This window comes from Triturus cristatus, chromosome 7 (assembly GCF_964204655.1).
Source record: "Triturus cristatus chromosome 7, aTriCri1.1, whole genome shotgun sequence".
Classification (NCBI taxonomy): Eukaryota; Metazoa; Chordata; class Amphibia; order Caudata; family Salamandridae; genus Triturus; species Triturus cristatus.
The window spans coordinates 515,938,742-516,010,830 of NC_140590.1; positions in this window are offsets into that span (position 1 = coordinate 515,938,742).

Sequence of the window (72,089 nt, forward strand, 5' to 3'; positions counted from 1 at the left end):
CTCCTCAGTGTATATTCAGAGCAAAGAAAAATAAAGTCAAGTGCATTTAATTATACTTTCAGACCAAAAAAGGAAAATCACATATTTCCCATCACACATTCCATACTGCACTTGCAAGACTCAGAAAAAAAGCCAATGTGAAGACCAGATGTCTAGAAAAAAATATATATAATTCTAATTTGATGACGTAAAAAAATACATTATATGAATAGTTACACAGAAACATATTAAACATACTAAAACATACTACAAATAAATACAGGAGAAAGATTGTTTTAAGAGAACTCAATCTGCCGTTATGCAAATGCATCACTACCTAATATATTACTGAATAATGATGAATTTGGTTGATTATGTAAAAATGAATGTCCAGTGTAGTAGATCTTGGGACAATACGTTGTTGACGTGTTTCGGTGGGATGAATTATAAATTCCACTTTCTTCAGGACTGTAAAACATTTATCTATTCCATAATATTAAAATCAGATTTTACACCAGCAGAGAAAAAACTGTAAATAGTGCATAAAAACATAATACATATGTTATGTAACATATTGTAAACATAACAATAAATTACAGCATTACCTGCATGAAAGACAAGGATAGAACATAACAAATATATAACAACACATACATAAAACCATAGTGTGCTATACCCTGTTGTAGACATCATTCCTAAAACAGACAAAGTAAATTGTGACATGATACGTGATTCAGTAAACAGGTGGCTCAAATCTTCAAATTTATTTATCAGATTTTCTCTATCTAGTACCGTATGGTGTTCCAGAGCACGTTTCAAAATGTCACCATTCACATTCTCATCCCACTACCACATGTATTTCACACTTATTTGTGCAGGGCATCAACCTAATACTTTCTCAAATTGAAATTTCATCTTACATATCGTTTGAAAGAAGTCACTAGGGATTTCTTTTCAATTCACTCCTTGGACATGCATCACAAATGTATCACCATCATTAAACAGCTTTCATTTAATCTTACTTTGATTCCAATAATCTGCTATGTTGATGTGGATGGAATCCCACTAGTAAATCGGAAAAGTTTAAAATCCCCCATTTTACTAAAACAAACTAAACAAAATCTATCTTAAAATTAAACTTATGAAAGTGTGCAGTCTAAAGGTCTTAAAATCATTTTAATGTTTGCGATTGTTTCGCATCAATTCCCATGTAAAGTATTTTCTTGGGCCTTAGTTTCAACAAAAAGATTTGTAAAGCCACTTGCCCAAGCCATCTTTCCAGCATTATATTATATTGTGCCACTTCTATCTTCACACTTCTCTCCTACACCGTTGTTTAAGTGTCCCTACAAGCTTGTTTATGACACAATTTCTGCCATATCCACACACTGAAACACTTCAACCATTGGTCGGACTGCACTCACAAACTTCTGTCAAATCAATTAGGACTGAATGAATAAGATATTGATCTTTCACTCATTTTCTCTTCAAATTCAGGCAGAAATATAGCAGCAAAATGTATTAAGTGCATAACTCTGGTTCTGATGTGTGACATCCCCTAAGGGTAGCAGTGGTGTCCGATGCCCGACCTACGTGTGAACTGAGAGATTTCTTAGCTATGTGAAGCCTGGACATATACTTTATGTCTAACCAGAGGCATACCTCTCCCACCTAATGCAAATGTCTCTATGATCAGTTTCTCAGAGTACATAAAAGACAGATGTAGAATTTAACATATGCCTTGTTTGTTTTTTCTCCAGAATAATGTCTATGCAGAGGCAATACGTTTGCATTCTCCTTGAGTAAGGATTGCATTGGGGTGTCCTACCTCTTTGAACTAGTAAAATGTAGCAGACAAATGCTAGTGAATTAAATGTATTTGTGGGTGGTGAGCGCACACTAATGAACAAATTAGAGTGAAAACGTTTTTTTGATATGCGTGCAGCGTTGCAAATATGCCTGCATAGCATATGAATCAAACCTAGTGAGTGGCCTAGTACTTAGAAAGATTACTAGGACTGCACTCTGCACTGCAAATAAAGTATTTCTTACATTCAATTCTAGTTTTTAATCAAAGCGATTTTCAAACAAAATATACATTGTCATATGCATATACTTTCATACTTTTCAATTCTTGACATGAACAAACTGAGATTGACAAAATTACATGTTTTCTGAACAAAACATAAATTGACTTAAAACACCCAATGCATTTCGGGACTCTGTGTCCCTTCGTCAGGGGTATGCTGTGAAAAGAAAGCAAAAAGGAGAAAATTTCAAGGTCTGCACTTTTGGGATCAGATATGATATTAAGTGCTATTGTGATTTGTAACTGCACTGTGCTCCCCTCACCAAAGTGATTAATGCACATTCCGAATTGTTTGTCGTACCTGATTATTCAGCGCCAGTACTCTAGACTTCACAAGATCCAACCACTATAAAGAGAAACACTATGTTGAAGAGATATATATAACTCTGCCATACCAAGGCCAATCAGAAGTTCACTATAATCCACTCCTACATACCTGCCACCTGTATTTGTAATAATCGGCGCAGTTCTCTCTGTTATCCTGTACGATATTCCTAAGAAATTGAAAAAGCTCAATAATTGTGACTGTCATTTAGAACAAACAGAAGACACTGTATCGTTCCCTCTAAGAATCATGCCTTTTTACTAATGGTGTAAGTAAATTGTATTCTTGGGTCTATGGAATTTAATGTTCATATGTTGTTGATCAGAGCTGGTTCTGATTTGTTCCAAATGAGGAAGATGTCGTCTATGAATCGTCGGAAGAATATCAATCCTTCTTGCCATGTGAGATCTGACAAAATGTAGTCATTTTCGAATTTGGCCATGTATGTGTTGGCATAGACTGGTGCTCCCGGAAAACCCATGGAAGTTCCATTTAACTGTCTGTAAAACCTCTCATTCCAATTAAAGTAACTATTCTGTAAGCAGAATTCCAATAATTGTAAAATGAACATTTGGGTATGTTCAAGTTTTCTTGTCTAAGTCGGGCCCATTCTACTGCTTCAAGTCCGTTAGCGTGTGGTATAGACGTGTAAAGTGCTACCACATCAATGGTGCACAAAATCCAATTCTCGGTAGATTGATTTTTGATCGTTTGTAAACTTCGTAAGAAATCCGTGGTGTATTCTATGTAAGTTTTCCAACTCTGTACAAATGGTTGAAGAAAAGCATCAATGTAGCGTCCTGGTTTCTCAAATATGGAATCACATGTATCCCAGGCAGTTCATACACGTCATGTGAGATGGTTGTTCATAGCAAGTGACACGGAGAGTTTTTTTACTCATTGAAGACAGATTTGAAACGCCCCGTTGAGTCTATCATATTCGCGCACCTTGCACCACAACTAAGGTGAGCCATGATTCTAGAGTGTCTTCTGTTTGTTCTAAATGACAGTCACAATTATTGAGCTTTTTCAATTTCTTAGGAATATCGTACAGGATAACAGAGAGAACTGCGCCGATTATTACAAATACAGGTGGCAGGTATGTAGGAGTGGATTAAAGTGACCTTCTGATTGGCCTTGGTATGACAGAGGTATATATATCTCTTCAACATAGTGTTTCTCTTTATAGTGGTTGGATCTTGTGAAGTCTAGAGTACTGGTGCTGAATAATCAGGTACTACAAACAATTCGGAATGTGCATTAATCACTTTGGTGAGGGGAGCACAGTGCACTTACAAATCACAATAGCACTTAATATCATATCTGATCCCAAAGGTGCAGACCTTGAAATGTTCTCCTTTTTGCTTTCTTTTCACAGCATACCCCTGACGAAGGGACACAGAGTCCCAAAATGCATTGGGTGTTTTAAGTCAATTTATGTTTTGTTCAGAAAACATGTAATTTTGTCAATCTCAGTTTGTTCATGTCAAGAATTGAAAAGTAGGAAAGTATATGCATATGACATTGTATATTTTGTTTGAAAACCGCATTGATTAAAAACTAGAATTGACTGTAAGAAATACTTTATTCGCAGTGCAGATTGCATTCCTAGTAATCTTTCTAAGTACTAGGCCACTCACTAGACAAAGGCTAGTGAAACCATATTCTGCTGCCAAGCTAAGCCTGGATTTGTCAAAAGTGCCTGTGTGATAGGTTACCAATGTAAAAGCATTGCACAATGAAAACATTGCTTTGAGCACTACTTTTTGCTGTGCTACAATGACATACTGGCATCTGTGTTGGATTCCTGGTGTCTTTCTTGTGCGCCATTCAAGGTTTCCCTTTCTCTACCCAGACCAGGCTAATTGTTATAATTGAGAAAAACAATTTAGAAAACATGGCCAATCTTCTCAAAGGAATTTTGGAGACATTTGTAACAAAACGTTGCATTTTATAATATACATTACCCTTCAAGGATTTAAAAACAACATTCATATTTTAGTGAAATTGACACTTTATGTGCTGTGGAACTCAGAACAGAATCAAAAGAATGTTTGGTAATAGAACATATGCTATTAAATGGCACCATTTCTGTTACTTTTGGACTGACCTCTTTGCAGGACGTTTCCCACCAGCCACACTTTTTCTGTGTTCTGGAGTTTGAAGGGATACTTGTATCTTTTGCTTGCTTGCTAGAACACCATTTGCTACAAAGTTTTTGCATGGCAACTACCTTTTCTGTCAGTTGATTAGGCTTGGTGGCTTGCTGCCTGTATGTGTCTTCGCAGTCTCATAGAACTTCTCATTGTGGGGTGCTAACAACATCTATTTGACTTTGATTTAGAATAAAGCACATTTCTGGTACAGTAATTACAGTGGCGTAGCTGGGGGGGGCGGTGGGGGTGGTCCGCCCCAGGCGGCACTATTTTGGGGGTGGACAAAGGCATTCAGATAAGGCTCGGCTTGCTTTCGTGGACGTTCGGGGACGGGCAGCGAAGGAATAGGACTCGAGCAATGTCCTCTTCTTTTTACGTCTCGCCTAGCTATTGCGTTTACGCAATCGCTATGCGAGACTCTAGTAAGAGGGGCATTTCAAAGTGCTCCCAAAAGTGGATTGCATGGTGAGCACGCGCACAATCACGTGCATTGTGCCGCCATGCAATCCGTTTGGGGAAGCGCTTCAGCCCACAGGCGCGTGCACGTGTAGCCACAGCCTCGGCATCATACTTCAAAGGGTCCGCTCCCCCGCCTGGAATGTGCTCCCCCGCCCCCGCCACAGCATGCCACAGAGGTGGCTTTACAGCCGGCAGTAATGCACATTTGCCTTCTGCGCTGTTCATCTTTGGACCTTTCCAGGTGCTGGCATGGCCTCTCTGTGGCCCTGGAGGCAGCATTCAGTCGCCATTTGCTGAATTCTAGACTCTCTCCTCCTCAATTGCCCAGAGGCGCCGACAACTCTCCGCCATCGCCTGCTCTTCACACTCGTCATGACTCATGGTCATGCAGTGCCTATAATCATAGGGGAGGAGGCGGACACCCTGTCCCCAGCAGGCCGCCTCCTCGCCAGACTGCGCTGTTTACTGTAGCTGCCGCGTGTTTTCACTTTTCAGAAAGGCTGCAACCAAACAGGACGGGCCCGATTCACAGAATTAACTTAAGACAAAATCCTAAACTTACTACTTTTGGTATTCACAGAATGCACTTACTACTTTTGGTATTCACAGAATGCACTTACTACTTTTGGTATTCACAGAATGGATTTACGACTTCTAACTTTACGTCCACACTCGGGCCGGAAATTCCGACCCAGAGGCGGAGCTTCCGGCCCGGAGGCGGAGCTTCCGGCCCAGAGGCGGAGCCTCCGGCCCGGAGGTGGAGATTTCGGGCATGGCTAAATCTCCGCCACTGGCCGGAATCCCCACCTCAGGGCCGGAAGCTCCGCCTCTGCCTCCGGGCCGGAAGCCCCGCCTCCTGGCCGGAAGCTCTGCCTACGGGCCGGAATTTCAGGCCCGAGTGCGGACGTAAAGTTAGTAGTCGCAAATCCATTCTGTGAATACCAAAAGTAGTAAGTGCATTCTGTGAATACCAAAAGTAGTAAGTGCATTCTGTGAATACCAAAAGTAGTAAGTTTAGGATTTTGTCTTAAGTTAATTCTGTGAATCGGGCCCGACATGCTTATCCGACATTTTACTTCCTGACACGAAAAAACTTCTGCTCAGAAACGCTTCTACTATTCTCACCAAACATTAGTGAGTAAAAATACTCCGCTGCCCACAACAGAAGTACTGAATGAGGGATGCGCGGGAGAATGTCGCCGTTTCCACCTGCACTGTTCTGCTAATAAGCTCATATAAATGGCATACATATCACCGCGCCACCAGGGGGAGCTTGACCACTGTTGCTGCCTCCTTTGAAGTGGGCCTTTAAGGTGAACATATATTTACAGACCAAATTGGCTGGGTTTACACCAGCAAGGGATTCATAAAAGGATTACTTACAGGTGTAAATCCATTTACACCTGAAAATCCATTTATTCTTGAACAATTGTAGACACACTGCACTTTTGAGTATGTTTGTTACTTTTCGGCATTCACAAACGGAGCTTTGGTAGTCACTTACACTTTTGTAGTAACTTACAATTTAGTAGTAAGTCCAGCACTTCACATCCATGTCATCAACTGGTACTGCGACACCCTACCCTAACACGGAAAATAATTAAGGTAGGTACGTAAAGTAAAACCTCTTAGGTAATACTGTTAAATTCAATCAAATTATTAGAAATCTGTAACTTATGCACCTTTCCCAGTATTATAGAACGACAGCCTTTGAATTCCCAAAGAATGCAAACGTAGCTTTAATGGAAGGAGTCTGAACGAGCTTCTGCTCTTTTTAGATCTCGCCTAGCTATTGCGTTTACGCAATCGCAATGCGAGTCTCTAGTAAGAGGGGCATTTCAAAGTGCTCCCAAAAGTGGATTGCATGGCGAGCACGCGCACAATCACGTGCATCGTGCCGCCATGCAATCCGTTTGGAGAAGCGCTTCAGCCCACTGGCGCGTGCACGTGTAGCCACAGCCTCGGCATCATACTTCAAAGGGTCCGCTCCCCCGCCCCCGCCACAGCATGCCGAGAGATTGTTTCCTCATGGCGCCTCTCACAACTGTCCCTCCCCCACCACAGGGCTAGTCTCACGGAAGCATTGCCATCCATCGATTTCACTTTCATGCCCGTGTTCTCTTTGCCTTTCAGCACACAGCTTCTCCGTAGCCACTATTTAATGACCATCCTGCCGTAAACACCATTTAACTACATCCTTTTAGTTAAAATAAAAGAATTGCCTCTAAGGGTTTAAGGAACCATAGAAATACAAGGCAAGGCAACATACACTCCGAATGCCACTCAGAGCCACATAATTACATGCCACATAACTACAATGCACTCAATACAACAGACACTCCAAAAACCAATCAGTGCCACATAGTTACACACCACATAATTACACAGCGCTCAATGCCACATACACTTCAAATACGACTCAGCGCCACATAATTACACACCACATAATTACACTACACTCAATGCTGCATGCACTCCAAATAACACTCAGTGCCAATTAATTACAATGCAAACAATGCAAGATACACTCAAAATAACACTCAATGCCACATAATTACACGCCACTAATATCAACATACACTCCACACAAAACCACTCAGTGTCACATAATTATATTCTACATAATTACACTCTATCTATCTATCTATCGCCCTCACTCTCTATCTATCTATCTATCTATCTATCTATCTATCTATCTATCTATCTATCTATCTATCTATCTATCTATCTATCTATCTATCTATCTATCTATCTATCTATCTATCTATCTATCTATCTATCTATCTATCTATCTATCTATCGGACTATTGCACTCTATCTATCTATCTATCGCATCACCACAGCATCACTTAGCACCACCACAGCATCACTCAAGGGCACCACTACATCACTATGCGCTACCACAGCATCAATTAACGCCACAGCATCACTCGACACCACCACAACATCACTCACCGCCACCACAGTATCAATCTGTACAACCATTCAACAACAACTGGCTCTAATATGTTCTCTCAATATTTAGGCTTTATTACAAATGGCACACAAAAAATGATAATATTTAACTTCTGTTCTTGGATTTTAGCCGCAATTAAATACACTAAACATAATCTTCACAAGAGTTATTAACAAAAGTTTAAACGATTGCCATTATAATTTACATTAACTTTTATTTAAGTATTAATTATTTGCAAAAATTAAAAGCCATTGTTATTCGTAATGTCAATATGTCTAAGTCACGTAAATACAACACATATTGCATTACAAATGCTATAGGTGTCACATTTGCAACAGTTAAAACTATTGACATTGTACATGAGAAAGCTAGTAATTTCAATATTTTCAATACCAACACATAAATAAAAAATTTGTCAATTTACAATACAAAAAGCTCAAACTTTCCTAATGCGAGACCTATTGCATTGCAAATGCTTGTTTGTGCTGGCAGCTGTCCCCCCCTTCTCTTCCTATTATTCCCTCTCTTTCTGTCTTGCTCCTCACTTACTGAAAACCGTAACTTGAAGAAACGGTTCACAACCTCTTCCCTTCTTTCATTTAGTTGCTTCCCTGTGAAATGGATCCAAAAAAGAAAAACACTCTTGCGGGAAATGCCCTTTTTCTGACATTTTTCTATTCCAAAGTGCAGCGGGATGGAGAGAAATAGAAGGTTTTAAATATGAACAATAAATACATAACTAAATAAAGCCAAACAGAGTGGTTGCAAAGTGGCCAGATTGGTTTTATTCACATCCAAACACATCAGCCTCACTTTACAGACTTTGCAGTGAAGCACTACTTTTGTTTTCTCGTCTTTCTTTGAACAGCATTGTTGTTTCCAGGTGGGGAAGTGCACCATTCTTGGAGGTACTGCAATACCTGGTTGATGGATGGATTGGAAAACAAAATGTGTACCATGGCTCTGTTTATGGATGTGGTCTTTTTAAACCATACTGCTTACGTTTATTAAGGATATAAGCAATGGACTTTGAAACGGTTCCCTTCAGGGCCCTGTAGTCATGTCCTTAACTTTTCAGGTAAAACCACTCACTGATTTCTGAATAGTGAGTGAGAGATCATTAAGGTAACCATGTTGTTTCTGCTTACATTTCACATGCTTTACTTAATCTTGCATCCCTATGAGTGTTTGCTTTTACTTTTTTTTTTAGGCAGCATATTACACCTATCAAGTGCATAATTTGAATTGAGCCACATCCAAGTGTTTATAGCTGGCACAATTAGGTTGTAGCTGAAGGCAGTGCGAGTTTCTCTCAGTGGGGCAGTATGGTGTTCAGCGGGGGAGAGGATGTGGCACTATGGCCAGAGCTGTCGAATTTAGAACTGGGAACTGGGTTCAGCCTTCATGGCCAGTCCACCAGACCACTCTACTGAGGGAGCACATTCCCATGCTAGACCTTAGAAGGCCCCACTAGACCTTAGAAGGCTTGATGTCTTAGCACAAGCAGGTGTACCCTAGTGGTGTCAATTGTGGGTTAACCTTGAAGGCCTGTCCACCACAATCCATACTGAAGTTCATCTCCAGTCTTGCGGCAAGGCCTACGAAGCAGCACATCCTAGAGCAACAGTGATCCAGTCGCTGTGACTCTGTCACTGAGGTCACATGAACCGTGAGCAGGTTAGGGCGATGTGAACGGTATGTCTGCACTGGGCACCTATTTTGGGTGGGTGCGTAGTGTTTGCCAGTATATTATGGTTTTAAAAAAACTTGCTGTCACCTTCCTGGCCTCCAGCAATTTTCAGAAACAATAAAAATGTCATGATAACTTCGGTGATTAATGTTCTTCCTAGAGAGAGATCCGAGTTTTGTCTAGTGGAAGGGTTGACTCCTGGAAAGGTAGCACAGTGGGTTAATTTGCCTGCTGCAAAGAACATGTACCATGCAGATCACAAAGTGCACTGCTTTAATGGGGGGACCATGATGAATAGTCATTTAATGTCAGCTGTAGATGATGGATCCCTGAACAGTGTCATGTATGTGCATGTTTGCATTGTGCTGAGGGGATTACCAGGTAATTGTTCACGCAGCTCTCTGATGGTTGTCATATGCGGTTTTTCTAAGTCCCCAGATAGATCATGCAGTCTGTGTGTTCTCTTTTGTACTGCCAGCCAATGCCAGTCACCGGTGTATTCAACTGTGTAGCCTTGGACCGTGTCATGTATTTGCATGTAACTTGCATGATCGAGGTAACTATTAGCGGCGATACTACGTGTCTCGGTCCTCTTTCAAGTGCTTGCCGTCCTTTTTCCCCAGCAACCCCCCCCCCCCAGGGGCAGCAATCTGAGAGATAGCCCCGGGCGCCACAAGCTCTAGCTACGCCTCTGAGTAATTAACAGGTAGTAATATTGCCAACTGATTGACACTCACCTAATCAATCTAAGAGGAATGAAAGATGCATTATGAACCAAACGTAAGACTTGCCAGACACACACGAGACAGGTACATGTATACAGTCTCGAACAAGCGTATGTACCGTGTCTATGAGCAGACTAAGAATGGTCCTTTGGTAATCAGTAAAGCAGGAACACCTTCTGAAGATGGAATTAAAATATTGCATGAGCTAATTGTCATTTCAAGATGAAGTTTTTGGAGAACTATCAAAAAGGGTCTTCATCTTCAACTAACTTTCCGAAAACAGGTTCTAAAGTGTTTTGTTTTTAAATGAGCAGCAGCTGCTTTTTAGTTGGCAAATGACACATTACCCTTTTTAAAGCAGATCTGTCAGAAGCCTAAAAACATTGTCAAATCCACTAAAACATGTTTGGTGCAACTGTATGGGTTTGCTCATATGTTCAAATTGCACACTTTATCACTCTCTTTTCTTGTATTGGCTCAAAGGATAGCTCCACCCCACTGTTTGAAGTGTTTAGCGCCATCTCCTTACCGCAATTCCTAAGACACTGCACCTCTCTATTGCTGTTCCGTAAACTTTTTAAAACCTGGATATTCTAATTTTGCTAATTTCAGCAGCATCTGTGCCTATGCCTAGCGCCGGGAAACCCAATGGGTAGCTGTGAGCTCTATAAATGAAATTAACATAATTCAGGGGACCACAATTTTTGCATAGGAGGTTGATGCCAATGCTTCTCAATACCAGGGATGTCGAGTGCCAAGGTTGCCTAGTTTTGATTAAAATTATTTCCTTTTTTTTAAGAGCCTTACACTCCCTTGCTCTTTCGTTCACTCTTGCAGGTATTTTTCATCTCTACTTTCTCCCTTTGTCACGGTTTCTCTGTCTTTTTCTTCCTCCATCTTCCTCATTTTGCTGCCTTTGTCTCTCTTGCTTGGAGTTGATAGAGCAGGGTTTTCCGTAAAGAATCCTGCTCAGATTAAACCTCCAATGGTGTAAAAAACATTAACAAAGATTTTGAAATTAACCGAGAAAAACATTATTAACATTGTTGTTTTGGGGGGAGGAGGGGGGGGCGCTAGATGGCGCACGGCAAGATGTCCACACCTTAGTGAGGCTCTGCCCGGCTGAGCGCCTATCAGACTATAATCTGCCTGTCAATAGCTGCACCCAAGCCTCAAACATGGCTGCCCTGCATTATGAGGCCCTCTGGAATACCTTTTGCTGGTTTGGGCCGCTGGGGAGCACCGCAGCGCTACAAATGCCGTGCTGATTTGCTCCGGAGGCATCACTACAACATGGCGGCCGCCGCCGGACCCTGAAAGCGGACCTTGCCTGCTGCCATAGCCGCATTTGCGACCGGAGACGTATGCCCATTGCTGCGGAGCCCGTGAGGAGTGCAGCGCTACATGGGAATCGCTGGTGACGGCCCCCGAAGCGGACAACTGGGAGGAGGTGTGCCGGTCTCTGCCTGGTGCATGTGGAGCTCTGGCCTGGCCCGCAATGTGCGGACGCCTGTGGAACCTATCTCACAGAAGTGGACTGCGAGACGGCCTGGGTGTGCGGAGCGTTGACTGGCGCTGGCTGCGGTGAGTGGGGAGTGGCTCGCCCCTGGCTGGTGGCTGCGGAGGCAGGTGTGGGCCGGGGAGCGGGCTGCGGCCTGTGGCTGGGGCAGGTAGGTGCGCGGTGCTGTGGCCATACTCTCTTTATCGTGCCACGTTGCTGGCACTCACCATACCACCGAGTCTGGGGCTGCGGGTTCTGGTGGAGACTGAGGGGCGAGTTCTGGTGTGCGCCTGCCCTACACTGCCTCCTAACGTCTTGCCTAGCTGCCTCTGAGAGTTTGTTCCCGCTGGGGTGCCTCGGACCTACATTTGGGCTCCACCGCTGCGTGGCAGTTTCTATTAGCCCCAATCTGCATTGGGATGCTGCCTACTGCATAACAGTGGAGTTGTCGCGGCTGTCCTCTGTTGTTGCTTGCCTTGATCCCTCACCTGGATGCGTGGCCCGGTGTGGCTGCCTGGAGGTCTGTTGGGTGTCACGCTGACTCCCCGCCACTTCTGCGCATTTGGCCCTGTTGCACTCATTTGGACTACTCCATGTTCGCCGTGGTGTTGGGCAGTGGGCTGCTGGCATACCTGCGGTGACTGTTGAACCTGCTCTTCACCTAAACTGGCTAATGGATCTTGCAGAAGTGCCTTGTTGTATAGGGGTAGATCTAGCCTGAGCATTGGTACGCCTCTGCTTTCTGGAGTGTCTCAGCTGCTAATCCCTGGAGCGCCGCTTTACACTACGTTTTTGGGACTGGGGAGGCTCCTGATGCCTAGCTTCACTGTTACTACTGGGGTGTATACTGCGTGGGGCCTGCTACACGAGACAGAGCACATGAGATCCTAATTATCAGGCTACGTAGTACACATAAAGTTTCCTCACAGTTGCATTAAGATCTGCCACCATTGTTACCTCCTTAGTGTGCCCGGCAGTGAGGTCTCCCTGGCTCGACCTGGACCACCTGCTTGGTTCATAAGGGGCGCCTACTACAGCTCCGCACTTTCACGATAGTGTGGCTCGATTGCGGACAGGATGGGGAGGACTGATAAGACCCAACCCCGACTCACGTTTGAGGCGCGTAAGTCATCCAAGACCCCACAAAAATCTGCCTCCGACTCTGAGGCAGATGCCCAGGATGGGGGCCCATCCACAATAGAGACAACACTGTTGGCCATGCAGCGCAGCCTCCAATCCACAGAGGGTACTATGGCTGCGGTTCATCAGCATCTCAAAAAGGTTCTCTCCCTCATCCAGGCCAAGAATGAGAACTCAGAGGCCCGCTCCAGCCGAAATAATATTCGAATTACGCGGCTGCCAGAATCAACGATTGTGGGCAAAATGGAGACCTTTGTTGAGAACTTGATTACGGATATTTTTGGAACTGAATTGCTCTCCGCCATGTTCATCATCGAGCGGGCCCACCACTCCCTCGCATCTAGGCCTGTCCCAGGTGCACTACCATGCCCTGTTATTGCGTGGGTGTTGAATTACAGGGACCAAGACGCCATCTTGTGCATGGCCAGGGATAAGGGCACTATCGAACATCAAGGCAACACACTCTCTTTTTTCCCTGATTTTACTGTAACCTTACAGGCTGCACGTAGGGAGTTTGGGGCTGTGAAAAAGTTCTTACAATCTGAAGGTGTCCTGTACGCCATGTTATACCCTGCCCACCTGAAGATAGGCCCGGATGGGGACTCCAAGATTTTCACCAACCCCAAGGCAGCGCTGGAACATGCCATACATCTCAAGAGAAGGCGGCGTGAATCCCAGACACTATTCAAAACTTACGAACAGTAGGAATGTTGGGAGCACATTGATATTTTGTCTTGCCATGTATCCCAACTGGGCAGCTCTATCTCTAAATTGTTAAATTTTCTGACTTTTATGCATTCCATGTTGATCCTCCCTGTGCAGGTGGACATTATAGAGTTTTTTCTTTTTTTAATGCAATGCCTCCTTGTCATGGGGCTCTATGCTGTATTCTGGCCAGGCATATTTGCTGTTTATGCTCAGTCACCCCCTACTAGTTAGGAGGTTAGTGGCACTCTGACGCCCCCAATGGGAATATCCCACTTACAATTTACACCGGTTATCCCTGGTTTGGGTTGGGACAGGGAGAGTTGGGATGGCTTTGGCGAGTTGGGGACGCTGAAGTGGGAGGGGGCATAGGGGTGGGAGAAGCGGGGGGGACCTGCACTTTCAGTTTTGGCATATTCACCTTTTCATTTGAACGAGCAGGCACGTATTTTTTTATTTATCTAACTGACAGGTCTATAATGACTCTCTTGACTCAATGAGTGGTAAAGTGTGACTGTTAACTTGGAATGTTCGAGGCCTAAACACCCCCAAAAAGATTCGATCCGTGCTTGCTTACCTGGACAGAATGGATGTCCAGATAGCCTATCTACAGGAAACCCATCTCCCGAAACTGTCTGAAAAAAATGTTGGGAGTCGGTTGGCGGGGGTGCGAGTGATGTCCTCGTATTCTAGTTACACAAGAGGGGTAATGATTCTGGTCAAAGTGGGGTCCCATTTTCGGTAAATCGAACAGACACAGATGACTCAGGCCAGATTGTGCTAGTGCATGGGAAATTGGGCGGAGCGAGTGTGTTACTAGTGAATGTGTATGGCCAGAATATTGATGACCTGGCCTTCTTCTCTGATGTATGGCGTCGCATTACTAGCTTTCACGGAGGCGGAGATACTCTGGGGTGGTGATTTTAATGTTTGTCTGGATTTGGTTGTTGACCGTATGGGTAGCGAGACTTCGCGGCCTAAGCAGGCATCTGAGATGTTGCTGGGACTGATGGATGCTGGCCATTTGAGAGATGTGTGGTGATTGCGGTACCCTGGGGCGCGCCAGAGCACTTTTGTTTCCTCTGTCCATGGGACCTGTTCCCGCCTGGATTTCTGGCTGGCCACTGAGTCTGCGTGCACCTGAGTGGTTGGGGTCCGCCATATGGCTCGGACGCTCTCGGACCATTCCCCTGTGCTCTTGGAGCTGCAGGTTCCTGATTGCGAGCGGCCTCCGTTCACTTGGCGTTTGCAGCCATCCTCATTGTCCGACCCCGTCTTTAAACACACGATTGGGGAGGCTATTCACATTTTCTTTAAGGAAAATGAGGGTTCGGTTGACAGCGCTGGCGTCCTCTGGGAAGCGTTCAAGGTGACCATTAGGGGGGCGTGCAAGGGGGCACAGGCGGGCATCTGGAGGGACCCTTCCCCTTTGACACTCTCGGCGATCCGGGATTTGGTCACTGATCACAACAACACAGTGGATCAAGAGATGGTCCATCGGTCTAGATGCAGCAAGGCTCGATATTACGGTGAGGGGACAGACCTAGTCGTTTCTTTGCTCAGAAGCTGGCTGCTCCACGTAGCCAGGACTTCATTACCGTGATTCTTGAGGCGGGGGAGGCACATTACACTACGGCAGCAATTAGCAGGACCATACTTGACGTCTATGCCAAATTGTATGACAATAGGACCGTGGTACAGCAGGACGATATCCACGCATACTTAGACGATGTTTCCCTTCGGTGGCTGTCTTCAAATCACTGGGAATATCTTACGCTACCTTTCGACGAGTAGGACGTAAAGCTCGCTATCATGTCTCTTCTCACATGCAAGGCTGCGGGATTGGAAGGGCTCCCTAGTGAGTTCTATAAGTCTTATGCGGATATGCTCGCCCCCAGACTGCTTGAGGTCTACGCGGAGGCGTATGAAACTGGCCATCTCCCGGCCTCCTTGAGAGAGGCCCTTTTGGTTATGCTATTGAAGCCTGACAAGGCATCTAATCATTGCGACTCCTACAGGCCCCTCTCCATTATTAATATTGATGCTAAGATATTAGCCAAGATGATTGCTCTCAGGCTAAAGTCCTTGGTTCCCATGCTGGTGCTTCCTGACCAGTCAGGGTTTGTGCCCGCCCGGTCCACCAAGCACAACCTGCGCACAATGTTCGCCATCCTGCATTATTTCGACTCCGATTTTCAGACCGTTGCGGTACTGCTAGACGCAGAAAAAGCATTTGATTCCCTTCAACGGGATTACATGTTTACAGTCCTCACGAGAATGCGTTTTCCCCCATTCTTTCTCCAGTGGATCAGAGTCTTGTACACCGAGCCGGTGGCCAGGGTTCGTGTTAATGGCATAGGGCCCGATTCACAGAACTAACTTAAGACAAAATCCTAAACTTACTACCATTTTCGTATTCACCGAAGGCACTTACTCATTTTGGTATTCACAGAAGACACTTACTCACTTCGGTATTCACAGAAGTTAGGAGTCCTAACTTTAGGACTCCTAAATGCCTTCTGTGAATACCGAAAGTCTTAAAATTAGGATTTTTCTCAGTTTAGGAGTCCAAAAGTTAGGACTCCTAAGTTTACTACTACTAAACTGAGAAAAATCCTAATTTTAAGGCTTTCGGTATTCACAGAAGGCATTTAGGAGTCCTAAACTTAGGAGTCCTAACTTTACTACTACTAAATTGAGAAAAATCCTTATTTTAAGACTTTCGGTATTCACAGAAGGCATTTAGGAGTCCTAAAGTTAGGAGTCCTAACTATACTACTACTAAACTGAGAAAAATCCTAATTGTAAGGCTTTCGGTATTCACAGAAGGCATTTAGGAGTCCTAAACTTAGGAGTCCTAACTTCTGTGAATACCGAAATGAGTAAGTGCCTTCTGTGAATATCAAAATGAGTAAGTGCCTTCTGTGAATACCAAAATGGTAGTAAGTTTAGGATTTTGTCTTAAGTTAGTTCTGTGAATCAGGCCCTGAGTGTCATCAGCCTTTCCTATTGGAAGGGGCACATGGCAGGGTTGTCCCCTGTCACCGATGCTATTTGCACTGGCTTTAGAGCCTCTCGCTTGCAAGCTGTGCCAGCTGCATGCGTCAGCGGCATTGAGGTTCCGGCAGCGCCCGCTCATAGTCTCGCTTTATGCAAACGACATGCTCTTGTATGTCCGCGAACCCGCAACCTACCTTCAGCATTGCTTTGCGAATACGTGAAATTTGAACGTTTCTCCCGCTTAGGGATTAATTGGGCTAAGTCGACGGTGTTTCACCTGACAGCTGGCACTTGTGAGATCAAATTGGACTTCCCTTTGTCCTGGACCAAGGACCCGGTGAAATATATGGGTGTCTGGCTACATAGGGACCCTGAGCAGGTGATTTCCATGAACCATGGTCGCATCATTTCTCAAATCACAGACAGGGCTGAGTGCTGGGCCCGGCTGCCTCTCTCGCTTGTGGACTGCATTGGGGTGATCAAAATGACCATTTTACCCCAATTATTATATCTATTTGTGAACATTCCTATTCGTGTGAATCTCTCTCTCTTTAAAACATTGCAGTCCGCCCTATTGTCGTTTGTCTGGGGCGGGGGGGCAAAAAGCCTCGATGCAGCTGGAACACCCATGTGCAACCATTTGACCATGACGGCTTTGAGGCACCAGACATGCGTCTCTACTATTTGTGCGCCCAAGCGCAATTCATGCATTATTGGTTCTATACACAGCGGTTCTTGCCCCACATGGCGATAGAGGCAGATGCAATTCTCCCGCTGCCGCTAGTGGCGGCAGCCCTTTCGGGTGGTGGTGGTAGCCCTCGGGCAGAGATTAACCCAGTACTGTGCACAGCCTGGGCCTGGCGGGCCCTTGCTAGAGGGCACAGGTAGACTACCTTTACGCCCCTAAACTGCCTGTGGCGGCTCATCCAGATATCTCTGCGGCGTGGGAGCACTCCGCTCTACATGCGCTGCAAGTGGTTGGTGTTGTGCAGATGGGTGATCTATACAAACAGGGCCAGTTCCGTTCGCTGCCGGACATTCAGGCGGGCCGAACTCACAGCCCGATGCTGTGCTTCACATATGTAAGGGTGCGACAGGCGGTCAGGGCAATCTACCCCAATTATCCAGCAGAACCACAGTCATTGCGAGCACTGCAGGCGGTGCTAGCTGGTGAGGAGCGCAAAGGTCTGATCACTAGACTATACGCTGCATCCCAACATGAGAATGATCCAGAAGAACACCCTTCATATCTTAAATGGAATACAGCCTTGGGGTACATCTTGTCACTTGACCATTGGCAGTTCTGCTGTACGCTGACTGGGCGCCTCACTGCCAATTGTAATCTGCATATTATTCATTTCAAATTTTACATCAGCTGTATTACACTCCACTGCAATTACGGAAATATGGATTGCATGATACAGCCTGTTGAGTGAGCTGTGGACAAGCAGATGCCAATTTTTTGCATTTATCGTGGCAGTGCGCAGGGATAGCTGCCTTCTGGGTTAAAGTGGTGAGTGTGTTGACAGAAGTGGTGCCGGAACAAGTGCGGTGTGTGCCGGAGGTGTGCCTGCTGGGGGCTGTGAAGTCCCTAAAACCGTGTAACCGGCAACTGGTTGCTGTGGCGACATTACTGGCCAAGCAGGCTGTGGCGCAATGCTGGGACGCTAAGAGACTCCCTACAATTCGGAAATGGGTCCATGATCTAACCTTCTGCAGGGAACAATTGGAGTCCTATGCGGAGGACCTACCAGAGTCTTCTCCTCCTAAAGATTTTTGGGCCCCACTGACGGTGTATCTATTGATTCATCCTGGCCTGTGAAGTGTCCTGCTTCTTGCTCCTTTTTGTTTTCCTTTCTTTCCTTTTTAATTTGTTCCTCAGTGGGAATTGCTGCAATGTGACTCACGTGATGTATTATTATACATGCGTGCCGATAATGCTCAAGATCCTTTATTTATATGATGCCACGCCCTTTCACGTGCCGGGGGGAATGGGGGTGGGGGTAGTTGGCTCTCATGAGCTGTTGTTTATGTTTGTACTGCATATTTCTATTGCACTTCATACTTAAAAATGCTTGTGTTGTCTCATGCTATGTAGATGCTGATGGCTCCCCGTTGGAGCATGTGTACTGTAACAGCAAGCTATTCAATAAACACATTTTTTTTTTTAAACGTTGTTGTTTTGGAAAGACAATAAGAAAGGTGTGGGAAAATATCAATTGGTTTAAGTAGGTCACAACCAATTCCTGCACGAAAGACAGCAAAGAAGGAGCAAATGGTGTTATCTTTCATGAGCAAATATGAATGAAAACGTGTTTACTTAAGCAATAATAAATACATGGAATAATAGTTTATAAGTGATTGTGTTTATATTAGATTAATGAAAATGAGATGGAGCTTTTATTTCTTAGCAAATAACTGAACCTGTTTATTTCTCCTAGAGAAAACTGCACGCTTTACGAAGAAGGCCTCAAAAAACTGCCATTAGGGTTAATTTTTCTTTAAATGTAGAAATGCAGAAAATTGTGTTTTATACTTCATAGAATGACTATTGTGTTCTTACTTTCCGATGGCTGCCATGTGTTCGGAGAATCAGCAGAACATTCTACTGTCCGAGGAAAATATTTAGCTTTGTGGATAAATGTGCTAGTAATGTTACAACTTTTGTTCGAATGCGCGTGTGTCGAGGAAGGAGAAGATTTTGATTTCCTTTGTGGAAGGACGATGATGACAGCATGAGTTTGAACAAAGAACTTTTAAGAGAAAAGAGCGACGAGAGCGGTGTGACTTAACACCCCATGCTTCTAAACCAATGAGGAGAGAGACTTTCCCGGATTTTGATACAAAAGTAGATATGGACAATTTACTTTAGGGTATAACTATTAGTGTTTTGATCTATATTTTTTCATCAGGTCGGGTCAGAACGAGACGTCTGTATGAGGTGTTCGTGTGAGCTGTTTCTTTGACATTCTTTGGCTGATGCTGTCTGAAACTGACTCCTTAACTTTACTCACACATTTGTGAGGGTTAGCTTTCCGACTATTACCACACTGTGCTATAGTTTTCCTAGGTTCGTATGAAAATCTGTATTTGCATTAATCTTGTTATAATGCACTCTTGTCCCTTACTCTATCCACTCAACTCATGCTCCTTAAATGAGATGTTATTGGGAATTACTGATTTGTGTTCTCTCGTGTGAAGATTCTAATTCGATACTGTACCTGTGTTTGACCACTTCATATGCTTTTAAAGAAAATAGATACAAAGAAAAGCAATAGAGAAACTGAGTCTGTCGTTTTTGTTTGTTTATTAGAAATTATATATATATATATTTGTATATAGAGTGGTTATATAATATTCCCTTTGTTATAGGTCCTCATGAGGGGGATGTTCATCTAAATCTTTTGCCAAATCCCTGTCAACTCTCTGATCTGTCGGAGGACCTGATGTTGATATGGGCCAAAATTCTGTCTTAGATGATAGAGATATTTAGACTGAACGGCGTGTGGTGTAAATATACACACTCTGCCTTAGATAGCCAAAACTCCCCTTTTCCCCTGCGCCACGTGCTATCAGAGTCAAACTCTGACAATGCAATATTAGCCTCCCCTAACAATGAGAGCCAATTCCTACCATTGAAAACCACAAACACATCAAAGGGGCCATCCACTGAATGATATCACAATATGGCTCCAAATCCCAGCTGACCTCATCATACAAATGAACATTCTAGAATGACTATTGTTGCTGATAATTAGAGATGTAGAACTGGTCAAAGAGAATTGTATTTTCTGCACGCTAGATACCCACTTAAAGCACATGATCATTTATCAAACTGAAGTGTCCAATCAAAATCATCACGGACTCTGCTTGTATTGTAAGCACTGATTCGTCTCAACACCTTTCTAAAAGATAGAAGAGTGTGATATGGGTTCAATATGATAATAAAAGAATTCGTTCTCCTCTCACCAAAACATGTGCCTTGTTGTAGTCTTTGCAGTTTTAATGTTACCTTGTTAATATTATTAACCATTTTCCTTTGCTATTGCTTAAGTAAAGCGCTCTTTGTATACCCACACTTTATGCAATTTCCTATTTCCTTTTCTTGGATTTTTAACTCCAGTTAACAGGCAATATCCCTTTTTCGGCATCTACAGTAACTCAGGGTGCTTTTTTCTCTTTCAGATTCATTGTTTTCATCGTGAGGGAGAGAATATGCAGCTTAATCATAGGCGTTGGACATTATGAGTGGCCTTAAAAAGTAATTTGGCCAAGTTGTGTAATAATGGACTGCAGCATTCTATGAGACTTACAGAATTTCCATAAGGTGCATGGGCAGAAATAGAAAAATCAAGGGGCACATTATCAAGAAATGGCGTTAAAGGTATTGCCGCTTTAGCGGCTGTAAACTGCCGCTAAAGCGGCGATAATGGGCTTGATAATATGCCCTTGAGAATTCCAATAGAAGCCCAGGTTCTGGTGTCAACATGGGCTTCTATTGGAATTCTCACAGGCATATTATCAAGCCCATTATCGCCGCTTTAGCGGTAGTTTTTTGCCGCTAAAGCGGCGATAATTTAAACGCCGCGCATGATAATATGCCCCACAGTAGGTAAGCCAGGATGAGAGATGAGAATGAAAAAAGAAAAAAAAGAGAATCTGCATCTCCTTCTCTACAAACCCACCCTCCACTCCTGACACCAGCATGCCACAACACTGCTTTATTGAATGAAAACACACAGAAAAAACAAAACTCCTCCTGGTCGCCTTTCCACATAACAATTCCACCTGCTGGTTAATCCTAAACAATATCACTTGCAGTGCTGCATTGTTATATAGGTTAATTGACTGATGTTCAATTCTAGAATGGTGACAGGAGGTTTTCAGGGTGCTGGTCACAACTACAGAGCTCCAAATGTCTGCTATTACTAAATGGCTTCCCTCCGACTAACATCCAAAATAGGTTCTGCATTCATGATTACTAAAAGTCTAGGGATTGCCAAAAGAATACTTCTTCTGTACTGGAAATCATCAAAGATGTTTAGTATTAATGACTGGTCGGCAGATGACCAGACATGTCAGTCAGTCAGTCAGTATTTCTTTATTCGATGTTTAAAAAACATCATAAAAGCACACATATACAGACAGTTAAAAGTACAATTAAATCATTTTCCAGAAGCCTGACTACAACTACACATTAGTAAACATCACATTTCATTTTAAAAAACAATCAAGTTGGTTCTCTAGTTGCCCTTAGTCGTACCGCAACTCTAATAAAATTCATGATACTACAAGAGTGTCAGGGAGTCGGCTGCTTTTTGCAAAAAAATTAATGCATCTTTAGCATGTGCAAATTTCGCTTGCTTTAGGATTCTTACTAAGAATCTGCGCCTAGGCATTGAATAAAAAGGACACAAAAGTACAAAATGAAGGGTGTCCTGCGGAGATCTATTGTCGCAGCCGCAGGCACCCTTCTGCTCAATCGATAATGTAAAACCTGGTGGATCAGCCAGTAAGTAAGGTAAAAGATTGAGCCTAAAACGCGCCATTAAAAATCTATCCTGAGCGTTATGCATGAGGTACAAATACGGCTCCATCCCCTCACTGTTTTTTAACAGGTTATGGGCGTTCACGGTGCTTTTAATCCCTTCGGTCTCTGTTCTGCTTTTGCATCTCTGAGACAAGAATAATCTCTTTATAATCAACTTGTCTTGTGACACAATTCTCGTTGGATGTAAGAAGAGATCCTTGCGGCCAAGGTTTTCCAGACTGATCAATACATATTTCAACCATGGAATACTCAAGCTTCTATCCCTTCCCAGGCAGTCATTTATAATTTGTCTACTTAAGGTCGCCTCAGGGTTAAGCCAAGATCTCCTCCATGCCAGAATGGGTCTGAGTTTGACCAAATCTTCTAAATATGGCCTCCCTAGTTCTCTATGGGCTATTACAGCAGGGGTGCTCTGTGGAATTTTCAAAATTGAGCGTAGAATTTTATTTTCCTCCCTCTGTAACTGCTGAATATTTACAAATCCCCACACTTCTGCGCCATAGATGGCCTTGGAACAACAAATCGCTCCATAAAGATTAATACTTTGCTCGGGGGACCATCGGCCCACTCTACGCCCATAGCCTGCAATAGCACCGTTGGAGGATATCAACTTGCAACAGCGTTCCTCAACCAGGGGTTTGAATTGCAAGGAGCCATCGAACAATAGGCCCAGATACGAAAAGGCCTGAACTTTTTCTAGTATATGGCTACCTATTTTGTAAGAAAAATTATTACAGGGTTTATTACCAGCCAGCATCACATATGACTTGCCCAAGTTCACCGATAGGTCTAAGTTTGCCATGAACTTTACAAAACCATCTATTAGCAGCTGTAGGCTCTTAGGGGTACGTGCAAGTAGGACCGCGTCATCAGCGTAAAGGAGGACTGGGATGGGACGCGATCCTGCGCATGGGCAATCAGTTTTTAAATTGATCAGGTACTTCTCTAGGTTGTTAATGTAGAGTGAGAATAAAAAGGGGGCCAAAATACAACCTTGCCTCACCCCACTAGTACATGGGAAGGATTCCGTCAGCCCTCCCTCCATGTTGTAGCGTACTCTTGCTGAAGTATCCCTATGTAGTTCCCTCAAGATGTTAATCAGGCCCAAGTCAATCCCCAAGTGTGTCATCATGGACCACAGTTTGTCCCGATTTACATGGTCAAAAGCGGCTGCCAAGTCCATGAACCCTAGATAAATGGCTTCATTGCTGGCTTTGGTATATTTCGCTACCAGCATATACAGGTTCAAACATTGATCACTTGTGGATCTCCCTGTTCTAAAGCCGTACTGCGTGTCCGAGATAATGTTATTCTCCTTCGTCCGCTCGGTCAGGCGGTTCAAGATTACCCGGCCCAATATTTTGGCTGACACATCAATCAATGAGATTGGGCGGTAGCATTGTGGGCTGTCCCTGTTCCCCTTTTTAAAAATCAGGACGATTATGGCCGTTGACCAGGTTCGGGGAAGGCCCAACCTAATAGCGGCATTTATCACTCTCGTGAGTATTGGGGCCCATAGCTCAATATTACTCAGGAACAAATCTGGCGGTGTCCCATCAGGGCCAGGGGCCCTATTTTTTGTCAGGCCCTCAATTCCCACTGTGATTTCTTTTAAAGTGAAATAAACATCCTGCCCTAGCTTGGTTGTCCCTCTCTCCTCTAAACTGGGTGTTGTGCCATAATTGTACAATCCCTTAAAGTGTGTAAGCCACTGGTCCGGGAGAATATTTGTCCCAATCACTGGTGCATTCTTATCCTGGAAACAGGGTTTATTGATTATTCTCCAGAACTCAGTGATGTCTCTCCTTTCTGCGGCCTCTCTTAAGTCAGCCCAAGCTTCGCCCTGTAGAATTGCTTTCCTTCTCTTAATCTCTTTCTTATACCTCAATCTGCACTGGGCTACTTTTTGTTTATCCCTTGGCCTTTCCTTAAGACTACCTTTAAGGTCCCTTAAAGCGCGGGAACAGTCCCCATCAAACCATCTCGGGCAATCAGTTCTCCTTATTGGGGCACTAGTTTTTAAAAGCCCATCCACCAGGTTGGTTATCTGCCCAAATGCTTCAATTAACGGTAACCCCTCCACTGTGGGATCAAGACAGCCATCAATGAAGGTTTTCCCTCTATCCATAAGGGATTTATAAAAGTGCTCCCCATCTATCTTTGACCACCTAAGCCGCCTCCCCTGGTCTGTTGCTCTCTGATCGATGCCACCCGACTGTTCCCTGCCAGAATGGGGCTGATAAAAAAGCTCCAATACCACAGGATTGTGGTCACTAAAAGGACTCCATTCAATCCCTGCGGCTATGACCCTAAGCTTTAGGGGGCTAGATAAGACAATGTAGTCAATGAATGACAAACAGCCTCGACCCTTAAAGGTGGGGGCGAGCATCCCATCTTTGTCCAAAGCCATCATATTCATGGTGTGCACCAAATCATGAGTGTCTACAACTTTGGTGAAAGCCAAGCCTTCCTGAGTGTGGCAAAAGTGAGGTCCATTTTTGACTGGGCAATGGGACCAGTCGGCATCAGTGGGAAGTAAAGCCGGGCAGAGGTGGCAGTTAAAATCGCCCATGACTAGAATAGCAGGGGCTGGTGCCCCCTTGCTGACTTCCATCTCTTGGTTCAACCTGTGATCCAATTCCAGGGGGAGTGGATTGTTATCTCCAGGGGACCCATTATTATAAACATTAAACAGGATTAACTTTAACCCTTTGCCCTTGAACCATACGGCCTGAAGGTTCTGCGAGGACCAGTTCGTGCCTTTCCATGATCCCTGTAGATTTAGGTCCACATATATTGACAGGCCACCCCTTGCTCTGCCTGATCTTGATTTTTGGGCTTGGACATAGAAGCATTTGTACCCAGGCATTTGAAAGAGACTGTTGTCAACCACCCAGGTCTCCTGGAGGCTAATTATCTGAAACTGATTTATGTACTGCCTCCACTCACAGTTATTGAATTTATTTGCCAAACCGGCTATGTTCCAGGAGATAAGTTGTATCCCTCCCGAAATTTTGTGTGTGCCAGCTATGCCTGCCGGGTTAGGTGATATATTTGACAATCCCGTCGTTATTCCTAGTGCTATTCCACTACCCCGTGGTTTATGCTCGCTGCTCTTTTCCCTTGTCTTACTCAATGCTACGGTATCTCCCCCCCCTTGGTGCGGTTAGCTGTAATGAGGATTTACCAAGGCTCTCCCCCCTACAATTACACGGGATTTCGGCATTCTCCCGTTGCCGGGGGGTTAATAAGGTGTTTGTTTGTATTGTCTCTATTGCTGCCTCTTGTGGATCCTCCGGGGTCATGTTCCTCTCTTTCCATCTATACCAGGGATCTGCTGTGGGTGAGGAGCTATTGAGTCAATCATTCTCCTCAAGTGATGTCAGGGGGCTAAGACCAGACATGTCAATTTGGAGATGGTCACCTAAACACTAAGGGCCAGATGTACGACCATTTTTGCATGCGCAAACGGGTTTGCGAACCCGTTTACACATGCAAAAATAGCATGGGCCATGCACAAAGCGTATTCAACGAGTCCCAATTTGTTTGCGACTCACTAAGTAGGTTTTGCGACTCGCTATTAGGAAGGGGTGTTCCATTCCTAATAGCATGCGCAAGCCCATGTATGAATGTTTTGTGTCCGCAATTGCGGGCGCAAAACACTTGCAAAATACCACCCTCTTCAGGAGGGTGGTAATTCGCTCTCAAAAGGCAAGGGGTCCCCAGGGGACCACTTCTTCTTTGCAAATGCATGGGAAAATATTTTTTAAGGGCAGGCAGTGGTCCCAGGGACCCCTACCTGCCCTTAAAAAATTAAACAATTTCTTTTTTAAATGCATCCTCTTTTGCTTTAAGAAAAACATGATGCATTAAAAAAAAACAGCTTTATTTAAAAGCAGTCCCAGACATGGTAGTCTGCTGAGCCCAACAAGCCACCATATCTGGGAGGGCCTACCATTCCCAATGTTGTCGCAAATTGAGAGAGGCTCATTAATATTCATGAGCCTCTAAATTTGTGACCCTATTGGGAATCGCTAACAGTGTGTTACACACGGTTATACACCCAAAATAACGCCTCGCAATTTGCGAGTCGCAAAAAACTCGCAATTTGCGAGACACTATTTTGGGCATTGTACATCTGGCCCTGAATGTGTGTAGAGTGATGCTTCCACTACAGATGCAAAAAGAACAATTGATGGACAGAAAGCCGAACAATGTCATACATTCACCCCAGTACAGACAACTGGGCCTAAACCCATTATTTTTCGCTCTCCATGCCATTCCAGGTTAGAGCAAGCCATATGCGACTCAGTCTTGAACCTGTTCCCCATGGTAAAAGTCCAGCCTGAACTGCCAGGCTAGGTCCTCCCTGGACTGGAAAAAAGCCTCCTAGGACCGATTTCAGGGTATCACCCCATATCAGCCAGGCAAGCTTGACTCCAGTGGCACGGAGAGCATGGGACCCATATCTTGGTATACCCATCCCACTTGGGGTGAGAAATGTAAAACAAGCATTTGCAATGCAATAGGTCTTGCATTTACGCACATTTAAGCTATTGGCATTGTAAATAACAATGCATTTCATGTTTTAAAAACCGAAACATAAATAAAAGGCATTGTCATTTGCAATGCCAATAGCTCATATTTGTGTAAATGCGAGACCGATTGCATTGCAAATGCTTGTTTTTATTATTTTGGGTTTGCTTGGCACTATTTCACCAAATAATGCTGTCAGTCAGGCATAACTATAGAAATATCTCTGTAAATTGGGCAACTCACTTTATGTGCAAGAAGGGTGCAGATTTCTAATGCTAGCTAACAGACTTGGGCTGGTGCCTTGGATTCCTCTTCATGGGACACACATACAAAATGTTTTTGTAGTTGCAAACACTCCGATTCGAAGTTTGCGAGTCCAAAATATTTTTGTCAATATATCAATCCCATCATAACAGTCTTCTAAAATAGGATTCGAACTATATATCGATTTGATTTTTGGAAGCAGCATGTTGTGGGCATCTCTTCCACATACCAAATCAGTACAAGATGTATCAATGTCTCAATTCTATTCACAAACCATTGACAAGTTACCAAATCCCAAGTTAGGGTGGTGGCTGATTTGCAAAGTGGAAGGGTGCCTTTTGGTCCCGTTCCCCTTTGTGACCTGTGGAAAATGCTTCATGGAGAATGGACGTTGTTGTAAGAATCACTCCCCACTCTCACTGTAACTTTAAAAAAAAGATTGTGTGTTTTTTAAAGCAGTCCCATTTTCCTCAAGGAATTGGGCTGCTTTAAAACAATTTGTTATTAAAAGCAATCACAGACATGGTAGTCTGCGGACCCTTGCAGCGCACCATCCCTGTCTCTGCCTCCAATCAGAGTGAATCAGAGTTTGTGACCTACTTTATGAATATCAATGAGGTAGGTCAAACTGCAACCCACTCTGGTTCTGAATTTTGCAAACCGACACATTAGTACCTTTACTGGTTTGCAAAATTCAATACTTGTCATAAAAATACTTGTCGTACAATGTGACCACTTTTTACAACCAGAATATTGATACATCTAACACCTTGCCTCTCTTTTCTATGGTAGGTTTAGAGCGATTGTTACCATTTGGATTAGGTTTGTGTTTAGAGTAGGGGACATGCACGGGCTTAGTTTTAAGATTAAAGAATGGGATAGTGTTGGGTTAGGTTCTGAATTAGGTTTTGGGTACTGAGAAGGTTTAATCTTAGATTTAGGGTATGGGTTAGTGTTAGGAAAAGATGTATTGTTTGGCTTCTTGTTGGTGCAAGGGTCAGATTTATCGTTAGATTTAGCCATAGGACTTCGTTTGGGACAACCTTTAGGCTTAGACCAAAGATTCAATTTTGGGTTAGGGAGAGTTTGAGTTTTAGGGTCTTGAGATAGATGTAAAAGGTTAGATTCTCTCACCCTTATGTTTAGCTGGTTCAGCAATGATACTTTCCATAAAGTTGGCTCTATGTAGTGGTATCCTAATTTAGTATTCTATGACATAGCATATAATCAATCAGATACCTAAATTAATCCATGTATTGTAGTTCAGAATGATAAACAATCATGGGGCCTTACGTGATGATACCATCTTTAAAGGTTTTGTGAATGCAAACTGTGAGAAGTTGGCCTGGCATATGCTGGTCACTAGTTATAGTGGCCACCTTGCACCAGTCCAATTCGACTCTTATGGTAGATAGGTTAAAGACAACCTTTTAACCCTTTCGATGCGCATGACGGAGCGGTTCCGCCATGCGCATCGGTTGCGCTGTGCAGATGACGGAACCGCTCCGTCATGGCCCCGCCCGCGCACGAACCCTTCAGCACAGAGCAGTAATCCGCGCCGCGCTGAAGGGGTTAAAGAAAGCTATCCTAGTGGTAGCTGTGGAGAGCAGCCTTCAGGCTAAGTCTAAGAAGAATGTAAAGCAGCTTGTTTTACCTTATAATCTCTTGAATTACCAAATGAAAGGACACCACACAGGTGTATATATATCAAATACATATGTATTTATTACTAGACACACTCTACTAATCTCTTTATGAGATTAGAAGTCAGGATCATATGCAAATATCAACGTTTCACAATAAGTTAAGCACAATTATGGCTGGGGCCCTAGGGGCGTACCAGACCATATACTAAAAAAGAGGTTTAGGAATGTCGACTTGCAAGGGGACAAGGCCTAGGGCTTGTAGAATCACTGGGGCCTCACTAATCCACCCAAGGCAGGTAAGTAAAGGACCCACAGGAGACGCGTGCAGTGTGAGAACACAGCTGCGGGTTCCCTATTGATTTCAATGGAGCAAGTCGTGGTTGGAATTTTAAAGTTTTAGGGTACTTCATGAGAGTCTACAAGCAAGCCACTTACAAGGTAAGTAGTTTGAGGGCCAACACCCACAGGAGCACCGGAGTGCATGAGTTACCTCACCCAGGGAAGCCGGGTGCATAGGTGTCTTTTGGTGTCGGGTCGCGTCGTCGTTTTCAATGGAAGCCAAAGATGTTTTGCTGCTTGTGAAGACTGGAGAAGTGTCCGGTGGAATCCAAGGCTGGATTCAGGATGAAGAAGACCTGAAAGTAGAAGGGACAGTGTTCACAGTCACTTGCCAGTGACCCGGGGCCAGGAAGCCGGGTGATTTCAGGTGATCAAGGGTGTTTTGTCTCTTCAGCCACGAGGTCCAGGAGGCGTCGACGACAACCAGGAGCTGGATTCAAAGTGGACCACAAAGTCTGCAGCTTACTGAGGTGTCGGCAACCAGATTGGAGGCAACAAGCCTTGGCAACAGCAAGTCTTATGGAAAGTGAAGAAAGTCAGCGGTGCAGGCCAGCAAAGTCTGAAGGACTCACCCAGCGAGGGTAAGTCAGGGCAGGCCTTAAGCAATCAGGGGAGCTCTTTGGTTTGATGAGAAAGTCTTCAGGGGACCCACAAGCCAGATGGCAAGGGATCGCAAAGATGCCTCTTGAGGATTCGCTTCACAGGAGCCCACGGTCACTCTGGATGAGGTAGGACTCTGATTTTCAAAGGAAATACTGCTGGAGGCTTGGACCATATGTGGTCCAATGCACAAGTTTGTAGAACGTTGTGAAGGGGTGCACTTGACAATTGTGCAAGGTACCTAGGTATTGCTGTTCCTTGTCACTCGTGGGGTCCACTCGCCTCAGCTTCACTGGGGACTCACAATGGCTGTCAAGAAGTCAGGAAATCTACTTCTGGGGCTGCAGGGACTTCGGACTCTAGCAGGAGCGGGAAAGTTTGCGACCCTTGATTCAAGTTTTTGGTGCCTGCCAAGAAGGGGAGTCACTCCTTCACTCCAAGGGAGATTCTTCAGTCTTCCAAAGGTAGTGGAACGTCGAAGGGCCAGGATTCTTCTTGTAGAGCGTCGTCCAGGGATATCTGATTTGCAATGGCAAGGTTTCCCTATCTTATACTAAAGGAAAGGGAGGTACTAGCTCTATGACCACTCCTATGGGAGGGTCAGGGGAGTGGGTGGTTATACACACTTCCCTTTGTCCAGTTTCGCACCAGAGCAGGGGCAGGTAGCCCCTGAACCGGTTTGAGCTGGCATATGCACAGAGGAGCCTACTGCTCCCCCAGTGTAGGACTTCAAAGCACACTAGGAATGCACCCACCCAACCCCAATACACTAAATCCTGTCTGGAAGGTGGTTACACCTCCCTGTGACAGGATGCCTATTTGTGGGCCTCCTCCACTGCGAGTTTCAGTCAGCAGCAGGAGGGCAGCCCAGTGTCTGTGCTGGTGGCATCCATTTTGTGATGCCAGGGCTCTTTCAGATTTCTACCGTGTTTCCACAGTAGGTACATGTCTTCCCCTCTACAAGGGTGGGATCATACTCCCACACCAGTTACTGGTTTGGGGGCATGTTTCCAAGATGTTTGACACCAAACACAACATGTTTTGATGCAGTCATTCCAAAGTTAGCATTTACCGGCAGGTTATAATGCACTTAAGAGTATATGGTTTAACCACATCCACAAACAGCCACAGAGAATAGACTCTGCCAGCTGCCGAGGGGCCCTGCTCATGCAGAGGCACCCCCTCACATTGTACACCAAGCACCCTGCCCTCAGGATTGATAGGGCCTGCCTTAGGGGTGACTGATAGGTTTATATGTGTGTGTAAAGTGAAATATAGGAATCTATACCTCAGTGAGGAGTGCTAACACTACCTCACCCAGGCTGCAGTTGCAGGCCTGTGGTGTCAGATTTAGTCTGCTTCCCAGGGGTGGCATAATACATGCTTCAGCCCCTGGTAGGCCTGTGAAGTACCTATGCCCTTGGTACCTAAGGTACCATATACTAGGGGCTCATAAAGTACCACAGCATCCAATCAAAAGTGCATCTAAGATGCACTCCAAGTTGTTTAGAGAGATCAGAGAGACTGGCGCCCTGATTAGCAGGGACCCAGCAAGACTATAGCCAGAACATCTGGCCCATAGTTCTTCCACCACCAGAAGCAATGTGGTATGGGCCACACTTGAGAGAATCAAAAGCCATCAAAATGCAAGAAAATAGGAAACCATCAAACAGGTTTTAGTGATGCAAGGCAACACAGCAGTGGAATATGATCTTCAATCTTTGTATGGCTCTCCCAGTGACAGCTCATCCTTGTGTGCCAATACTCTATGTTCCGCACCCCTGGTCAGTTCCAACCCTACTCCTTCCCCAACATTGCATTCCACTCCCTGTGGAAGTCAATCAATCAATCAATAAAATCTCAATCAATTAATCAGGGGTTTATAAAGCGCACTACTCACCCGTGAGGGTCTCAAGGTGCTGGGGGCAGGGGGAGGTGCAGCTCCAGATCAGTCGAAGCCAAAGAGCCAGGTCTTGAGGCTCTACCTGAAGGTGTGCAGAGTGGGGGGGTGTCTGATGTTGACTGGGAGCTTGTTCCAGGTCTTTGCTGCGACATAGGAGAAGGCTCTTCCACCTGCTCTGGTTTTGTTGATATGTGGGGTCTCTGCCAGGGCGAGGTCGGCGGAGAGGAGGTTCCTTTTGGGTACGTGGAAGGAGACTCTTTCGGTGAGGTATTTGGGTCCGATGTTGTGGAGGGATTTGTAGGCGTGGGTGAGTAGCTTGAAGGTTACTCTCTTTTTGATGGGGAGACAGTAGAGGTCTTGTAGGTGCTAGGTCATGTATTTGTGTTGTGGGGTTCTGAGGACGATTCTGGCTGCGGTGTTCTGGATGGTTTGGAGCTTGTGTAGCAGGGTTTTGTTGATTCCGGCATAGAGGGTGTTGCCGTAGTCCAGTCTGCTGATTATGAGTGCGTGGGTGACGGTCTTTCTACATTCGGGGAGAATCCATTTGAAGGTCTTGCGGAGGATGCGGAGGCAGTTGAAGCAGGTGGAGGCGACAGCGTTGCTCTGTCGGGTCAAGGTGAGGGAGGAGTCTAGAATGATGCCGGGTTCCGGGCGTGGTTTGTTGGGGTGGGTGGGTTTCTGAGGGCAGGGGGCCACCAGCTGTCCCATGCAGTGGGGGAGGGTCCAAGGATGAGGACTTCTGTGTTCTCCAAGTTCAGTTTTAGGCAGCTGTAGTTCATCCAGGCTGTGACGTCTTTCATTCTGTCTTGGAAGCTGAGTCTGGTGTCTTCGGGGTTCTTCGTGAGAGAGAGGATGAGCTGGGTTTCGTCGGCGTAAGATACTATACTGAACCCATGCTGTCTGACAATGGCGGCGAGGGGGGCCATGTAGATGTTGAAGAGAATGGGGCTGAGCGAGGATCCTTGGGGTACTCCACAGTTGATCTCTGCTGGTTCGGAGAGGAAAGAAGGGAGTCTGATCCTTTGGGTTCTGCCGGAGAGAAAGGAGCAGCTCCATTGCAGCCAGACTCCACGACACCGGTATACGGGGAACCGCCCTCGACTGGATCCGCCCATTCCTCCAAACTGAATAGTAGGAGCCGACCCATAAGCTTGGCATTGGTGTCCAGTAGGGAGATGGGCCTGTAGTTCTTTGGGCTGCCCCTGTCCCCTTTCTTGTATATTGGGACAATTACGCTATGCTTACAGGATGATGGAGGTCCCTCTAACTCTTTGCTGTTAAAAACTTTGGTTAGTAGGGGGGCCCACAGTTCATAGTTATCCTAAAAGAGGTCGATGAGCACTCCATCAGTACCTGGGGCCTTCCCTGGGACACAGGCCGCCAGCCCTCTTCTAACTTCAGAGAGTGAATAATGTAAGGTGCCTGATAGTGAGGGGTTTATCTCGGGTGGAGGCATAGTGGGAGAGGTATTGGAACCAAAAATGCTTTTGAAGGGTTCCACCCATGACTCCTTGTCTACATGTACATCCAGGGACGGATCCTTAGGATCTTTAAAGTAAGGTGCATATATTACTTTCCAAAACTCTCAACTGTTACCTGACCAAGCCGCTTATTTGAGATGGTCCCAAGCTTTCTCCATGATGTCCTTCTCTCTTGTCCTTCTCACATGCTTATAGTCGCTGCATAGCGATCTTATTAGTGCAGGGTTTCTAGAATAGGTTTTTAGTGCATCGACAAGGGCTCTTCTTGCTTTAGAGCATGCAGAATCGAACCATCGTTTGGCAGATGAACTATTTGCTGGCTTGCAGCGGGTACGAGGCACTTTTGTTTTCGCTATAAGATCTCTAAACTGGGATACTAATAGTGGTGGGGAAGTCTCCCCAGCCAAACAGTATAAAATATCATCCCGCATATGTGCTATAATTTCAGGAACCAGGTTACACTTCTTAACCTGTGCCTACTTTAGTTGGTACCGTTGCAAAGGGGCGCCTTGTCGCCCCAACCAATCGCACTGCTGTAAGACGCCTCCTTGGCAGAACTTTATATGAGGTAATCCACTTTTTGACAATTGTTCGACATTTTTAGACGTAACTTTTACTCAAATGTTTTTCCTTTGTTTAACTAAGTCCACACACCGGATGTGTATGCCATTTCCCAAGCTTCTAATGTTCAAACTGTGTCCGTAAGACTTCTTGAAAGAACACGAATAGAGCATTCTTCATAAAAGGCAGTGTTTATTCGATAAAAATACCCAATGCATTTCAGGCATGATTGCCCTTCTTCAGGGGTCACTATAAATAATCAAAAACACATAATCACAAATATTGTATGACATGATATCCACACATTTTCTAAGCAAACTGATTTTTCGTCAACATATGTAGTGTTCCACTATCTTTACCTTGAGCCCTTACAAAGTTTATACGAATGTTTAGGTATGCCTATGAATTATACCCATTAAAAAATAGTCTGCCCAGGTACATGGGTTCCTCATTACTCCTATCCTGAAGCTTGTCAAAAGATCTTAGCTACTACACTGATACGCTAATCTTTACTCCATGTTAATCATGCATTCCTATTTCACCCTTCACCAAACCATCGACTCAAGTTCTTATATTCTCGTTTCAATACTACCATAGTACCCTTCGAGTATCTTTATTTTTCCACCCATTAATTAGTCTTTACTTTCAACATGCCTCTCTACATAGGTGTTCTAAACTAATGGTTCTTCACGTACCTGCCGTGAAATGTTTTAAAAAACACCTGCTTTAACGTTTCTTGAATCCTGGCCTGAGGCTCGACTCGTTTCTCCTTCTTTATGTATAACTTTTAGGCCCCTCCCTCTTATCACCTGATTGGCTCACTGAATATGAATTTCCCGCCGTTAGGCACCATTATTTTTTGGCATCAGTTGCTTATACGTTACAAACTACATTTCCCATAATTCCAATGGAACACAACGTGTACTGCAGTTGTAATCAAAAAAGGATCTCACTCTTACGTAAATGCAATAAAAGTAATCAATCTTTATGAAAAAATTGTGTCCATAAATGTTCGTTTCTACGCATTCTTAAATGAATCACGATGTTGTCTCATCCGTGTGGACTTAAATTTATTCGTTTTGCGGTTTAATCCATGTGTACAGGGTGGGTGCTATCCCGGTGTTGGGCAATGGGTTCGTAACATCAATCGTGGGGACGGGATGCACTCCTCGTTTTTCAATTTTCTGTTTTCCGGTTTGTAAACGTGTTCCATTATTGCGTGCAGACTTGGTTAAGTGCCCTACCCAACTGGCACTGAATATGAACCGTTGCAAAGGGGCGCCTTGTCGCCCCAACCAATCGCACTGCTGTAAGACGCCTCCTTGGCAGAACTTTATATGAGGTAATCCACTTTTTGACAATTGTTCGACATTTTTAGACGTAACTTTTATTCAAATGTTTTTCCTTTGTTTAACTAAGTCCACACACAGGTTGTGTATGCCATTTCCCAAGCTTCTAATGTTCAAACTGTGTCCGTAAGACTTCTTGAAAGAACACGAATAGAGCATTCTTCATAAAAGGCAGCGTTTATTCGATAAAAATACCCAATGCATTTTGGGCATGATTGCCCTTCTTCAGGGGTCACTATAAATAATCAAAAACACATAATCACAAATATTGTATGACATGATATCCACACATTTTCTAAGCAAACTGATTTTTTGTCAACATATGTAGTGTTCCACTATCTTTACCTTGAGCCCTTACAAAGTTTATACGAATGATGGCTATTTTGCTTTTGGTGGGGTTTTATCAGTTATTATAGGTTTAAACCTAAAACCAGTCTACATATCAGTTACACAGCTTCACCCCTGGGATACTGCTAGATCCCTCCTCGTGACTCAGTTGCTGAATGGCTGACCAGTCCTTGCCCTGCCCCTATCTTCAACTCCAAACATGACGCCCTGGTTATAAAAGTGCTCCAGTGATAAAGGTATAATCTGAGTGCTCTTAAAAGAAATTCTATGGAGGTGGTTTAAGAGTAAATTACCCACATGTGCATTTTTAAAATTTATCACCACACAGTCTCCGGCAATAGATTTAGTAGCAGTGCCAAGCCATCCCACTCTCCTGGCCATAATAATTTGGTTAGACAGCAGACAGCTCCTCATCCCTAAGTCGATTAGGTTGCGTGATACCCAGTGCAGGCATTTGTCCATTAACTGCGTTGTTGATTCAAACTGTTTTTTCCACAGAGGAGGTACATTTGCCAAGACCAGTACTAATGGAGAGGCCGCTGATGGAAGGTGGAGAACTTGCGGTGAGCAGTGATCTGTACCCGCCATGAGTCTGTCTGGTCTTCCTGATGGCCGAGGGTCAGTTCTTAAATCCCTCAGTGCTGGTGGTGCCTGGTGAGTCAAATCCCTTGCACCCGATGATAATAAAGTTGGAACCTCCGGCAACGTGTTGGGAGAGCCGTAAACTACGGGTTGCTACTCACAAGTCCATGTGGCAGAGATTGATGAAGTGCACGGGATGGGTGGAGCAGTCAGACCCAGCTCAATGTGCACTTGTAGTTGAGCCTTTTCCACAGATAATCATGCAGGCCCGGCACATAGGGGGTCTAAAAGGCACTGAGTGGGTGCTCTCTGAGCCTGTATACACGCCAGTCACTCTTCAACCTGCGTTAATTTCACTAAAATGGGATCCAATAAGGTAGCCATCATTTTGCTTACTCCTGCCCATAGTGCATCATCAAGTACTAGGGATGGGGGCAGCATACTTGGGGTGGACGATATGGTGAGAACACTGTGGTGGAGCCTGTGGCCACCTTGATGTTTGCTCCCTTTGGTTTTGGGACTCAAATTGTTTTACTTGGCTTCGGCTTTTGGATCCTGCCACATAGCATTGTGTTATATTCTTGTCTTCTCCTTTTCCCTGCTGCCCAGCCTGTGTGTGTGATGTCATCGGAATGTTCGTGGATGCATGGTTTGAAGTGTGGTCAGTTTGAGTGAGATGGGCTGAGCAGCTGGATGCTGCTCCCGGTGGGGCCTTCTTTACCATCCTACTTACTATGAATAAATCTACTTAACTACACCTATGGCTCCTGGATTACATTACCTGCCAGAGTACTTTCTTCTATGTAACACATTGCTTAGTTGGAGAGTCATTTGAAGGGTTGGTGAATGCTCAGGTTCCCTGCTAGATGTAGCAGGTGAGGCTGGTGTAGCGAGCGAAATTCCCGGATGGCTTTGTGAGGGATTGACAAATGTTATCAATTGCGAGGGCTGAGTGGAAGAGTTTTCACCAGCTGAGTCCCCTAAGGAAGTCCTCAGTGGGTAAGAAAGGGGTTTGATCAATAGACGCCTCTCAGTTAACTCAATCTCATGAGTGAGTTTGTTTGCTGCGCTGGACAGGAATGCGTCTAGTGTTGCTATGGTCCCTCTGCCCGCTTTCTCACTGGGCCCTTTCCGCTTCACCATTTTTGCAAACAAGATATAAAAACAGTACCTTACGTCAGGCGTTGAATGTTAGAGGGGGGTCCAGCCCAGCCTCCTCCAGGCTTTGACAGGCGTGGACGGGCCCGCCCTTGGCCCAGGCATGGCCCGGGCCTGGTTTGGGCTCATCCCCGCCCGCGTCCGACGCCACAGGCTAGCGTTGCTGTTTTGTGAACGTTCCAGGTGCAAGGGAGGTTGGGAATTGTAGTCCCCCACCGGTGTGTTGCGTGGCTTCTCCCCAGCAGCGGCGGAATGAGACTGCCCAGCGTCCAGGTCAGCAGAGAGACAAGGTGAAAGGCGGCTACACTTGCCACGGGCCGGGGTTGCTGTTTTGTGAGCATTCCAGGCGTAAGGGAGGTTGGGAATTGAAGTCCCACAGCGGTGTGTTGCGCGGTTTCTCACCAGCAACGGCAGCAACGGCAGAATGAGACTGCCCAGCGTCCAGGTCAGCAGAGAGGCAAGGTGAAATGCGGCTACCTGTGGAAGTCCTACCGACTGTCTCTCTTTTGCCCACAGTCATTTCACTCACTGAAGTCTTGTTCCCCGCAACTGATCTCTGCTGGTTTCGTGGTGGTTTGCTTTGACCTGCAGTGGTTGTTACGATGCACATCTGGGGACTGCCTCCTGAACCAATCTCATCTTTGAAGGCAGACCTGGACCATGCTGCTGCCGCAAGCTCTGCGCGGCGCCAGCTCCAGGTCCCGGTCACTCTTGAAATGTTAGTCACGCTCACAATATTTCATGCTGAACTCGTTTATTGTGAAACTTTTAATATCTATACTAAATATCAATTTATCTGATTATTCGTAAACATGCACCCACACATCATTCTAACGTTTTACTTAACCTACAGTATATTATATTTCAATTAATAATTTGTAAGAAATTATTGTGCCATTTAGGGGCACAGCCTGAAATCTTTGAAGGCCACTTCCTTAACCTCATGCATGCACAGAGACTCTCAAAGATAACAAGCAAGGTGAACTTCTTGAATAACTAAATTAATGATATATTCGCACTACACACAAACAGAGTAACTAGGAAACGCAGGGGAAAATTCAGAACCAACAACAGATCTGCAGAAGCCCAAATATGGTCACAGATTAGTCATGCTAGCAGAAACAGAGTTGCAGGGACGTCTCAGGCCATACACAGCAGAGTGTGCTTTCAAAGCAGTGTGTCGGGGATGTGGTATTCCCAGTCCCATCCACTGCCTGCTTTCTGGAGTTTTTTGGTGTCATGGCCTGTCTGTCAGCCCTCTACACAGCTACCAAGAGTAGACCCATCCTTGGTTTATAGATTAAAAGAGCTCACAAAAAGATTGAAAATGGTCACCTATTTAGTGATCTTATGTTGTTTAAGTCAGGTAATAACTACATGTAATGTACGCACATGCGTGTAGCACTGCACTGTGTTTTCTAGTAACAGACGTAATGCTGCAGATGGTAAAGGGCTTTTCTTTCTCACCTTAAGGGTGAAGAATCACCCTCAGATCACCTTTCCCTGCTACTCTCATACACATTACAAGAGTAGGCGGTAGATGCACACACAGACGCACACATCCATATGGAGTGCGCTTGCCAGATGGAGAGCCCTCGCCCATGTGAACTCTCATTGTGAACATGTTGATTAACTTGCTTTCTGTGTTTTTGTCACCTCATATTTCGGTAGTTAGTCATGGCTGTCTGCACTCACTCAGTCTTGCATATGCGGGCAATGTATAGGAGACCACAGTCAAAGTTACAGCCACATGGATTATACCCCGAATGGCCTCCTACCATCAGGGTCTCTTCATATGTAGTGCCCACACCAAGGCTAGATTGTTTGTCTCTGTCTATGACTGTCCCCTCTTCTAGGAGGCAAGGCCCTCAGCCCTTGCCTTGTTTTTCTTTCACATCCCCTCTGTACCAGTTTTGTCAGTAAGCCATCTCGGTGCTCCCTGCCTGTCTTTCTGGACCCTGATCGCCCATGCCTAAGTTCTAGAAATATATTAGTTCTCTGTGCTCTTATAAATCACATCTCAGTTCCCAGCAGAAATACTCTCTATCTGTCGACGTAGAAGCCCTTCAAGCTGCATGAATGGCGATCAAAGGGAACTCCACAAGGTTCAAGTAGAATTCTGCAATCCGGAGACCCCGCCATCTCAAGGCTTCTGTGACAAAGTCTCCATGGAACTAATTAAGGTGGTTGGGACTACTGGCAGGGCCGGCTCTAGGGCGGTGCGATCGGTGCCACCGCACCGGGCCCTGACTTTGGAAGGGCGCCATGCTGTCAACTACAATACAGTTTTCAAAACACCCGCTGCTGCGTTCCTTCCCTCCAGCAATTTTCAGGCAACACAAAAATAGTGGGATAACTCTGGAGATTGATGAACCTGCGGCAAGAGATTGGAGTTGTGTCTAGTGGATGTTTTGAGCCATCATGAAGTAGCGCAGGAGGTTAAAGTCCCTGCTGCAAAGCACGTGTACTGTGCAGATCACAAAGCGCATGCAATGTAAATAGGTCAGTGCGTTACTACTTCTGTCAGAGACCCCTTTTGTTACTTGCAGTTTATAAATTTAAATCCTAATATGGAACAGTGAGCAATTTAGGGGCATATCAACAAGGGCTTTATCTCTGCTTTTTTGGCTTTAAAAGCCAAAAAAGCAGAGATAAAACTAGCACCCTATCAACAACAGGGTGCTAACATGAAAATTCGCATGTTAGCACCCTTTTACTCTACGCTTCCCCTTGCATCTCTAATGAGATGCAAAGGGAGCGTTCCAGAGTAAAATAATAGGAGAAATGTCGCTAAGCTGATAAGTTGATATGCCCCTAGGGGCATATCAACAACAACCGGCGATAATTATCGCAAAGCGCATTTAGCGCTAGGATAATTATCGCCGGCTAGCGTGGATTTATATCGCTGAGATAGCGTGCTATTAGCAACGCTTATCTCAATAGCGATACAAATCCTCACGCTAACAGGCTAACGTGAGATTATCACTGGAAACCCAGCGATAATCTCACGTTACCTTGTTGATAGGGACAGACAAATTTAGCCATAGGATATCATGGCTAAATCAGAAAAATACCAGACGTAAAAAAGCAGCGTTAACCACGGTTAGCGCTGCTTTTTTTGTCTCTAACAGGGTTAGCGATATTCTTGATAATAGGAGAAATGTCGCTTAGCGACATTTCTCCTATTATTTTACTCTGGAACGCTCCCTTTGCATCTCATTAGAGATGCAAGGGGAAGCGTAGAGTAAAAGGGTGCTAACATGCGAATTTTCATGTTAGCACCCTGTTGTTGATAGGGTGCTAGTTTTATCTCTGCTTTTTTGGCTTTTAAAGCCAAAAAAGCAGAGATAAAGCCCTTGTTGATATGCCCCCTAGTGTCATCAAAGAGCTGCATGCAAGCTGCAAGGTATAGAGAGGTACATTTAAAGCCGCACTTCAGCAAGCGAGGCAAAAGCAACAAGAGCGAAGGCTGAACAAATGAATAACTTCCATTTGAGTGGAAAGAAACGTTTCCCTTTCACTCGGGCTGCAAGAGGCTCGTCACAGCGGCCCCTCCCACAAGGCCGTGCCTCTGTGAAACCGCAGAGTGTCGGAATTCTGCACACAATCTGTCAGGTGTGGGCTGTGTATACATGCCAGAGGACAGAGCAGGGGAGGCCTCCGGGGCTGTCAAACAATGGGCTTCAGTTAGAGGCAGCGCAGCCCCTTGTTAGTGTTACTCATTCCAGGGTTACACAATCCCAGCTGAGGAGAGGAGCAGAGATCGCCCAAGAGCACACTGGGTTGGAAGGGGAAAGTCCTCTGGTTGCTTCTCTTTTCCGCAAACGTAGCATCTCAGGCCTCCGCGTTCCTCTGAACTTGCAGCCTTGGAGGCGCAGAGCCCACGTGTTACAGAGCAGAGACAGCGCGTCCTCGGCTCTGTGCAGAATCCATCTGTTACTGTTAATGCCTTTAGTAGGGTATACAGGCGCGGAGCGCGAGGGAACTCCAGCCCGTGAAAGGCTTGACGAAACTGACACATTCTCAGGGGAGAGGGGCTCCCTGGTGCCAAAGGCCTCAAGTGAGGGGCAGGTACGGGGGGCCGAGGGGGTCAGCGGGAGCTCGGAAGAGCCCACAGTAGAAGGCTGCGCTTTAAATGTGCAGGTACCCTCCGATACTGAGTTGCTGCACTCCTTAATTTGAAAAGAAGAGTACCTACCTGCATGTCTCAGCACTGTTACAATGCATTTGTTACAATACATTTGCACTTTTCAGAAGCAAAGGTACTCAGGATAGTGAGAAACGGGTACAGGTCCACGGGGTGACAGAGAGGGGGCTCTATGCTCTTTAGAGCCCCAGGCACAGGGGTAGGAGAGAGAGAGCTCGGTGCTGTGAAGAACTTACAGTGGCAGGTACAGGCATGGAGGAGGGGGAGGCGGGAGAGCGCCAGGGAGCATAATGTTCACAATGGTTTACAAGTACAGATCCATGCCCCTCGCGGGGTAAGGGGGGGCGGTGGGGTGCGCCGTTCAGTGCTGTAAGCAGCTTTCATTCACAGAGAACACCTGCAGTGGATAAGAGGGAACCCCACGCCGAGAAGAACAGTTTACAGTAATAGACACCGGGGGCAACGAGGGTTTCTATGCTGTAAAGTGACAGGCACAGGAGGGTAAGAGGGAGTACCGTGGTCAAATAACAGGCGAACTGTTGGCATGGCTCTCAGCGCCGGACTGGGAACAGCAACAAGCCCCAGCAGACTGCTTTTCGACCGGCCCTGGAAGGGGGGGCTGGGGGCGCTAGCAAGAAGCACTGCTCTCACTTTTGTTACAGGGACCGATATTGCAGCACTGCTGCAAGTCCAGCCCCCAGCGACAAAACCGGCCCCCACCGGCACAAAATCTGATGCCTCTAGACTAGAGCATGGGTACTCACACACATTTCCCCGGGGCTGCAAAGTTTGGTCTATGGTGTGACCGAGGGCCACACTGATGCCAGCAGCGGGTATCAAGTGGGTGTAGGTTAAGCAAAGCATGTATATCGAGTGTCTGTCTATAAAAATGTAGGTGTTCCTAAAGTTAAGGGCCTTGTTACTTCCATTCCCTAACTGCAATTAACCTTTAAATACGTGTTTGCTGTATATTTCACATTTGTTTCCAAGTTAGTGCTGTCTAGTACACAGCATCCCAGTGCTGCTGCTGCCCAGGGAGCCACATGTAAAGGTCAGGTGGGCCGCATGCGGCCCTCGGCCGTACTTTGTGTATAACTGCTCTAGAGGGAGGGTATACTCCCATTCAAATGCACCATAATTGAAGCCAAACAGACAGGCCTCTGGGAGAGGGAACTTCACGGCCAAAAGAGTATAAGGGCACGGGGTAAGAAAGAGCTCTGCAGCCAACAGTAGAACCACATTGGCATGGGAAGACAGGTCCAGGCAAACTCACCCTAACAAAAGTAACACAGATCAACAATCATGTGGCGAGAAGGGCCTACCTTCAGGGGCTGCAGTAATTTTATTCATACAGGTGCAGTGAGGGAGAGGGCTCGCTGAACTCGTGACCGGATCATTATGCACATCACCGTGTTTGCGTTATTTTGCATTTACGATCAGGTTTAAATATGATTGGTTTTGTTCAAACCACGTGCCCTGCCATGCTAGTGTGGATGTATTGTAACATATTGGCCTAGTACGATGCACTATTTGCAGGGTCTTTTCTTTTTTCTCACCTGCTTGTGTTTTTTAGTTCTCGGCCTGGCGAAAGCAGCGCATGCGCTGCCCTCATTATACGAGGGCTTCTTGGAATCGATACAATTCCAGAAGTCGTGTCGCGGCTCCGCCTCCATTTTTGATTTGTGCTCGTTGTTTTACATCATAGATTAGGCAAAACACAGTGTAATGATTGCACCAGAGGCAATCATTACACTGAGGGTTGCCACCCTGTTCTCTTTTGGGCCCGCCCACCGGGATTTGATCTTTTACTTGCGGCGGGAGACAGTGTCTCTCAATTAGCCGCTAAGCACTTTTTTTTCATATTACGCGTTTGCCTTCAACAATGGCTGACGAGCTTTTTATTTCTCCATTCTCGGCTTGTTTTTTTTGCTGGCATTGTTTTTTTTTCTAAGAACTCGCAGTATCACCAAGTAGACGGTCCCTAGGATCCGTCGTGCTTTTCCGGAAGTGTGCAGCGTGCGGAACGACAGGACATTACTAACTGCATGAAGTTCATGAAAGCGAACAGGCTGTTGTCGCCCACCGTGACCTGAAAAAGCCCTCCGCTTCTGCCGCAAAATGAGATCCGGGACGCGGTGACGAGAAGCTGCGACAACATCCAACTGCTTCTGCTGTCACTCTGCTGTGCCGTGCTGGCATCGGCCCTGCTGGAGCTCAGGACATCAGCTCAGCAAGTAAGTGGCATCTCTTCTGTGGCACACGCGCTGCCAGCAGGCCACGCCTCCCCGAACATCTTCTGTGTGCACTACCACCTCGATCGAGTACGCTGCCTACCGCGTGTGCACGCCCTCCCCAGGGTAAACTCATATACAATGGCAGCATATACCATATGTCTACCTACCGCCTTGTGCTCGGCAGTCCTAACCTTCCCTATCCCCATATGCACGCACTCAACATATATACCTTACCCCATGTACGTAGCGACTCGAGACACCGACATTCCATGCACTCATACACTGTTACCCCAAGTCACACCTACAAGTACTGTCACCCTAAGGCATACCTCTCCCTGGCTACTACCATGCCCATGGTCACCAATAACATCTCAATCCTCGTCTCCATATACATGGAACGTCGTGACTACCCCCCTCCCACACACACACATACACATGAACTGCAACCACATGGAGTCTGTCTGCCTCCAGACAACCAGAGCCCATATTCCCCAAAACGCACCCCTCCCTTTACCAAGTGTGCACTGACGCCACACGTCCAAGTCCCTACTTCTATGTGGACATCAGCCCGTACAACATACCACGCATTCAAGAGAACGGTGGACCTCATTACATTCCACACCTCCAGGTGTGCTGCTACCACTTACCGACTGCACAAGTCACGCCCTGCACTGGTTACCACGCAGTGCGTTTCCACACTGTCAGATATGCACCGCCCGGTGAATACTTTCATCATTAAGATGGGATCTGCTTTCTCCCATATTGTCCATGACGTGCACTCTAGGGAGCTGCTCCCCCACACCAATGCAGATGGATTCGCCGGGGTGACCCTTAACCCATTCACACGTGGATGTCCTGTTGTGGTGAGAGGCTGCATTTCCGCTCTTCTAGGAAAGAGCAGCCGGGCATAGCTGCCAAGCTTTCAGTTTGCTTATTTGCAACATTTCCATCTGTAGATTGTGTTTATATGTGACGTTTCCAGGCCTTTTGTGAGAGACTTTGAGTGATACTTTACTGAGAGTAAAAAACAGACAGTTGCGGTCATGTCAAGAGACAATGGTAAAGAAGAATTACACATTTTCTCATATTCAATGGTTTAAAAGGGACCTTAGAAGCCACATCAGCCTGAAACCACAAAGCACAAGCATCATGGATAGCTGAAACTGTGAGCCTGTTCTGTTGCATCCTAGACTGTGAAGCTTCAAGCATAGGGCTAGAGTCCAGAGGCTGCATAGAGCAGCAGGGCCCAACATGTTGACTCCTGGGCCACCAGTCACTTAACTGACAGCCTGATACTGAAAGCACACAGGTGGTATTAAAATTATGGTTTAGAAATCCCAACATCATCATTTCTCCATCAAATTTAGTCCCTTCTTAAAAAGAATTGGGGGATTCTCCGTCTGCTCCTACCTCTGAATCAAATCTTCACTCTGATAGAGCACAAGGAAGCCAAATAAGTGTGTTTGAGGCACCATCCTCTCTTTCCTTTTTACAGACCAGGACACTCATAGTACTCTTTCTCACGCCTCCTCTCTCCATCCTTTTCTTTGCTTTCATACTTATCTACCTCATTGTATCTTCTCTGCTCTCTGCTTTTGCTTCCATCCACCCCTTCAGTGCCCTTCTTTCATCTCCCACTCCTACTGTCTCAACTGCATTTCTCCTCAACCTTTTTAACTTTCTATCCTTTCTTTATCCTCCATCTTCTCCCTTGTTTCAGCACCCTCCTAGCATCTTTCACTTCTTCTTTCGTTCCACCTTCAGCTTTCTGTTTCACTAGCTCTTTCCTTACTTCTTTTCCTTCTTCTCTTCTCTCCCTCTCACCCTTGTAATCCTTTTTGGATTTTCTCTCACCTCTCCCTAATATCCTCACTCGTTTCCTCACTTTTTCCTGCTCACTCACTTGCTTAATGTAATAAAAAATTCTCCCTTTCATCTCTAAATCAGCAAGAGGAGACATGGTCCAAGTTCTCATCATCTCACAGATGGTCTACTGTAATGCATTTCGCGTAAGGGCACCAACACATCTTATTTACCATCTTTAGTTATTACAGAAGGCCGCAGCAAGATTGATTTTGAGGTGAAGAAGACACACTCCCATATTTAACAAGCATTAAAAATGCAATAGGTCTCGCCTTTCATTAAGTTAAAGCCATTTGCTTTGCTATACAATACCATTAGCAAAGCAAATGGCTTTAACTTAATCAAAGGCAAGACCTATTGCATTTTCAATGCTTGTTTAACCTACTTCTATCGCCACAGATTGCAGGAAGTGCAACCCCTGTGTACTGACAGTCAGCACCCACCGCCCTTTTGACTTGCTGGTCTGGGCATAATCTATATTGAGCCAAATTCTGCAGCCTCCTAGGCATTCCCCCTGTAGCACCCCCGACCACATTACACCTCAGTCTACCCTAACCCATCCATCCTTCCATGCTGTTCAGTCCGAGCGTCGAAGTTCACGGCAAAGTAAAATGCGTGTTCCTGTGGCCTCTTCCCCGTTTGGGCCTGTTAGACCCTGGAACGAACAAATTAATAGAAACCCTGCCCCATAGCCCCGATCACTCTTCACATCCCGTCCCCCTCAACTCACTCTTCTTTTAACCTAACACCTTCCTCCCCCAGCTGAAACACCAGCAAATACATGCTTGGGGACACTAGAATGGCACTGTAGTATGAGTTTAACAGATCGCATGTGACATAACAGTGCCCCCAGGGTTCCGAGCCTCTTATCGCCCCTGGGTTGACTCTACATTGTGTATTATTTGGTGGCTTATCTCTAACTCCAAGAGTTTAGGCTTCATGCTGTGCTCTTTTCCAGTCCAGACAAGCAAGCTATGGCGCATTTCTCATAGTGAATAAGGATCATATGAAGCCGCATTGCATTCAGAATGGCAATGCAGTCTTGGAGCCTCCCAGAATTAGACAGAACTGACCTCAAATTGTCATGGTATGTATACACTGCCTGCAAAGCTGTCTCTTACATTATCTTCACATTCCTCATCATGCGTAAGATGCTGCTACACTGCACCACACCAAGTCGGAAGCACAATCTGGGCCTCACATACTGCACCAAAAGTCAACCACATAGATGAAAAAGCAATCAACACGTTTCCCTCAGCCAATAAGCTGAAATGCGTGGTAGCTACCTCCTCAACCACCATGGTGCTACCACTGCTGATTATAGCTCATAGTGAACATTACTGTAGTACCTAATCCCCAACACTGCTCAGGGGTACAGCCGATAGAAACCAGTACTGTGGTGCCCGTTCTTTAACACTGCTCCGGGATACAGCTCCTAGAGACCAGCACTGTCAATCAATCAATCAGAGGACTGATATAGAGTACAGCTACTCAATGGGTGTCCTGTTGTGGACAGATTCGCTGACCATCAGACAAAAACAATTATTGACATGCCAATTCAAAAAGCAAGGTCTTAAGATTCCGTTTGAGTGAGAGTACGTTCTTCGTAGCCCCAAGATGAAAAGGAAGAGCATTACAGTCTCGAACGGCAAGAAAGGAGAAGGAGGTGCCACCGCACTTCTTCCCTTTAATTCGCGGGGCCACCGCCATCATAGCATCAGAGGAACAAAGGGTTCTTGCCAGCTGATAAGGGATAATCCAGTACCATGAACCCGTTTGATACAAGGCAATGTGATCCAGCATGAGCCCCTTGAACCACACTAGTTCCCTGATAGGACGCCAGTGCAGGTCCTTCAAATGAGGATGGATGTGGTCACCTCTCAGGAGTTTCAGCAGAGGTTGTGCACTGGCATTCTGTACCAGCTGAAGTCTCCTGAGTTGATAAGCTGGTGAACCCCAATAGAGAGAGTTGACATAGTCAAGTCAAGAGGTGATAAGGACATGTATTACCATTTTCTGACGTTGCAGTGGAAGAAAATAGAGACATTTCTTTAGTGAATTCAGACGTCCAAGACAGGAACCCACAACTCCAGCAACCTGTGGACCCAAAGAGGCTTGATTGTCAAATTTCACCTCTAAATTATATGCAATGGTAGCTGGGGCAGGCCGTGGGCAGAACAAAGCAAGGCCAGCATTCACCTTACCAGGTGGGTGGGGGTAGGCCGAATTACAAAATTTCCATCTAGATCCCATTGCATTGTAAATTGCTGAAGGGCATCCAATGAAATGCCATTAGACAAGCCTTGGATCTGCTAAAAGCTTTCGGTATGTTTCTGGCTAGAATGAGGAGAATCTGGTGCAGTTGGCATAGGACACAAATTGCACACCAATGGATTCTACCAGTCCAGTCAAAGGTGTCATATATACATTAAACAACGATGTACTCAGGGCAGAGCCCTGAGGGACACCAAATCATAGAGGTTTAGGATCAGAGGCATAAAGGGCCATCCATACCGATTGGCTTCTATCAGACAGAAATGATTAAAATCAGGCTAACATGGCTCCGCTAACGCAAATATTTCCTATAGCTACAAAAGAATAGGTTGAGATACTGTATCAAAAGCTGCAGATCGATCTGAGAGTAGCAGCGGCACCTGTTTCCCCTGGTTCACCGCCAGCTTAATGTAGTCCGTGACCTCCACCAAGTTAGATTCAGTGCTAAAGCAGGGACGGAAACCTGATTAAGAAGGATGCAGGAGCTGTTCTAAATAGGCACATAGTTGGCAACTTATGAGCTTCTCCTGTGGTCACACAACACCATTCCTAGGTACAGCCCATCGCCCACTAACGTAGTATCCATCCTCCCTCAGCTGCTCCATAACCACGTCTGAGTGTAGCCTATAAGTAAAAGTATTGCAATCCCAGTCCATCCGGAACTGCCCCACACCTTTGCTGTGTTCTACTTATAGTGATCACAACTGTGGTAACTGCACCCATGCTTTTGCGCTCCTACAGGCTACAGCTCGCAGGAGTCACTACTTCCCTAAATTGCTCTAAACTGCTCCTGGATTTAGCCCATCCAACATGAATTGCCCAAAATCGCTGCTTTGTACCACTTTGATGTGGTGAACGCGCAGCAACACTATGGTCTATAAACAAAACGACTGTTGGGGACAAGGATTACGACTACCAACATGTGAGGACATTGCAAAGCTAGTCCCCAAAATGCACTTGATGACGAAGACGGCAATGGTGGAACTTTGGAGTTCATTGTAGTCATTTTTTTTTTTTGCAGATATATATAGAGCGGACTCGACCTGAAGGTATTGGAGCGCTTTACATGAGCACCAGTTACATTACACAAGGACACATTCCTTTTTTGATAGGCACAGGGAGAATAAGTGATTTGCCCAGAATCACAGGAAGCTGAGCCAACGCCGAGGCTCGAATCTGGTTCCCCAGCTCCAAAGTCGGCAGCTCTGGCCAGAAGGCCACATCCTCTCCCCATTTCACTATATGATCCATGAGCCAGAGCCACATATTTTGCTAATACGACGGCTGTTGCCGAAGAAACCAAAAATAATGATCTCCTTTACTTGTACTATAGATGCCTATCTATATAATTTTCATAATTGTACTTTTAGCTTCAAGCACCTTGTGGAAAGTGTTGGAGCTTTGTGTATTTTCGACCTACTCCATTTCTTTTGTGGCAGGTAGGAAAATATTTGCAATACAACATAGTCGTGCCTCATGAGAAAGCAAGAGGAACTCAGTTTTCTCGTAGAATTGGAGAAATTAGACTCTTTCCAGGTTGATTCTCTCAGCCTAGCATCTGGCAGGCCCAGAGAGGTCCTGATGAGCTTGGCTGGTCCCTGGGTTGCCTCTTACAGTGCTCATTGCTCAAGAACATTAAAGAAATTGTTTTGACATTGGCTGCTTTTCTTATCTGTTTAATGTGCCCACGTGCTTTGAAGCTGTTTTTATTCTCCCCCGCTTTCTGCTTCAATGAGTGTTATGCATGTTTTCTTTGATCCTTCATTTGGAATGCATAGGCCTCCATTAAAAGAAAAAAACACTTGAAGAAGGTGAAATAAAGCTCATGGAGACCACTAATGTGACACAATTCACTCCACTGAGTCACTACTAGCAAGGACAACTACTGTTGGCACTGCCAACTAATCTGCAGGTCCAAGTACCACCTCTGGGCATAAAGACCCCAAACTAAGTCCAAATGACAATCCAACTGCATCAAATGGACGAGAAGGAAAGATTAAAATAGCTGTATTCCCATCAGCAATGCTAACCATAGCAGCAGCAATGCGCACAAGCAAATCAAAAGGATATCTACTCACAATCCACTGTTTCCTATGTGTACTATTGATTCCAATATAACAATCTCATCAAACTTGTGAGAGCCTGTAGAATCGGTTCTGCAAAATCTTCCCTCCGATTGGCCCTGCATATCAGGGATAACTGTTCACTTGAACTACAAATCCGCGTGGATGTCTCCCTCTAAATCATGGTCTTGCTGTCCTAACTAAGCATGTTTCAACTCCGCTTCATGCCACACCTTTAAATATTCATACCCACCAGATTAACTGAACCTTGTATCACTATAAATAACAATTCTCTGTCCCAAAATAAGAATAAAACACTGTCAACGTCTGGCATGACAGTCTATTATCCATTTGTATTAACAGTGTTACTATTTGCTTGAAGCATCCTATTGACTCTAACACAAAACAAAAAAATAGCCTAGAACTGCACAATCTCGCAATCATCAAGACTATTTCAAATTGCATGGCTCAGAATGGAAATGACACAACTAATTACAACCCTCACTCTTGACTAATCACCAACATTGTAACATTGTTTCACACAGAGTAAAATGCTACCTGTCGATATACACTGGCTGGTGAGAATGCCCGAGCCCTTCACTCTATCCTGCTATGGGCATCCACCGTTTTGTTGTACACCGACGATTCACAGCATCACATCCATATAAGAACATTGGTGAAAGACAACTCGTGGTGGAGCTCAGAGAATCCCAAGCCACAAAGGTACAGAAGATAACATGGAGATCCCGTGGGGTCTATGGTGATACAGATACATAAGGGCAAAGGAGAGCTTTGAGGACAAATGAGTGTAACAAAAGTTGTACTGGGAAGTGAGATTGGGAATTCCATACACCATTTACAGGAACACAGGCCCACACGGCACAGGTGGTGAGAGGGAGCTCCTTGGAAAGATCACAGTAACATTCACAATATTCCCAGGTGGCTTATACTGAACTCAACATAACACTCCAAACTTGGTTTTCAGAACTGCAAGCAGTACTCTAGGTGCATCATACAGAACTGAACACAATACTGCAGATATGTCACTCAAAACTGGACACAATACTTCAGATGGGCCACTTAGAACTAGACATAATACTCTAGATAAGACATGGAGAACTGAACCAAATGTTATGAATGTGTCTCCCAAAACTAAACACAATGCTCCAGGTGTGGCCTCCCATGTTGTACACAATACTTCAGGTAGTGTTTTGTGAACTAGGCCTAAACCCCCTTCTGTGGCTATGTAACTGGACAGTTCTCCAAAAAAGGCTAGAATTGGAAACAACATTCCATGAGCCATCTGCTTAGGAAGTGGCATCACTCCTCATAGGAAGTGATATCACTCTATTTCACATCACCCATCGAAACAGGAATTTACATCACTGGTTTCCCGCAAAACTAATCTTTAAAATAAGCCTGACAAGAGGACTTCATTCCCATCATTCATCTGCACAGGAAGTGACAACACTGGATGTCCTATCATCCATATGCACAGGAAGTGACATCACTGGATTTTCTATCATCCATCTCCATAGGAGATTGCTTCAATAGTTTGCCATCAAACCCATTTTTAAAGGAAGCCAGAAAAGAGGGCTAAATTTCCCATCATCAATCTGCACAGGAAGGGGTATCACTGGATTTCCCATCTACCATTTGCACAAGATGTGACATCACTTCCTACTTCTCCCTATTTCAAGCAACTCTTCAAGTGTCCAGGTGTCGCCCATCTGAAGGGGTACACAGAAAAGGCACTGCTTTTTTTGGGCTGGTAAGACCCATGCAGTGCTTAGTTTGTAAATGACTGAGCGCTGGTGGACCAATTACCAAAGCTGTGTAGTTTTGAATTCACCTCAGGACTATTTAAACCAGTACCAGACACTCCCGTCCCCTTTATTTCACTCTTCCAGTTTTCTACTTATGCCATGTCTGAGAGTGTTTCTGTCTTTCTCTTCCTCCATCTTTAGACTTTCTGTGCTTTTTCATCTCTTGTTATCTGTAAAGGGGAACAACCTTTACAACGCAACTTTTACAACGCACTACACTTACAACGCATTTTTTACAACGCAAAATCCATTACAACGCACTACACTTACAACGCATGACACTACAACGCATTTTTAAAAACTACCTTTACAACGCATTCCATTACAACGCCTACCATTACAACGCATAATATTACACTACACTATCCAACACTTACCCTACTGTTGCACCCCCTGGAGTTAGAATAGTAATTTTTACCCCTATACTATCCAACACTTACCCTACTGTTGCACCCCCTGGAGTTAGAATAGTAATTTTTACCCCTATACTATCCAACACTTACCCTACTGTTGCACTCCCTGGAGTTAGAATAGTAATTTTTACCCCTATACTATCCAACACTTACCCTACTGTTGCACCCCCTGGAGTTAGAATAGTAATTTTTACCCCTATACTATCCAACACTTACCCTACTGTTGCACCCCCTGGAGTTAGAATAGTAATTTTTACCCCTATACTATCCAACACTTACCCTACTGTTGCACCCCCTGGAGTTAGAATAGTAATTTTTACCCCTATACTATCCAACACTTACCCTACTGTTGCACCCCCTGGAGTTAGAATAGTAATTTTTACCCCTATACTATCCAACACTTACCCTACTGTTGCACCCCCTGGAGTTAGAATAGTAATTTTTACCCCTATACTATCCAACACTTACCCTACTGTTGCACCCCCTGGAGTTAGAATAGTAATTTTTACCCCTATACTATCCAACACTTACCCTACTGTTGCACCCCCTGGAGTTAGAATAGTAATTTTTACCCCTATACTATCCAACACTTACCCTACTGTTGCACCCCCTGGAGTTAGAATAGCAATTTTTACCCCTATACTATCCAACACTTGCTCTACTGTTGCACCCCCTGGAGTTAGAATAGCAATTTTTACCCCTATACTATCCAACACTTTCCCTACTGTTGCACCCCCTGGAGTTAGAATAGCAATTTTTACCCCTATACTATCCAACACTTACCCTACTGTTGCACCCCCTGGAGATAGAATAGTAATTTTTACCCCTATACTATCCAACACTTACCCTACTGTTGCACCCCCTGGAGTTAGAAAAGTAATTTTTACCCCTATACTATCTAATACTTACCTTAAATGCAATTTACTATTATGCGTTGTAATGGTATGCGTTGTAAAGGTAGTTTTTAAAAATGCGTTGTAGTGTCATGCGTTGTAAGTGTAGTGCGTTGTAATGGATTTTGCGTTGTAAAAAATGCGTTGTAAAAGTGTGCGTTGTAACGACATACATCCATCTGTAAATGTCTGATGGGGTCAAATAAGTGCTGGTCCCCAAAAATAAGTGCTGGTGGCCCCCTACCAGCAACCACCGGCTCAAATTAAGCTCTGGAGCCAGGAAGAGCCTTGAACTAAAACTCTTGTTTCTCATAAACTTACAATGTAAGATTTAATCATCTGCCGCACCCAGTACCCTATAATGCCAATCCTCACAATCACACCCAGACTTAGGTAACCCAAACTCTTACATAGCATTTGCACAACACATTGACCCATCCTCATGTACATATCACTAACAAACACAAACCCTTAAATTACAGGGCACACATTCCAACTCATGCTCCTTAATGCTCGCTCTGTACTACTCCATTCTCCAGACCAACTGATTCCTGCCTCCATAGAAGAGTGCAATGCCATCAACCTCTTCTTCAGTGAAAACATACAGAAGATCCAACAGCACTTTGGAAACACCAAGTCTGGTTCATCACTTACACTCACCCATTCCTGTAGAATCACACAATAGTCATCCATCAAAGCCCTATATCTTGCAGATCTCGCTGACATACTCAACTCTATCAAAGCCACTTCTTATGAAGATAAAGTCTTACCCTCGTCTTTCACCAAAGCTGTCTCTGGGGACACTCTTGCATCCCTTCTCACCATTGTCAGTGCCTCCTTCACCCAAGGACTCTTCTAGAAGCCCTCAAGACAGGCCAGATCCTGCCACTCCTAAAGAAACCTGCACTATGCCCTGATGTCTTCACCAACTATCAATCCATCACTCACCCACGATTCAACAGCACAATTATTGAAAATGCAGCCTATGTTCAAATCAGAAATCACATTAAAACTGACCATCTTCTCCACAATTAGTAGTCTGACTTCAGATCATGCTACAGCATGGAGACTACTCTCTTACACAATGTGGACAATGCCCACCTAACCACAGATGAAGATGATCCCTTCCTTCTGATATTGCTGGATCTCAGCTGCCTTCGACACTGTCAACCATCCCACACTCATATGCATCCTGGAGTCTCAAATGGGATTCATTTACAACATCCATCTCTGGATCTCCTCTTAGCTTTCAAACCAACACCAGTTTGTTCACATGGGCAACTTCCACATTCCAAAGGATCCCTATCACCTGTGGAATCCCCCAGGGATCCATACGGTTCCTTGTCATCTTCAACCTCTTCATGGAGCCGCCTGATGCTCCACTCACAAATAATAGAATCATGATTCACCAAAATGCCAATGATACGCAACTCTACTTGAAGGTCTCCTCTGCTTCGGATGTCCAACACTTAAAACGCTGAATACACAGAATCCAGTCCTGGATATCCAGTGCCTACCTGAAACTAACCACAAACAACACAGAATTTTTGTTATTTGCTGATTTGCCAAGAACAAAAAACAGTATAAACCTGGCTTAATGACATGATCCTTAGTGGTTTCAATCAACCATGTTCACCAAATAGCAAGTCTCTTGAATTCACCATGCACACCAGCCTCATCTTCAAGGAACACATTGCATAAGAGCACAAAAAAGTCTGGCACCAGCTTTATCTTCGAAAGAAATTGAAACTTTTTCTTCCAGAAAGCAACTTCAGGGCTGCCATTGAAGCCCTCCTACTCTTACATTTGGATGTAGATAACTCAATGTTCTAAGGCCACCAAGACACCACACTGGCACCCCTTAATCACATCCTACATGTTGCAGCACATCTCATCCAGGGCCTGAAATAAGATGATCACATCAACCTCCTGTTGGACTCCATTAGCTCCCCTAGCCAGCCCGCACCATTTTCAAAACCAGATGCATCATTTAACAAAGCCATCACAACCAGCTCCCACACTTATCTTGCAGACAAGTTCAAAATCTGTGTTAGTTTTCAGGAAACCCAGAGCTAGGACACTACCAGACTGCAGACTAAGAAGTGTAAAAAACACATGGGGCAGCAGGCCTTTTACATCTATGCACCCAAGATCTGGAACACCATCCTTGTTTCTCTCAGGACTTCCCCAATGGTGCTCCAATTTAGCCAAGAGTTGAAGACGAACCTCTGCAAAAAATACTACATCACACTGCATTAACCATCCTCAAAGCAGCTCAATCTCCTGATGGTGCACGATGGTGCTCTTTAAATTTGTATGGGTGAATTATAATCACGAGTAGTCCGCTCCCATATATATATTCCTTTGCGGTGATAACATTTGGTTACTAGATTGTATATAGTAATAACATGTAAAAGCGTAATGATAGAAATGTTTCGTGCCATGTACAGAAACATAATGGCATTTGTGTTCTGAATAATGTAAACATTAGTAGTTGCCTGCATTTGCTTAACCTCTTTGCTGCGGCGCAAATTCCCCCGCAGCGCTACCGCAGTGATGACATTCCAATCGCGGGCGTGGTCATGAAGTCTCCCGGCCGTCGTCCACACATGCCCATCGTGACTCATGACGGCCGGGAGACGTCATGAGCATGGAAGAGGTTAACGAGGTTGTTCACAAGTAATGTAATGCATTTGATTTAACCCCTTCAGCGCTGGGCGAATTCCGCCGCGGTGCTGAAGGGTTCGAGCGCGGGCGGGGCCATGACGGAACGGTTCCGTCATGAGCACAGCTCAACCGTGGCTCATGACGGAACCGTTCCGTCATGAGCATGGAAGGGGTTAAACGTGCACCATGTTAAAGTTTGCACGCAGATATGACTAATTGTGCTTAACGTGTAGGATTTCATAGATTGCTTGCAACGAAAAATTTATTTTCTGTGCTTATACATGATGATGTGAAAGGCCTAAATGAAAATGTTCACGTATGCGTATACTCAAAGGGCCTATGTGTCTCATTATTCTTATGTTGGCCGATTTCTTTGGGCCTGAAATGTAATTTCCCTGATGGCTCTAGCAGAGGGGGTAGGTTGAAACTCATGTGCATGATGGATTTGTTTTTCCTCACGTTCCTGTTGCAGGTGGAGAAAGTCATCTTTGTTAGCTAGAATAACACTTTTTGTTTTAGGCCATAGGCCTGGGGAGGAGAGGATACTTTTCTATGAGAAGTGCTTATTATTGGGAGACGGTGTTCTTTCACACGGGAGGAGGTCTGGGAATCAAGGTCGCAGAGCCAGTGCTGGGAGTACCGAGACTCAACGGGAAATCACCTATGAGGAGTGTCCAAGAGGATGGGGTGATACTGATGTAACTGTGGGCGTGTTCTGTGTTTTTGCATTTTGAATTAGGGTCAGTGCCCCAAGGGTGGAGACAGGAGAGGAGGTGAGGAGATCAAAGGAGAGGGAAGGAGCATCTAAGAACGAGTTCTGTAGCTCTGGTTACTTGACCCATACAACATGAGTGTACTTCTTTGGAAGTCTTCAAGTGCTGACACCTTTTTCCTGATCTTGCCTGTGAAATGCTAAGTAGGGATGTCACGATAATGGTAGTGTAGGGATAGACTAATGCTTGTCTCTTATTAACCACAGATGAAGACGGACCTTGATGTAGGGGAAAGCATTGCCTGCGTTCTGGTTCTGGAAATTATCATTCTTTTCCAGCTTCAAAGATTTAATCTTGCCCATAGGTTTGGATTTGCATTAGTTCCTTTGTACTTCTACAACCTCGTCCTGAGTTGTTTAGATGTCCAGTTATTCTTGGCTCTGTAATAAACCCACTAATTTGAACTTCAGAGTCAGTGGTTCTTCAGAGTCATGTCTCCATCTAAAGTTGACTAGATGGGGGCGTGGCCAAGATGGTGGTTCAAGCAGACGTGTAGTGTCTGAGCTCCCGCTTACGGCCTGTAGCAGCACCGGCCTTCGGGTCGCCATAGCGCCTATTGACCCTCGCAACGGGGCGTTTGTGCCCCGGCATATCGGAGCTGTCGGTCCAGGGCGCCGGTGGTGAGCGGGGAAGCCCACAGAGGGAGTAAAGGCACCGCATTAGCGGAGTACTGTGGAGAGGCCCGCTGGGGACGGCGTGACCACCGTGAGGCCTAGGTGGCAGACAGAGTGACTGCCTGCAAGCAGGGGACGGCGGTCGATCGCCGCGTCGCGGGCCCGTTGAGAGCTGCCCGTGAGTAGCGGGGCTGCGGCGCTGGTGCAGGTAGACAGGCACGGCGCCGTGGAGAAGGCGGGGAGCCCGATCACAGACGGCGGAGCGGACCCTGGTTGGAGCTTGCCTGCACAGTGACCCGGTGGGCCTGGTGAAGGCCTGAACTCAGACGACCCACAGGTGCTGCAGCCCCGCCGGGAGAGCTGAACGAGGTGAGAGGCTGCTGGGCAAGTGAGGGGGCCCGATAGGAGGTGTGGTCGGTGTCCGGGCCCCCACGGCTCGGGAGGCCTCGGGCAGTAAGCGGCCTGCGAAGTGGGTGAGTCCCGCCCTTGGACACTGGTGACCAGCGGGCCCCAAGCGGAGGTGGACAGTGTGGGGCTGAAGGTCCGATAGCGGCCGGAACGGAGCAGACATCCTTCTGTGAGCAGCAGGGAGGCGCCGCCGGAGGATTGCTGGAGAGTGATGTCCGCCATTTTGATGGGCCGGAGGGAAATGGCGGCCTGTAGCTTACCGGCGGCCTGGTTGTGGCATCTGGCGGTGAAGATCGCACTTGAAGCGGCGCAAGAGTAGGCGGTGAGGTGCCTTGGCCGTTGTCAGAGGGGTCCCTTTCCTGGTGTGGATACCGGAGGGGAAGGGACCCTGGTGTTTTCTGCCTTGCAAGTTCTGTGGCCTTCCATGGGGCCGTAGCCTGCTGAGGTGCATCTGGTGAGTGCCGGCTTGCCTCCTCTGTGCGACACCGCTCCGCGCCCGGCTGTGGAGGTGATCTGCCGTGCGTTGCCCTACCGCAGGAGGGGGGCTCAGGGCGACGGTGGGCATATGAGCTGGGGGCGTGAGTGCCTGGTGGGACTGAGGTATCTTGCTGGACACCGAGGAGAGAACGCCCGACAGTGGGGGGTGCCTAGCATTTGGACCGCTGTGCTCCACCGGGGCTTGGGCCGCGTGTGTGCTGAGGGGGTGCTCACACGCTGCGAGATAGGACAACGGACGATCGTCTCTCTGCTTATCCTTCCAGCTGCCTATATCCTGGTGTAGACTGGAGGACGCGGCGCACCGGGGTGGGGTGCCGCATGAGCGAAGGGTGGAGGAGAGGGGCGCCCTATTGCATCAGCTGAAGGTCCGGGGTGCCCAAGCAACACAGCGGTAGCACTTCGGGGTAGGCGGAGAGCACAGAAGCGCTGAAGGACCTGGTGCGGATGATGCGTGGTGGGCGCTCTTGCAGCGGCTGAGCGCGAGGCCAAGGCTGGACGCCGTGAACTTGACCTTCTGAGCCAGCGAGGTGAGCGGGGAGGAGGGAGATACAGACGCCGGGAGCCCTGTTGCCTTGGGGTGCAGCGCGGCATGGTCCCCCCGAAGGGGTGCAAAGACAAAACTCTGAGGGACCTGTTCGCGAAGGTGCTGGCGGCCCAGCACTCGGACGACATGGTGACAGGTGGTGCATGCCCGGCAACCGAAAAGGGGGACAGTGCAGAACCGATTACCAAGGCCTTCTTGGAGTCCATGTTTGCAGGCCCAAGGGACGATATTCACACCCTCAAGCGGGAGTTCACGGCAGAACTCAGAGAGGTTCGCAGAGATGTGGACGGCATAGGGGAGAGGGTGGCCGAGCTGGAGGGCAAAAGCGACTGACGGGACATGGAGCTGGCGGCGCTACATCAGGAAATCCTCAGGATTCACGACCAGCAGGTCGACCTACAAACGCACGTGGAGGACCTGGAGAACCGGTCCCGGCGCCACAATATCTGGATCCGTGGAGTGAGGATGGACGACGCTTCAAAGGACCTTTCTAAGTACGCAAGAGAGCTCTTTAACCATATTTTGGGCCGGCCACTCGAGACGGAGCTACGGATTGATCGAGCTCACAGGGTGGGGGCCCCACGGGCACCAGCTGCCCCACCTCTAGACATATTAGTGTGCGTTCAAGATTACCGCACCAAAGAGGACATAATGAGAAAGGCCCGCCAGATGCACCCTGTGTCGTTCCGCGATCAACAGCCGGTTTTGTTCTAGGACCTCTCGGCCCTCACACTGCACAAACGCAGGACCTTTAGGCCAATTACGTCACATCTCCAGCAATGCAAGATTCCTTACAGTTGGGGTCACCCTTTCCGACTGGTGTTTCGGATTGACAATACGCTCTATCAACTGCGCTCCTTGTCTGAGGTGGGTAGATTGCTGGGAGTGGAGCTACCAGTGGGGGACAGCGAAGATGATGGACCCCAGAAGGAGGGCAGTGACTCGCGGCCCAGATGGCACCAGCAGGGACGCCAACGGCGCCCCAGGAAACCTCCAATGGCAGAAATTCTCAAAGGCGAGCAGGCTGTGCTGGAGTCTGTATCCACAGAACTGACCGGCTCCCAGTCTGGCTGATCCAGGCAGCAGCGAAGGTCGGGCTGGTTCAATGTTCTCGATATGGGTCGTTGGCGGGAGGGGGGCGTCCCACCGCAGGCTACCTACTCCAAGACGCCATCCTTCTATTCACCGGGAGGTGGAGGACAATGGGTTACGATACATGTTTCGTTTTGGGGGTTCTTTCTGTTTCTGTATTTGGGACTTTGTTGGGGGGGGAGTCAGGGTTCCATGTCCACCTTTGGGGGGGGACTCCCGAGGTTGCGTCAGATGACACTACACAAGCAGACCTGTTACATCCTGCTTCTCCTCCTTCTCTGTCCTTCTTTAGTGTTTTTTCTAAGCTGCTCAGCCTGTATCTATGATGTCATTTAGAGTTCCATTGTGTATGTTTGATTCTATGGTCAGTTATATCTGAGGCTGAGCAGCAGGGCAGCTGCTCCCGGTGGGGACTTAACTGGGGCCTTTACTGAATTACATTCTTGCTTGTATCCTGTACATTAACTCCTGATTACTAAGAATAAACCCACATCTGGATGCAGCAACACAAGGAGTCATCTTTTATTTTTATGAAATGTTACAAGACCCCTCACTCTGCACTTCCACCAGGCGTTTTTATAGATCTTGACCACGCAGTCTGGCTCTTTGAGACGCTGTAGATGCCGGCTTCCACACTTAAAATACTAACTCTCAATGTTCTGGGTCTCAACAACCCTGTAAAGCGTAGGGCGGTCTTATCATGTCTTGAAAACTCACAGGCGACCTATGCATTTTGCAGGAAACGCACCTACTAGCCAGGGACTGCCACCGTCTCCGCTCTCGGAAATTCCCGACACAATTCTTTTCCTTCGGTTCTGCTAAGTCAGCAGGGGTGGCGATATTGGTGCTGCAGCGGTTCAAGGGGGAGGTCCTACGGGAAGAGGCAGAAATAAGGGGTCGGCTGTTGGCCTACAGATTCACCCTGGGCACCATGACTTTCACCGTGGGTTCCATTTACACCCCGAACGAGGGCCAGGAACAATTTCTCCAATCCGCCCTTACTGACATCACAGCAGCGGCAGACCGCTTCATACTTATCGGGGAGGATTTGAACCTAGTTTTTGATAATACACTGGACAGATCCTGCCAGCGAACGCATCAAGCCGGTGCGCTCTCGGCATTGGGGAGGGAATGGATGCTGGATCTAGGGCTTTGTGACTTGTGGCGTAGTTTCCATCCGCAGAGCACGCCCACAAGACTTATGCCCGACTGGATATAGCAACAGGGGTGGAGATAGGGGTTGCCTCACTCTCCGATCATGCTCCGGTGGTTGCCACTTTCACCCTTCCGCCCCTGTCACAGCCTGCTAGGATATGGCGCCTGCCAGACACCCTCCTACATCACCCATACGTGGTCACACACATACAGGGTTCCATTACTGATTTTCTGGCACATAACGCTAACACTGACACGACTCTGGCTACACAGTGGGCAGCACTGAAGGCAGTCCTCAGGGGGGAATTCATTGCCATATCAGCGGCAGATAATGTAGAGCGAAGGTGTAAACCGGATGATCTCACCCGACGGACAAGAGAATTGGAGCAGATGCATCAGAGAACGGGAGCTCCCCGTGTGTGGCGTCAGCTAAAAGCGACATGTCAACAACTTGCTGCCTTAGATCAGGACAGAGCGGAGTTTGCGGCCCTGAGGTTTAAACATGCCTACTACACGGGAGGGGATAGGTGCAGGCGCCTTCTTGCCCATAAGTTACGTGAAGTCCGACAGAAGCAGGGGGTCCGCGAAATCTGTAGGGGAGATGGCACGCGTGTTTCGGAGGACGGTGCCATTGCTGAGGTGTTTCGCGATTTCTATGCTACGCTATACACTGCCTCACCGTTGGATGAAACAGAGGGGGCCGATTTTTGGACTCTGTCACTCTCCCAGCCCTGACTCAGGCCGATCTATTAGAACAGGATATACGAGTCGAGGAGGTCATTGCTGCCATATCTCGGCTGAAGCTTGCAAAGGCCCCGGGGCCCAATGGTTTCCCAGCCATCTTCTATAAAAAAAATTGTGCCCGGCTTGCTCCGCGCCTCACCCAACTCTTTAATTCCTTTTCCGAACCCGAGGCGATCCCTCAAGATCTTTTAGAGGCCTCCATAGCAGTAATCCCTAAACCAGGGAAGGACGGGACTCAGTGTGGCCCGTACCGCCCTATTTCCCTTTTAAATGTAGACCTTAAACTGTACACAGGGATTTTGGCCAATCGTCTCGCACCCCACATGCCCGGACTTATTGACCCGGATCAAGCGGGTTTTATTCCGGAGCACCAAACATCGGACAAGACGAAAAACGCTCTCCATTTGATTGAGAAGGCCTCGCGTACGGAGGGAAAGTATATGCTACTCACAATCGATGCTGAGAAGGCATTCAATCGAGTTCATTGGCCGTATTTGGAGCGGGTATTACATCGGATGGGTTTGGGAGAGAAATTCCGCACACATATATTTAATTGTTATAAGTTCCCGTCTGCCTCGGTCCGGGTGAACGGCTACACGTCCACCAGATTTCCGATAGAGAGAGGCACCAGACAGGGGTGTCCTCTGTCACCCCTCCTTTTCGCTGCTTACATGGAACCGCTGGTCCAGCGGATTAGGCAAAACCCAGCGATCTCTGGAATCCGGTTCAGGGGCTATGTCCACACCATCAGCTTGTATGCAGATGATGTGTTGATTTCGTTATCGAGTCCGCGCACGGCTTTGCCGACATACCTGGTGGAGCTGGACACTTTTGCGTGGGTTGCGGGGTTTAAAGTCAATGTCGACAAATCTTTGGCCCTTGATCTCTCCCTGTCGCGATCCACCCAGGAAAATCTTCAGGGTCTGCTGCCCATCCCATGGGCCCAAGATTCAATTCCATATCTGGGGATTCAATTGGCGCCCACTCTCCCGCAAGTCGTTGCTACCAACTATGCTTCCCTGCGATGGAAGATCCGTCGGGAACTTGGCCAATGGAAGTATAGCCCCCTCTCGTGGCTGGGGGAAATTGCAGCAGTCAAGATGACTATTCCACCTCAAATTCTCTATCTCTTTCGCACCATTCCTCTACATCCGCCCGCTGGCTGGATGCAGCAGACCCAGGCTGACCTCGCCCAGTTCATATGGCACGGTCGGAAGCCACGTATGAAGCGGCTACTGTCGACTTTGCCCCCGGAGGGAGGTGGTCTGGGAATTCCCGATCTACAGCTTTACTACCAGGCAGCCCAACTACAACACCTGGTTGAATGGAGCCGTTGGGAATCGGAGAAACATTGGTTATTTCAGGACCAAGCGGTGGCAGTGCGGCCTCTGCAGGAGATCCCCTTCCTCCCAGGCAACATAGACCCCCTAACTTGTACGCCTCATATATAACTTGTATTCCTCTTGAAGTGTGGGACCGCACTAATATTAAGCACGCCCTTACCACCTTTCCCTCCCCACTGACTCCCCTCTTGAACAATCCGGATTTCGCTCCGGGAATGGACCAGGTGGCCTTTGCGGCATGGAAACCGGCCGGTTGTCGTTTCCTGTACCATTTATATGGGGCAGACGGAGTCATCCCTGTTCAGCAATTTAAACAGGAATACGCGCTGCCGGAAGCGGAAAGGCTCAGGTATTTGCAAGCCCGTCATTGGGCACTTGATTTGCGTGTTCGTCCGGCGGCGGATAGACGCTTCTCCCCCTATGAGCGATGGCTCATTACCCGCACGTCGGACAAACAATTAATTTCGGACTTGTATAGGATGTTTCAGGTTAGACTTGCACACATTCACAACCCTGGCAGGGCTCGTTGGGAGAGGGAGCTAGGCCGGTCACTCAGCCACAAGGAGTGGGAGGGTATTTATTATAGGGCTCGGCATTCCGCTTACCATATGGGGCTCACCGAGACTCTCACGAAGGTGGTAACCAATTGGTACTACACTCCAGAACGTCAACATTTAATGGACCACATAAGGGAGGCGCGGTGTTGAAGGGGGTGCGACCATATTGGTACACTGGTGCACTTATTGTGGGAGTGTGACCATATTCAGCCCTACTGGACACAGGTGATTGATGAGGTCAATAAACACTTTAACATCGTGCTACCTCGATTCCCAGCATACATTTTGCTTGGTCTTCCCAACCCCCTGACTTATCCGCTTCGATCACGCAGAGGCCGGCAAATGGCAATAGCGCTGGGGTCGGCGATACAGAACATCCTTACTCATTGGCGTACCCCTACCGTCCCGACCTTCACGGGCTGGCTCTATCGCTTGTGGTACGTCCTCGGAATGGAGAAGCTCACGCTGACCATGGCGGGTGAGGGCCCCAAGTATAGAGAGTTGTGGCAGCCTTTTCTGGCACATTTGGCTACAGAATTTCGTCAGGTCACTTGCCCACGTTATCTACGTTTATTGGGCCTAGCAGATACACCAGGGACAGACGAGTGAGGGAGTCATGTTGGGGGGTCTGGGGTAATGCAGGGTGGACATGGAACGAAGGGGGTGGGAGGTTATTGGATGGGGAGGGGGGTCTTTGGGGTCCCCACCTTTTTTTCTGGGTATATTAGCCTTTGCTTGGGCTGGGGGTGGTTGATTTGCTAGGGCGCGTACCCGCGATTGGCAACGCCTTTCTAAGAGTGGTTTGTTCAGTAGCGCGCCCGATGCAAGCACAGTTCGGATAGCTTACCGGATAGAGCTGTTTTGAGTGTTTTGTTCCTTTTGAAAACTCAGGAAAGACTGTCACCGACACATGGAGCACCTTCCAGAGCCTATAGGCCTTAGCGGGTCAGCTTTTCAGGGACGGGGACTTCTTGCATCTCGAGCGTCTTGCTCGCCAGCATCAGCTCATATCAGACATTTCCTTTCCCCTTCCCCACTTTTTCAGACGCAGCCGGCCCGGATGGGTTGTAGGCGGCATGCTGTGTTTAAGTTTGAAATATCTGCTTTGATTTCTGCTTTGCTTTGTCTTGCTGATATACCTGCGCAGTAACTCGCCGGCCCACTGGGTTGTAGGCGCTGGTACCATTGACGGTGTTCTTTCAATAAAATATATTTAAACCTAAAGTTGACTAGATTGTATAAATGAGTTGTTTCTCCCCTCTACGTTTCTCAGCAGGCAACAAAGGTCCATCGGCTGAGGTTCCGGAATTAAGTTGGTAGTACAGAACTCGGCCCGATCACTACTATAACTCATTGGCTTTATGCTTGTTTTTGACCTTGTACAGTGGCCTGTTGTGTTTTGGCTAGCATGTTCTATAGAAAGGTCATATGTATACATACAAACATACATATATGTTTTGTATAGCAAAACTGAAAGGAATCCTCCAAGTGTGGTCTGGGGAGCTCAACACAACATGTCTAGTTGAGGGCTCATCACTGATAAGCACAGTGGTAACTCGGTCTACTTTTAGTGTTGGTTCAGCCACTCCACAAAAATCTCAACATTCCTCTGTTCTGCTCTGAAAACACCTACCAGTACTTCGCTCTCCCTGCTTAAGTTTATTCATCCCTGCAGGCCATAGATATGCACATTCAGAGCAGGACCAGTCTTGTCTGTGCTCCGTGCCAAGCTAGGCGTGGAGGTGGTTTGAATGGGCACAGCCTGCTCTTTAGCCAGGAACAGGTAATCGTCAGGAACAACGACATGAGCTACACCCATTACAAAGATGTGGGGTGTAGTAAGGCATTTGGCTCGGCTGTGCATCATTGATGGAACAGTGGGCAAGGTTGCTTTTGCCTGTGATGGATTGGTTTAGTGTATATTAGGGGTTTTTGGGTGACTGCTTGTCATGTTGCCCCAGGTCTGTGTGTGAAGGTAGCTGATACATTTGTTGTACTGTACCCATCTTTTGCATGGCAAGATTAATTTATATTGCATGTTATCAAACCAATTTGTTTATGGGTGCAGCTGAAACTGCTGCTTTATGTTATTCAGAAGGGGGGAGTGTGTCTATGTGTGGGTATTAGAGCCTTGCACTGCTGTTGAAATGTTCTGTACATATGGGAAGTTTACTGTTAGAAATGGGATTTCTGGTTGAGTGAGGTATGCACTCACGGCAGGCAGAACCCACCACACTAGTCAGGGTAAGTCAGATACACCAGAAAGATAACCTGTGTTCACCCCCTGATATCTTGGTACTTAGCAGGCAGTCTTATCAACATAGGCAATGTGTAAAGTATTTGTGCAGCACACACACAGAGTAACACAATAAATACACCACAAAAAGACTCCATGCAGGTTTAGGAACATAGTGGATATTTATTATCTGAATAAACAAGACCTAAACAACAAAAATCCAATCAGTAGATCATGAGATATCAACTTTAAATGAATACATGCAAAAGGAGTGCTTTAGTTGACTGTGCTCCTTTTAAAGTCTTTACAGTAATATTTATTGGCAAGAATGGCACAATAACGGTATTAGCATTGGGACTCAGAGCGCCCTTACAAGGTCTTGAGGGGACAGGAATGCAGCCAATGAATCCCCCCAGCTGCACGCGTTGTCGAGTGGTCAGTGGTAAAGACTGCTTCACTCCTGTTGCTCACAGTACCTCTGTTTTGGTGGCTGAAGCTGCTGTTTGGCTAGTGGCGCTGCAGATGAAGGCTCAGCTTGTCTTGATTGGAGGACAGCAGGGGGGGCCGTGAACCCAGTAGAATCGGGGCATACATGCTGGTCTGTTGTCCCAGTAGTGCTTGCTCTCAAGCAGCGAGAATCACTGATCCTCAAACGCTCATGCTGGGAGAAGCGCTGCTCCTCAGGCATCATTGAAGAGGGAAGCACTGCAATTTAAATGCTTATGTAGAGAAATGCACTGCTCCTCTGGAGTGCTCTTGAAGAGGGAAGAGCTGATATTTAAAAGCTGAACTTCATAGTGCTGCTGCATGACTAATAAATGGCAGAGTTCCACAGCAGCTGCACGTGGAGGAAACCTTTGAGGTCCCTGAGATTTCCCACAGAATAGGGGGCAAGCCAGCTAGCCCTTGGAGTCACTCTGAGTTTAATCCTGAGTCCTTGGTAGGCCAGAGTTCAGCAGGCAGAAGGGCAGTTCAGTAAAGCAGGGTAGCAGTTCCTCAGACCAGTCAGTCACAGCAGAGTGGCACGTCACAGCACATTCAGCACAGCAGTCTCTACTCAAGCAGAGTTTCTTCCAGGTCCAATTGCGTATGATTTGATAGGGTCAGAGCTCTGGTACTTATACCCAAAAGTGGCTTTGATGTAGGGGGTGACTTTAAATGGACTCTCGTAAGTGCACACAGATCCCTTTCAACCCAGCACTGGCTCCAGACTACCGGTTGGAGGTAAATCAGCCCTTTGTGTGAGGGCAGGACACAATCTATTTGAATGTAAGTGTGAACCACCTATGCCTGCCCAGAAAGATGATCAGCATGCAGATGAATGCAGATATATCCCCTGTCGCACGCAGCCCTTCCTGTGTTGTGGCTTTCTACAGAGTATGCACAAAGTGTAGCTGTCACACAGGCCAGGTGTGTATTGGAAGCAGGCTGCTGTTACCCAGATCAAAGTTAAGAGCAGAGAAATGCCCACTTTCTAAATGTGGCATATCTAAAATGGTAATGCCAAATACAACTTTACCACTAAAGAGGATTTATCACCACCATGCCAAAGAAATTAAACATGAAGTATCTACTCCTTTCCAATCAGGAATCACAGCTTAAAAGGTACTTTAAGGAATCCCCAATGCTAGCCTATGGAGGAAGTATGCCTCACAGCAGTGAAAAACAAATTTGACTGTTTGTCACTATTGGGACATGCAAAACTTAAAAGGACATGTCCTGCTTTTAGTTACACAGCACCCTGCCCTTAGCGTCATTTAGGGCCTACCGTAGGGGTGACTTATGTGTTATAAAAGGGGAGTTTGATGCTTGGCAAGTGATTTTAATTGCCAAGTCGAAGAAGCAGTAAACTGCACAAAGAAGCCCTGCAATGTTAGGCCTGGGACATGTTTGTGAGGCTACTTGTGTGTGGCACAATCAGTGCTGCAAGCCCACTAATAGTATATGGATTACATACTCTGGGTATATGGTATACCATTTTACAAGGGACTTACAAGTAAACTAAACATGTCAATCAGTTAGATACATACCAATTTCAACATGTTATGGGGAGAAGCACATGCACTTTAGCACTGGATAGCAGTGTTAAAGTGCTCAGGGTCCTAAAGCCAACAAAAAGATACAGCAAAAAAGTGAGAGGCAAAAGGCAAAAAGTTGGGGGAAGACCACCTTAAGGATGGCAGGTCTAACACTTACACTGTCTCCTGAACTGTATCTGTGCTCTTTGTAAGGCACGCCTCTAGCGCAGACCATGCTTTTCCTGTTCTTTGTAAGAGCAATTCTTGTCCTGCAGCCCTTTCTACCCATTTCTGACTTAGGAAGGTATGCACTACCCTAATTCTTCCAGCGAGATTCAAAATAACTTCAGGGTTAGGACAACTGTGTTAGGTCATAACTCCTTTCAGGGTTCACTCTGCATTTTATTCCACTGAATTGCTCTTCGGGGACCCATACTAATTTGTTGGAGCGGTATACCCATGTGGGCTATCGCTCCACCTAATTATAACTGGCTCAGTGTTCAGCAAGTTATCATAGGAGAGTGGAGCACTTGTCCTGTGAACCAGAGTCTGGGATGTTAGCCGTCTTTTAAAAAACCCTCATTCACGTGTATAGTACAGTGGCGGTATATCTTGATTTTCCAGTTGTGTACCTACGTGAAAAGCATCATCATAGGTTCTTATAGAATGCTTTCCTCCACCTGGAGGGAGATCTGCTGGTGTTTGCAGTAGTGATCAGAGATCGTGAACGAGAGAGTGAATAAAGTAAATTTAAAATAACCTCCATCGCTCAACAATGTGTTCTATTCTGTTGGGGATGGGTAAGGATAAAATCACAAGGCCTTGCGTGTCAAAAAGGGCTACTGTTCTATAGCCCCTGCTATTAAAAAAGGGTGTGGTTGGTTGACATGTTTCAGCCCTCTTGGCGCCCTGTCAGGTCGGGAGGCTTTCTTCAGGACCAGTGTCAGACACGCTACCCAGTTGGTAGCGTGCGTGGATACGTTATTTGCACTTACCCTTCTTCTCAGTTGTTATGGGTCTATAGTACCAATAATCTGAAGGAGAAAAAAGTGAAAATACTATATTGACAGAGTGACAAGTTCAATAAACACAAGAGTGATCTATTGCGATCAGTGTCTGTCTAAGGTGATGCTTGTTGTTGGTAATTAACTATTAATGGGTGAGTACTATGGAGGGTGAGAAAACACACTGGTTATATTCATCTATTGTTTGGACATCTGGGTGTATGAGGATACCCAAACGTGAGGTTGATCTTGTGCTGGGCACTAGGTGTTCCTTATCAAAGGTTAGTTAATCCCACATATGTGTTAGAGGGAATTGTTGGTGTTTGATTATCTTGGATTTACCGATGCGGTTGTGGTCGTACATACAGCTGACATCACAAAATCCAAATTGTGAATGTAGCTATGAGGCCACTCGAGCGTGTGCTCATTAGTAAAAGGGGAGGGTGGTGTGCTCATGCTGTTGTAAAATACAAGGTTAGGAAAAGCCATCGTGACGTGAAAAGGCAGCAGCAAGTTGATATAGTTATTGGTAAACGTGCTTTATGTCAAGTGCACGTTAATTGTCTATAAGCGACTGCTGTAAAAGCCACAAGTTTGTTCCTATTGCGTGAGGTGACACACATTTAGCTTAGTGACTAAACGCTTAATAATGTTGCAAATTGACGGGGGCGTGGCCAGCAACATGGCGGAGTAGACGTACTGAACGAGAGCTCCACTGGCCCGCTCATAATCCTGCCGTAATCCTGCTTCTCTTCGTTGCTTGGGCGGCTGTCCTGCCGGCGGAAACTTATCGGTGCATGGCGGTGCCGCCTCTGGGTCCTGCGGTGCTATCCTGAAGCGGTGACTGCGAAGCTGTCTGGCACTGGGGCTGAAGCACAATCGCTTCCAAAATGGCTATGCTGCCTCACGAGCCCGAGCTCGGCCCCTAAATGAGAGCCGCTCCGACGCAGTGACCGCCCGGAGGGGGAGCCTGGTGCTATCACCTGGACCTGCGATTGTGCGGGGAGCGCCCGCAGCTGTGCCGGCAGTCCCTCCCGGAGTTTGAAGACACCGCAACGCGCCGTCGGCTGTATGTGCGCCCGCAGCGCGGACGTAAGCACCTGCATCGGAGACATTGAGGGAGGCGCTGCCGCTTGTTCCCCGCGGTGCGCTGGGAAAACCGCAGGAGCAGTTGACGCTCCCTAACTTCTCTGATCCTCGGAGGCAGCCTGGCCCGAGACAACGGTGATGCTGTTTCCCTCTCCCGGGCTCTAGTTCCTGCTGAGCCGCGCGGAGGACCGCATAGCGTGGAGGGGCGCTGGTGCGACGAGGACCCCAGGCACCAGACTCACGACCCGTGCGACCAGCTCTGGACTGGGACCCTTCCCCCCTGACTGGCACAGTGGCTGCCTCCTTCAGAGAGAGCGCCTTGCTTGGGTGAGTGGTGACTACCTGGGGGAGGCTTTGCCTCCAAGCATTATGATTGTTGCCCTGGTGTTGCTACCCCTCCGCTCACCTCAATTGGGCCGTGCCTTGAAGGTTGGCTGGTCCTGGAACACCACTGCCCCTCCCCGAGCATTGAGCTGCAATCTCTGCGCCCCGGAGAGCCATCGCGGCACGCTGACCGGCGCGCATTCTCCATGCGAGCTGACCCACCATGCTCTGCAAGCACAGGTGGGGTTCGGACTCCGGGTGCTTTGGTGGGACCTGTGACTGGAAGGGGATGTCATCGGCTGGTGGCGCTGATGTGCCAAGATCTTATTACCAGCTGGCAGATATACGAGGATCGCAGATCTTGTTGTCCCCCACCCTTCATAATACTGGTTCTGTATCGCCTGTCCTCATGCGGTTCCTCTGAAGACCACTACTTCCTGGTGCTGATTTCCCTGGCTGCTGACGACTTCCATTTCTCCTGTATGGGGGGGATCCCGACGGTGTTGCAGAGGAAAACAGTGTCTAGGTGGATCCATCACTGGGACGCTGAGCCTGAAGGTACGTCTGCAAGGCTTTACACCACCCCGGGACCCCACTCAGACTTTGCCCGACACCTTGGCCACCACTACACCACCTGGGGCTCAACGGCTGGCTTCATTACTGAATAGAGGTAGGAATAGAGGATCCTACTGATTCTGGCCAGGTTGTCGCCTTCTCCGTGCCCTTTCATGATGGTGAAGGACAAAGACAAGGACAAGGAACCCAAGCAGTCTCGGCAGGGTAAATTAGATCGCTTCACCAAGGTGGTACCGGCTGCTCTGGGTGCGGAGGGCGGTCCTGTTCCACCCCCGGATACGGGGACCATCCTGCAGGCCATTCACGAGTCCAGGGAAAGTTTGGAGGGGAGAATAGCAAAGGTTCGTTCTGAGGTGACACTGTTGCGCCAGGATCTCCGTAAGGTCTCAGAACAGGTGACCGAAACTGAATACTGCATCTCAGAGCTGGAAGACACCTCCCAAGCCACATGCAAAGATGTTGCAGGACTTTTGTCAACAGTAGCAGAAATGGCCTGGAGAGTGGATGACGCCGAAAATAGGGCCAGGAGAAACAACCTCAGATTTGTTGGTATTCCTGAAAAAGTGGAGAGGGCGGACCCAGGACAGTTTCTTCTGATATTCCTGAAGAATATACTACCACAGGCGCCGTTCTCGACATGTTTTGTTATAGAACGTGCGCACAGGATGCCGAACCTTGCTCCTCCACCAGGAACCCCCCCTCGACCCCTAATAGCACATTTCCTGAACTTTCACGATAGAGACTTAATACTGAGGGAAATCCGGAAGAAAGGGGAGATCCATTATGAAAATACTAAAGTGATTGTCTTTCCTGACTATTCTCGCGACATACAAAAGCAGAGGCGGACCTTTGACCAAGTCAAGATCAAACTACATGCTATGGGGTTCCAATATATGCTGGTATTTCCGGCCAAACTGAAAGTTATTTTTCAAGAGTCCACATTGTTCTTTCAAACCCCTGAGGAGTCATGGGCCTGGGTGGAGGAACGACCGCAACTACGGCGGCCGACACTGAACGATCCAACTCACTCTCCATTAAAACAAGGAAGCCAATCTCATGATAGACCCAACGACAAACACCAGAGACGAGGGTTGCGGGCCAGGAACTCAGCGGGAAATACTCCGGGCAGAACATTGAGATCCAGAGGTACAGACACACTCCTGTCGACATCTGGAAACTATGTGATTCGTTCGCGATCAGCGGATCCCATGATCAGGCCAGAAGACACTGGACAAACAGATCTATCTGAACAGGAGGACTCTGACGAGATACCTAGTGATCACCCGTTACTCAACAGTATCCTGCGACTAGAAGCGACGGATCAAGACCTTCCAGCTCTCGATACGCAGACCCGGCAGCCACCCGATGAAGGCGAGAGGAACTGAGGAGCGGGGACCGCTGGTCACAACCGGACAACAAGACTTTCCTGAGGCCTGGTGGACGTCCACTGACCTAGAGCTAAGCCGGGAAAGCATTTTGTGTGCAGTTTTTGTTATAGTATTGTGTAGGTAATTGGGTGGGAGGGAAGGGGGGGGTAACAGACCTCTTAGCGGCCTATCTGCTCCACAGTTGTCATGTTGATGTGCGGGGGGAGATGGGGATGTCTGAAGAGTGTGGGGAGGGGGCGGTTGTTGTCTTGTTTTGAGAAACGTTTGGAAATGGTTCGATGGGAATGGAGTTAGTTTGACTCA